The sequence below is a fragment of the Lemur catta genome, chromosome 2, assembly GCF_020740605.2.
Source record: "Lemur catta isolate mLemCat1 chromosome 2, mLemCat1.pri, whole genome shotgun sequence".
NCBI lineage: Eukaryota > Metazoa > Chordata > Mammalia > Primates > Lemuridae > Lemur > Lemur catta.
Window position 1 is genome coordinate 79,496,908 of NC_059129.1, and position 72,089 is coordinate 79,568,996.

General features: G+C 34.7%; 1 long non-coding RNA gene across 1 annotated transcript; it reads left to right on the forward strand.

Moving 5' to 3' along the window:
- Nucleotides 1-4,494: 4,494 nt before the first annotated feature.
- Nucleotides 4,495-30,199, forward strand: LOC123632186. Its single transcript, XR_006733287.1, has 3 exons — nt 4,495-4,528; nt 28,464-28,509; nt 30,112-30,199. It is a non-coding gene; the product is annotated as an uncharacterized LOC123632186 (long non-coding RNA).
- The last annotated feature ends 41,890 nt before the right edge of the window (nt 30,200-72,089 follow it).

A 72,089-nucleotide genomic window follows, 5' to 3' on the forward strand; every position in this document is an offset into this window, starting at 1 on the left:
GAATAGTATTATTTTCTTATGTGGGATCTGAAAGATTCAAAAGATTTTGACAAACAGGAAGAAGAAATTTCAGATGGATAAGCAAAGATGGAAATGTCTGGGGCAGAAAAGAAGGAGCTGATTAGTTTGGCTAAGAAACTTTTCTGTAGAGGGCATCCAGTGAGGCTGGGGCAGGCTGGGTTTCCTGTGGAAGGCCTTGACTAGGGGACAGATGGGTCCTTAATTCTCTAGTCAACAGGGCCATTTACAATTTTTGAGTGGGGTAGTGAATGACCAAAGTTTTTTAGACAGATAAAATTTTCAGTAGTGCTCAAGAAAAATTTGATTAGGAAAAATGTTGAGGGCATCAAGAACATGTCAGAAGTTTCTGCAGTAATCTTGGTGGGAGGTAGCAAGGATCTGGTAGTGGCAGGAGAATGGAAAAGTTGGTACTGATCTACGCAGTCCTGGGAAATTTGACCATGGACGTTGGAGATCACAGAGGCTTTAATCTTTTTTCCTTGTATGTAAGGAATCTGTCTTTTACTTTATTAAACATACTTCTATAAAAATTTCATGCCGAAGTGAAAATAAACTTGTGAGATAAACTGGAACCTCCTGTTTGTGCATAAAACTTAAAAAGAAAAATGGAAAAAGCATGCTATCAGTTATCAATTTAACTTGTTTCTTGGTGAGTATTCAGTACAAAAAATAAAAATATCAGTAATGTGGATAATATTATGAATGCATTTTCATACTATTATGTCTTTTGGTTTAAATGCAAGTTATTAAGGTAATTCTGACAATTTGTTTTCTTAAGAGTTTCTCAATAATTGTGATATTTTTCCTTAATGAGAAAATTTTGATCCATATGCTCTTAATAAAAATTTCAAGTAGAGACGGAGGTGACTATATTTCTCAGGCTGTATTGAGCACTTGGAGAATCATCAAGAAGAGTAAATAAAATAAGGCCCTGTGTTTTTATCATAAAAACTCTACCAGTGAAGTAAAAAAAATCACTGACAAGGAAGTTCAGTTTTTCTTATCCTTTGTAAACCAGTAAGATGTAAATGCCATCTCTACTAAAGCCAAGTACACATTGTATTTCCCCATAATTTCTTCTCTGAACTTTGTTTATATCTTTTGGCTCATATGTGTGTTAATATTAGCTGGTTAGAATGGCAAACTTTGATTATTAGCAAATAATATCTCTCAAATTACACCTTGACATTTTTTCTGAAGTATTTACTCTCAATCTATTTCATAATAAAACCTTGGCAAAGACATCACAAACAGTTGTGAGGCTTTTGATAAGTGTGTAATAGAAAGATAAGACCTTGTTTTTCTAACAATTTTCAGGTCTCACATAGAAAAGAAACAGAGTGTAAATTAAAATAATTAAAACTATTAATTTAGTTTAATTATTTTATTTAATTACTGAAAGTACAGTGGACACTTGAATGAATATGCATAATATGATTATAATGGTAGGTCTTTAGAAAGATATTGGCTATGGGGCACATTTTCTATTGCATCAGTTTGATCTCACTTTATCTTTGAAAACCTTTCAGAGCAGGTGGATGATAAGTTATCAGCCCACATGTCCTTTCAGTTCTATTCTCTGTGTTTTGGACTCCCTGTCCCTGCCTAAATTAGGGGTAGAATTTACCATTAGAACTAGGATAGTTTCATGATATACTCAATACCTCTGAAACTAGGGCTTCTTATATCACCTGACTTTGAGCTGCCTTCCTACATCTATAGTATCTAACAGCTACTGCCTTTCTCAGTTAATTTCCCTGAGCTTGCTACTTTATGTACTTGGTGACAGCTGAAAGACTACTTATGCTTGTGTGGACTCTCATTCTTCTCAACAAGCTCAGATTGTTGGCTCATATGTCCTGCATGTGACTGCAGAACGTTGTTGACTGATGGTGCCATTTCTACATTTTCTGTTTTTGCTAAATAAGCAAAAACAATAGCCAATTTCCTAGACTCCAAGATATTATTCATTTTAAAACTATCTTCAATTTGGAATCTTTGTATTAAATACATGTAATAATTTTATTGTAAGGCTGCATTAATATATATTTATCCATTTTTTAAAAAGCCACTATGGCTAGTCCCATAATCATAGTCTGTGTCTAAACCTTCTTTCATAATCCATACCATTAATCTGAGGATTAATACATTGTTTGGAAGATTACCAGAATATTCTCTCAGCTTAATATATGAAGCATTGATTTGTGGCAGACTAATACTTTGAGACATCATATAATACGTAAGCTTCTTTTGCAACAACCTTTTCACAGTCAGAATGGAGACATGAAGCTTCCATTTGGTGGGAGAGTCATCAGGAACCTAAATCTTTCAGATTCTTGTCTCTTGAGATTAGAAACCTAGTTTATGGATGATGGAGAAAATTTCAAAGTACCATTAAATTGAGACGATTTGATAGGTTGGCCTGATTCCCTATTTAGTGTGGTCAACCAGTCCAGTTTGCCTAGGACTGAAGGTTTTCCAGGACCTGGGATTTCAGTGCTAACATTGAGAAAGTGTAATTGAGGAGTGGGGGAGTGTCATTTAGATTTTTTCTCTTTGTCTTTTCTGTAGCCCAGAAAAATAACCCTGGCAACAGGGTACATGTGATGTTTTGATACAAGCATACAATGTGCATTAATGAAATCAGGGTAATTGGATTATCTATTACCTCAGGCATTTAACATTTCTTTGTGTTAGGAACATTCCAATTTCATTCTTTTAGTTAGAAAATACACATAATATTTAACAGGCGAACAGGAATGCAAATCTTGACTGCCATTTACTAACTACACTGGCCTTCGATAAGTTACTTATTTGCCATCCATATTCTGAATTCCATTTCTGTCATTTCAGCAACTTCCTTGTGGGTAGAGTACACTACTGTAGCTCCATTGTGTTCCCTTGGGGGTGTTAAACTGTTTTGTTTTTCCATGTTGCCAGGGTTATTTTGCTGGTTTCCTCTTATCTACCTCCTCTTCTCTCAGCTCTGGATGGAAATTTTCTCCATCATCACTAGGATTGCAGGACACCTGTTCTCGTTTGCTGGGAAGTCTCTCAAACCAAGTCCAGGAGTGATGGCTGCTCAGGACTGGGGTTCCTGAGTGAAGTGTTGGACCGCGGGGAGGTTCTTCTGCCCAGCGGTAGTGGTGTGAACTCAGTAGTGAGGTCTTGGCACAACTGAGGGGTTTCAGGGGTGGAGTCACAGGCCTGGCAGGAGCCCTGAAGCTAGAGGGGCAGAGCCTCAGACTCAGGCACAGCAAGTGCTTCAGAGCTGGCTTTGGGGATTTTGGGGACAGAGCTGCCCATATGGGGGTCTGTTCCACGAGTGTGGGGAAGGCTGATGCCCAGCTGCACAAGAAAGGGTTTGTCTCAGTGGACCAGGTTCTGCGTAGGTGGGCCAGAGCTGCTCATCAGCCAAGTTCTCCCACTGAGGCAGTCCCCTGAGGCTTCCCACGTGGTCCCTGTGGTGTCTGGGGCTCCTCTGTTCTGCTCCGATGCCAGGGAGAAGGCGTGCTTGGTCCCCAGTCACAGGGCACAACACAAGGGAGCATCTGTTCCCTCTCCAGCCCTACAGGGGTGAGGCAAAGCCTACTGCTGGAAGGCTGGGTCATAAGCAGACCTGGCTCCATGCGCCAGAGCAATCAGGATGGCATCGGTTGCAGAAACCTGGGAGCGGCAGAACTCTGCTGCGCCTGCTCTGTGGTGGGATGTCTCTGCACAGACTCTGAGCAGCTCCTCCATCAGCCCAGAGGTCTGCAGTGGAGGAGAGAAACCCTGCACAGACTGAGCTGCCTGAAACTTTTGTTTCTCTCCTAAAAAGCAGCGCCCACTCCTCTTGTTTCTATCCTGCTGTCTTCACCATTTCCCAGCACTGTGAATTACGTTGGGACCCCCAGTAATCTCTGAGATGGTGGATGATGCTTGTGACTAGGAATCCTGCCCTGTTTGAGTTGGTAGATGCTATAAGGAGCCGTAGAGTTGTTCTCCCTGTCAGTGGTTGATGCTTGCAGAAAAGAACCAACTGGAGAGATGTTCTTTTGTGCCCGTGGTAAGCTTTAGTCCCTCAGATGGAGCACTTGAATGTCCCAGGCTTTGGGAGGAGCCCTATAGCTCCCAGGGGGTTGCTTGATCTCCATCACAGCAGATATGGTAGAGGAACAAAGCACAGTGTGGTTAGGTTGTGTGAGCCTGGAGGGTTTTGCAAAGCCTCAGAAGCGCTCAGAGGTGGTTTTACCGGCCAGTAGGGGGAGCCGCTGGCAGGAGGGTCAAGGCAGGCTTTCCAAACCCAGGAGGCTGCTCATGAGGGAGGGGCCGTAATTTCCTGACTGGCAGTCAGGAGGGAGCTCTGCCTGTCTTGTGTTAACCCTGCCCTCCAGTGTCTGGTTGCAAAAGGGCGTGCCTGAACACACCACCCTCAGTTGCTATAGCACCGTGGGCTGGGCTCTTCCCTGCCAGGGGACCCTCCCTATTCTGACAGCACAGCTTTGAGCCTCAACAGCGCTCCCAGGTAATTTCCTGGCCGCTAGGGACAGCCACTGGGAGGAGGGTCAAGGCAGGTTCTCCAGACCGGGAAGGCTGTGGGGAAGTGGCCAGGATTCCCTCACAGGCTGTCAGGAGTGAGCTCTGCCCCTGATGCATTAGCCCTGTTCTCTGGTGTCGGGTTACAAACAGGGACGCCTGAATGTGCCGCACTCAGTTGCTATGGCGCCACGGTCTGGGATCCTCCCCACCAGGGGACCCACGCTAGTGTGACAGCATGGCTTTCCTGTGGGGGGGATGGGTCCTGCCCCAGATCACCATGTCTGGGGCCCCCACAGTCAGTTCTGCGCATGTGGGCTCCCTCGCCTCTTGCGTCTAACTCCCAAACGTCCTCCCCGTGTCCCCCAGCAAGCTGCTTGAGTCCAGGGTCACAGGGTCCCGCGCACGTGTGTGACCGGCTGGCGTGCATCTCTGAGAAATGCCGGTGGACAGGGAGCTCCCAGATCAGGCACCAGGGGTCCACTGCAGGTCCCCAAAGGGAAAGGCCTGGGCCCTACTCTCTGTGGAAACCTCAGACGGGAGGATAAGTCTCAGCTCAAACTGCTCTCCCGGTTGCAGTGGGTGGGGATGGGGTGGAGAAGGACGAAAGTCTGAATGGAAGGAATCTGGCTCTCCAGCCTCTCGGGTCACACCTTGCATGGAACGTCCAAGATCTGGGATCATGTAAGTTCTCCCCACAATTCTGTGGTCACCACAGTGCCTGAGCTTGTGCGGATGGAAAAGCTTCCAAGTAACTTGGTAGCCCGCTGATCACCAGAGGAATGTGGGAGGGAGAAAGGGATCTCCCCTTACTCCTTCACTGGGCTCTGAGCCTCTCTGGATTTGATCCTCACCAATATCTTATTTTCCTTTATCCTCTTTCTTCTCTGCTCTGCAATTTTCCTTCACGAGGTCGCGGGCAGGCTCCGGCCCTTCTCTCTCTGACCTACAGCTAAGCAGCGTCCCCTCTCCCCTCTCCTTTTTCTGAGACTCTTCCTTCCCCCTGGGACGGTCTGGCAAGCGATGTCTCTAGTCAGCCATCTTCTGAATCTTCAATTATTGTTCTTTATTCTAAAGCGGTTTTCAGCATAGCATAGGTCTTGTTAACAACTTTTCTTATCTTCCCAGTCTGTCTGTCTATATATCTAAGCTAAACCACTGGCTTAGAAAATTGAAGTTGAAGTCGATTAGGGCCTCTGCAGGAGCCACATGGCTTAGAACCCAAGCAGTAGACTGTAGCGCCATGTCCTCTAACACCAAGTCACTTTATTGAAAAAGATCAGTCCCCAAGAAACGTTATTTTTCTCACACATAGATGGCGCTACTGACTCACCATCACAAACACCTTTACTGATTTGTCATCACTGTGGATAAACACCAACCTATCCATGTCTGGTCCCCAGATAGTTTCTATTTCTGGAGCTCTAGCTGGGGTTTTAGGTGGGGTGAAGTTTTTAACAAGGAGCTGTTGTTATTGTGCATAATCAACCATGCTAATATTTAGAAATAGGAATATATTGGTTGACTGGACTTTTCATATTTCAAATGATTAATTGACTGATATTGTGAGTGAGGACAAAGGAGCCTGATTTGGAACCTTTTGCTTGTTCAGCATCCCATAAACTTAATGATTTGTGGGATTCTGAGTGCTTCACTGCACCATCTTAGCATCTGTTTCCCTTTTTTTTGAATGGAAAGGAAGGAACCAACACTGTTTTTGGCCATCTAGTATACACCAGTCACTGAGCTATTCATAAGTGATACATTATTTAATACCCTCATCCCTGTGGAAGATGGATTATTATCTTTATTTTATGCGTCAAAAAGATGAAGGGCAGAGATGTCGTATGGCCCCAGGTCTCATAAGTCTGTCACCAAATCACCATGATTTTGTGACTCAAATCTAGTCCTAAATGATTTAAGATTTTAGCCAAATGCTCCTTTTATATAAACCTATTATAGGAATAATAATACTAACCTTATAATAACCTCAATATTAACCTTATACTAACATTATTGTCATACGGAAAGGTAATAGCCCTTTGGAAAGATAAAATATATATGGCAAGAACTTCTCTTGAAAGATAATCATTGAACTGAGTCACCAGACTAACCAATGCTCTCTTTGCTTCTGTATAGAATATACTGACTTACATAAGTGAAAGTTTAGCAATATACAAAGTATACCCCCCTGTTGCTTTATATTATTGATACCTTATATTACCTATTAACTAGAATCGTGATATTTAAAATTTAAGAATAGATATTCACAATTGTGTTAAGGATTCCATGAAGTTGAAAGCTTCAAAGTCCATGGGAGTCATAGGGAAAAAAAAAAAAAAACGTATTCTTTTGTGGGTTGAGAGAAGTAAGTTTATCAAAAATTGGCTACTTTGATGATTTGAAAAAAATTAATACACACAGGTAGTTTCCTATATCATTTATACTGACTCCTTCGGAATATCATCAGTACCACTGTCTTTAAAGACAGGAGGGGAAAAATTTGCTATCCATTATTTTGAAATTTGAAAACATCTTGATATCCTTGCAGGGTTCTATCTCTCACATATTCAGTCTAATGTGATTATATCAGATATACTTAATCTTGTTCTGTTAAGACTGTTAGTAGGATTTCATGAGGCATAATTATTTTTTATGTAAATTATCTAAATAAGAAAGGTACTTTTTATTGTATTCTTCAATTTGATATACTATTCCTGTCTCTATTAGTTACATTATAAGATCTTCTCAAACCCTTGCATTTAAGGAACTTTTCATAGCCATTTGGTAAAGAAATCCCATAATAGAATTTATAGTGACCCTTAGGGAAGGAAGTCCAACAGAGAGATCAACACAGAAGCAGGAGCAGTGACCAAAGTACATGAAGGCACAGAGGCACAGTAGTCAAGGAGACATGAAGATTTAGGGCCAAGGAAAATTTGAAAGTTAATAGCCTTCAGGAGGTAAACAATGAAACTGAGTGATCACCTTGAATCAAAAGCTCAAAGTTAAATAGAGTTCTTATGTTCATTTAAGGAGAAACAGGGCTGACAATTGGCAGATGGCTCTAGACCAAGCATTTGGCAGTGATCTTGACATCTGGAAGTGGAAAAGTAAATAAAATGTTAGGTCTCACGCATGGAGAGAGGGTGGTGATGGAATGGAATTCTCAGCTAATGGGAGAACTGGATCTTAGGAAACTTGGTAATTGGTTAGAATATTGAAAAACAATCTCAAGACAGGAACGGTGGCTCACGTCTGTCATCCTCGCACTTTGGGGGGCCAAGGCGGGAGGATGGCTTGAGGCCAGGAGTTTGAAACAAGCCTGGAGCAACATAGACTGTCTCTACAAAAAATAAAAACATTAGCCCAGCATGATGCTGTGCGCCTATAGTCCCAGCTACTCAGAAGGCTGAGGCAGGAGGGAACTTGTGAACCCAGAATTTTGAGGTGGCAGTGAGCAATGATGATGCCACTGGCCACTGCACTCTAGCCTGGGCAACAGAGCGAGACATTGTCTCAAAAAAAAAAAAAAGAAAAAAGAAAGAAAAAGAAAAAACCAATCTCAGAGCTTAGATAACATAGCAGAGGAAGTCTTTTACCTAGGAAAGAAAAATTCCACTTGCTATCCATTTTATATTATCTCATATTAGCCTTGTCTTTATTGCTGTCATATATACCCTTCCGTTTATACACTGGATCTTATTAATTTTGCTTTTACAATTATTTTGTATTTATTCTCCTTTCTCTTCTCCATTAGCAATTTCTTTTTCCTGGATATTCTTATTCTCATTCAAATATTCAAACATAATACAAGGATCTTTCAGTATAATCAAAAAGGATTATACTGGTCGAACCAGCCTCATGCCCTGTTGTTTTCCATCACACCACTTAGTCTTTTTCCTTCCCAGCATTTACCACAAAGCACAATATCTTTCTTATAATTTTTAAAAACTGACCTAATTTATCTACAGCCTGCTCTACTATGCCTTCTGCCCTTCCTCTCTCTGGAGACTGGATCCCCACCTTTCACCTCTCACAAAAATCAACTCATGATGGATAACAGACTTAAACCTAAGGCATGAAACCTTAAGAATTCTAGAAGAAAAGTTTGGGAAAACTCTTATAGATATTGGCCAAGGTAAAGAATTTATGAAGAAGATGCCCAAAGCAATCACAGCAGCAACAAAAATAAATAAATGGGACCTGATCAAATTAAAAAGCTTCTGCACAGCCAAGGAAACCCACTATTCTGTTTCTAAAACTAGTGTCATGCCTGGTCCATAGTAGGTACTCAATAAATTATGAATTAATGAGTAAATTAAAAAATATAATCCCAAGTTCAGAATACATTGTCAGCTATCATTTTACTGCCAAGGCCAGCTTAACATGCCAGTATGAAGTGCCAAACATGTGTCGGATTCTGGGGCAGAACAGAGTCTGAAGATAGAGAAGAATTAGGCGTAGCAACTTGGTTAGAGGAGTAGATGAGAAACTGGCAGAATGCTGTTCTACTTTTAGTTCTTAGGTCATTTTTTTAGTCTAATTTTTTATCTTGATTTTTTAAATTGACAGATAAAATTATATATTTATTGTGTACCACATGATGTTTATACACACAGACATTGTGAAATGGTTAAATCTAGCTCAATGACACATGCCTCATGTAGTTATCACTTTTGTGGTGAGAATACTTAAGTATTTTGTCACATTTTTCAAGACTACAATATATCATAATTAACTATAGTCACAATGCTGTACAATAAGACTCTTAAACTTATCATCTTACATAACTGTAATAATATATTTTTGACCAACATCTCCACATTCCCTCTGTCCCTTAACTACCCTAGCCTCTGGTAACTACTATTCTATTCTCTACTTCTAGGAGGTCAAAATTTTTAGATTTTACATACAAATAAGATTACACAGTATTTGTATTTCTGTGCCTGGCTTATATCACTTAACATAATATCCTCCAGCTTCATCCACATTATTGAAAATGATTTTGTTCTTTTTTTTATAGTTGAATAGTATTCCATTGTGTATATAAAGAACATTTTCTTTATTCACTGGTTAGTGGACTCTTAGTTGGATTCCATATCTTGGCTACTGTGAAGAGTGCTGCAATAGACCTGGGGTGCAGATGTCCCTTTAATGTAATGGTTTCATTTTCTTTGAATGTATACCTAGTATTGGAATTGCTGGATCATGTGGTAGTTCCATTTTTAATATTTTGAGAACCTTTTCATAATGACTATACTGATTTACTTTCCCAACAGTGATGTATAAGGGTTTTCTTTTCTTTACATCCTCACCAACACTTGTTAATATTTATCTTTTTGATAATAGCCATTCTAATAGGAGTAAAGTAATATCTCATTGTGGTTTTGACTTGTGCTTCCTTGATTATTAGTGATGTTGAACATTTTTTTCATAAAAGTTTTGGCCATTTGTATGTTTTCTTTTCTTTTTTTGGAGACAGAGTCTCACTCTGTTGCCCGGGCTAGAGTGCCATGGCATCAGCCTAGTTCACAGCAACCTCAAACTCCTGGGCTCAAGCAATCCTCCTGCCTCAGCCTCCCGAGTAGCTGGGACTACAGGCATGCGCCACCATGCCCGGCTAATATTTTTTTTCTCTGTATATATTTTTAGCTGTCCATATAATTTCTTTCTATTTTTAGTAGAGACGGGGTCTCACTCTTGCTCAGGCTGGTCTCGAACTCCTGAGCTCAAACAATCTGCCCGCCTCGGCCTCCCAGAGTGCTAGGAGTACAGGCTTGAGCCACCACGCCCAGCCTGTATGTTTTCTTTTGATAAATATCTATTCAGATAATTTGCCTATTTTTTAATTGGGTTATTTGTTTTCTTTTTATTGAGTTGAGTACCTTAAATATTTTGGATGTTAAGCCCTTATCAGATGTATAGTTTGCAAATGTTTTCTCCTGTTCCCTAGGTTGTCCCTTTAATACTTCTGGGCTCTCAATTCTGTTCCATTAATTTGTATATCTGTTTTTATGCCAGTACCATGCTGTTTTGGTTCCTGCTGCTTTGTAGTACATTTTTAAAGCAGATAGTGTGATGCATCCAGCTTTTTTCTTTTTGCTGAAGATTGCTCTGGCTATTCAAGGTCTTTTCTGGTTTTATATGAATTTTAGAATTGTTTTTTCTATTTCCGTAAAAATTGTCATTGATATTTTGATTGTGATTTCATTGGATCTGTAGACTACTTTGGGTGATATGGACTCATACTTTATAACATATTTATTTTTGCAACTCATGAACATGGAATATCTTTCTATTTAAAAACAATACTGATTTTTGTATGTTTATTTTGTATTCTCTGTCTTTCCTAAGTTTGTTTATTAGGTCTAACAGCTTTTTGGTGAAGTCTTTAAGGTTTCTCTATATAAGATCATGTTATTTGCAAACAGGGAAAGGTTAACTTCTTTCTTTAAATTTGTGTGCCTTTTGCTTTTTCCTCTTGCCTAATTGTTCTGGGTAGGATTTCCAATACTATGTTGAAAATAAGCAGTGAAAGTGGGCTTCCTTGCATTGTTCCAAATCTTACAGGAAAAGCTTTCAGCTTTTTTCTATTTCAGTATGATGATAGCTGTGGGTTTGTCATATATTGCCTTTATTGTGCTGAGGTACATTCCTTGTATACCTAATATGCTGCAAGTTTTTTTATCATGAGAAGATGTTGAATTTTTCAAGTGGTTTTCTGCATCTATTGAAATTATCATATGGTTTTTGTCCTTTATTCTCTTAATGTGATGTATCATGCTTATTGATTTGCATACGTTGAACCATCTGTGCATCCCTGGGATGAATATCACTTGATTATGGTGAATGATCTTTTTACCTTTTTAATGTGCGGTTGAATTTGATTTACTAGTATTTTATTTAGAATTTTTACATCTATGTTAATCAGGGATATTGGTCTGTAGTTTCCTGAATTTGTAGTGTCCTTGTTTGGAATCAGGGTAATGTTGACCTCCTAGAATGAGATTTTGGAATCATTTGAGAAGAACTGGTATTAGTTCTTCTTTAAATGTTCAATAGAATTCAGCAATGAAGCCATCAGGTCCTTGGATTTTCTTTGATGGAAAGTCTTTTTTATTACTGATTCAATTTCCATACTCATTATTTTTCTGTTCAGATTTTTCTGTTTCTTCATAATTCAATCCTGGTATGTTGTATGTATCCAGGAATTTATCCATTTCTTCTAGGTTACCCAATTTTTAAATGTATAATTGTTTATAATAGTGTTTTCTAATCCTTTATATTTCTGTTGTTTCAGTTGTAATATCTTCTTTTTCATCTCTGATTGTATTTATTTGAGTTTTATCTCTATTTTTCTTAGTCTAGCTAAATGTTTGTCAATTCTGTTTATTTTTTCAAAAAAAAACAACTCTGTTTTCTTGATGTCTTGTATTATTTTTCTAGTCTCAATTTCATTTATTTCTGCTCTGATCTTTATTATTTCCTTCCTTCTAATAATTTTGGATTGAGTTTGTTCTTGATTTTCTATTTCCTTGAGGTATAATGAGAGGTTGTTTATTTTAGATCTTCCTTCTTTTTTAACATAGGCATTTATTGCTATAAATTTCCCCCTTAGAACTATTTTTTCTGTATCCCATAGATTTTCGTATGTTGTGTTTCTGTTTTCATTTGTCTAAAAAAATTTAATTTTTCTTTTAATGCCTTCATTGATCCATTGGTTATTCAGGAGCATGTTGTTTAATTTTCATGTATTTGTAAGATTTCCTAAGTTCTCTCTTTTATGGATTTCTAGTTTTATACCACTGTAGTCAGAAAAGATACTTCATATGATTTCAGTGTTCTTAAATTAGCTGAGACTTATTTTGTGGCCTAAAATATGTTCTATCCTGGAGAATATTCTATGTGTAAATGAGAATATGTTTTCTGTAGTTGTTGGGGGGAATGTTCTGTAAATATCTGTTAGGTCCATTAGGTCTAGAGTGCATTTAAATATGTTACTCTGATTGATTTTCTGGCTGGATAGTCTGTCCTTTGCTGAAGGTGGGGTATTGAAGTCCTCTACTGTTGTCATATTGCAGTCTATGTCTTCCTTTTGAATGTTATGTTCTCTTGCTGTATTTACTCATTAATCATTACATAATGACCTTCTTTGTCTTATTTTGTAGTTTTTGACTTACAGTCTATTTTATCCGATATCAGTATAGCTATTCTCTCTTTTGGTTTCTGTTTCCATGGAATATCTCTTTCCATCTCTTCCCGTTCAGCCTATGTGTGTTCATACAGTGGAAGTGAGTCTCTTGTAGACAGCATATAGTTAGGACTTGTTATTTTTATCAATTCAGCCACTCTATGGCTTTTAACAGGATAATTTATTTCATTTACAATCAAGGTGATAAGTGATATGCAAGGACTTACTACTGTCATTTTGTTAATTATTTTCTAGTTTTTTTTTGTAGATTCTTTCTTATTTTCTTCCTCTTTTACTGTTTTCCTCTGAGGTTAAGTGATTTTCTCTAGTAATATGATTTGATTCTTTGCTTTTTAGTTTAGCATATATATTATAGGTTTTTGCTTTGGTTACCATGAGGCTTACAAAAAATATCTTATGGTTATAATAGGTTATTTTAAGCTGATATCAAATTAGCTTTGATTGTAAAAAGAAAAAAACCTTACATTTTAACTCCACCCTCCCATATTTTGATTTTTTCCATGTCATAATTTGTATCTTTTTATATTGTATATTTCTTAATAAATTATTGTAGTTATTATTATTTTTAATAATAATAAGTTTTGATTTTTAACCTGGTTACTAAAGATATGTGATTTACCCACCACTGTCACAGTATTAGAGTATAATAGTAGTGAGTATTTGACTGTTTACTTACTTCTACCAGTGAGTTTTAGACTTTTAGATGTTTTCATATTACTCATTAACATCCTCTTATTTCATCTTGAAGAATTCTCTTTATCATTTCTTGTAAGACTGGTATGGTGGTGATGAAGTCTCTCAACTTTTGTTTTTCTGGAGAAGTCTTTATCTCTTCATTATTCCTTAAGGACAGCCTTGGTGCCTACAGCATTCTTGGTTGGTAGTATATTTTGCTTCTGCACTTTGACTATATCAGGCCATTCTCTCCTAGCCTATAAGCTTTCTGCTAAGAAGTCTGCTACTAGGTATATTAGGAATCCATTATATGTGATTTGCTTCTTTTCTCTTGCTGCCGTCAGGATCCTCTGTTTTGATTTTTGGGAATTTGATTATAATATTTCATGGGTTAGTCTTATTTGGATTGAATTTGATTGGAGACCTTTGACCTTCCTGTACCTAAATATTTATATCTTTCTCCAGGTTTGGAAGATTTTCTGCTATTATTTTCTTAAATAAGCTTATGCCTCTTTATCATTCTTTGCTCCCTCTTGGATGCTCACGATTTGTAAACTTGAAGTTTGGGCACTGTCCCATAAAACCCTTAAGCTTTTTTATCCCTTTTCACTCTTTTTTCTTTTTTTCTTCTCTGATTGTATATTTTCATATAGCCTGTCTTCCAGTTCACAGATTCTTTCTTCTGCTTGATGAATTCTACTGTCAATGTCCTCTATTGCACTTTAAATTTTATTTATTATATTTTTCAGCTCCAGGAATACCACTTGATTTTTTTAATTATTTCTACCTCTCTTTTAATTTCTCTGATAAATTTCTGCATTGTTTCTCTGTGTTTTTTAAAATATTGCTGAGCTTCCTTAAAGCAGCTGTTTTGAATTCTTTGTCAGCTAGTTTATATATATTCATCTTTTTAGGGTTAGTCATGTGAACCTTATTTTCTCTGTTTGGTGATATCATGTTTGCTTGACTGATCTTCATCCTTATAGTCATGCATTGCAGTCTGGATTAGTCTAGAAATGTCCTTCAACAGCAAACCTGCCCAGAGATTCTGGGCAGCCCACCTGGTATGGTTCCTAGGCCTATGTCCACTGCAGCTGTTGCAGCACTAGAGGGCATCCTAAACCCAGGACTGCCCTATGATGGGCCCAGCCTGGGCTGGAATCCCATGGCCTCTGAGGCTGGCTCAGAAGCAGACTGTAATTTTGTGGATACCAAGGCTAGTCCCCTGTACTGAGGGGACCCTTACGTGAAGGGTTGGTGAGGCCTGCTTGCTGCTGAGGCTTGTCTAAAACCCAATGCTGTTGCTGTTGGCTGGTGGTGATGCAGGCCAGAACTCAAGTTTGTTTTACAGGGCTATGGTTTCCTGTCTAGTACTGGGGCAGGTCTAGAGACTCAGTCCACAGGTACCCATCTGGAGTCAGGGACTCTGAGGGTCTTCCTGGTGCTGAGATTTACTGTGGTAGATTCAGTATTGGGGTTCAAAGCAAGGTCCTACATTTATTTTCCTCTATTCCCCCAACCAAATGATATCTCGAGATACCATGCCGTATTGCCTAAGGTTGGGGAGGAATCACATGGGAAATGTAAAACTATCCTTCCTACCCTTTTCAATGCATCTTTTCTTATCATTGCACCATAACCATGTACTGTGATCCCTCACTTGGTTTACTTAGCTCTTGTAAAGGTATTTTGTGTAGATAGCTGTCCAAATTGAGGTTTCTGTGAGGGAATGATTGCTAGAAAGTCTTGTTCTACCATCTTGCCCTCTTCTGCGGTCTAGTTTTTGACTTATATTTAATATGTGGAAATCTCAAATTCTATGCACCTATGAAGTTAGGTTCTTTTATAGCTTTCTTAATTAATTAGTTATCAATTAATAAATAGCCCTATCTATTTAATAGTGAAACACCTTCTATTTTGTGCATGCTTTCTCTTCAACCAGAAACTTTCCTAAGGAAGGACTAACTTTGTTTTTGTTGACTGTCTGATAACCATATTCATAAGTTTTATTTGAGTCTATTTTAGTGGTTATAGGAGTTGACTTCTATTTCCCAAATTAGGATAACTTTTTCTCAACTCTAAGTATTGAAAAATCCCCAATAAATATTTAATACAATGTCACAGTTCTGGGAAAGTTTTATAGAAACTATATTAAATCTAGGAGAAATTTGTAATATATTTTAAATATTTTTTCTGGAAGTTATATTTAAAATATGACTTAGTAAGAAAACTAGACAAAGCTCATTTTTATTGCATTCATGTTTCTTAAAAAGCAGAAAAATGGAAATATACAAAACATATTACAAATAGAGCAGAAATCAAATGAAATAGAATAGAATTTATTTTATTCAGAACAAAAATTTTGCTTGGGAAACTTCTTTTACTAAGCAGCTAGAAGGTGATTTTTAGTGGAATCAATGCAATGCAGACTTATACAAATCCATAATATGAATATTTTATTTTAATTCATTCTGATTACGATATTATAGAATTGAATTGACTTGATAGGAAATTTGAATTTGGATAATTTTTAAACGTAAATACTGATGTTTAAAAAAGAGTCTATTTTACTTAGAACAAAATAAAATTTGGCTTTTTTGGTTACTATTCATTAATATGAGGAAATTGCTGTAAACTCAGATAAGACCTAATCACTTGGCTGGGCGCGGTGGCTCACGCCTGTAATCCTAGCACTCTGGGAGGCTGAGGTGGGTGGATTGCTAGAGGTCAGGAGTTCGAGACCAGCCTGAGCAAGAGTGAGACTCCCGTCTCTACTAAAAATAGAAAGAAATTATATGGACAGCTAAAAAATTATATATAGAAAAAATTAGCCGGGCATGGTGGCGCATGCCTGTAGTCCTGGCTACTCGGGAGCCTGAGGCAGGAGGATTGCTTGAACCCAGGAGTTTGAGGTTGCTGTGAGCTAGGCTGACACCACAGCATGGCACTCAACCCCAGGCAACAGAGCGAGACTCTGTCTCAAAAAACAAAAAGCAAAAACCAAAAACCTAATCACTCAAAACTATCCACATTTTAGGAATATTCTCTCAATAGAAATTGTCCTAATACAGAAATACATAAAATAAAATAGATATAAATTCAAGTAATAATGTCATAAATCCTATGACATTATTACTACATTATTACTACAGCTAAGATATTGTTTAGGGATAATTTGAGATAATGGAAAGCAAAGAATTAGAACTCTGAATTCTAATTTTAGCTCTGACACTAATTTATTTTAATCTAGGACACGTATATGTTTTTCTAGTCAACTGGAAACTTCATCTACAAAATAAAGATATAAGATACTTTCTATAACTTTCTATATTTATACTTAAAACTGAGGTCATCATTGAACAATAGGATATAAGGAATCATAATCAATCCTTAATTCATCTACCATTGTACTAGAGCTTACATTCAAATAGGGAAGAAATAAATTAATATAGTCCAAGAGTCTTATAAATATATCATACTTCTTGAGAATTGTCTTAGTAATCATTTTTGCCTTTTTCCCTCTACTCTTGACTTTTTGATTCAAGAGATTCTTGTGGACATGATCAGTTCTGAACTATATATTCTAACAGATAATAAGGGCAAAGGAAATAATATTCTTTATTCTAGCAACCCTTCTTACTCATTGTTCTCTTTAGAATTGTTTATTTAATATGCTACCTTATCTATACTGCTTCCTACCTGGGTTTCTTATGAAATTTTAAAATTAATATTACGACTTTTTCTGGTATATGAATGTATTAAAGAAAACTGGAAAATACATAACTATGAATATAGAGACTATAACTAAATATAACTAAAAATAGTAAAAAAAGTAAAGCTACTTAAGATACTATATGAGTCAATGGGATATTAGGAAATAAACTTTATAGTTGGAATTATTATGAATGTACTTAATTTAGCCACTTCATAATGTGTATACATATATAAACATCATGTTGTATACCTGAAATATAATTTTTATTTGTCAATTAAAAATTTTGATTATATTATTATACTTGGTAATATAAATATATCTTATATATATTATTTTATGTTCTTCAAATACCTGAAACAGTATTTTAATACTTAAAAATGTATCAAAAAGAAAAGAAAAAATACTAAAAGAAAAACTTAAAAACTGGAAATCATACCTGCGGTAAATGTTGAAGCTTTTGGAAATGGGAAATGGATTTCCCTAAGCTTCAACAGACTGTCGGCAGCAGAGTCTTCAAGAAGCTTCTTTTGCTTTAATTAAAACATAAAGTAGAAAAAAATATAAAAGTAATAACGCAGTGTATTAAATTACAACTCAGCCAGTTTTAAATGATTAGATCCCTGAATTCACTGCACACTACACAGTATGTAAAATGACTCACATAAATAGATCAGGAAAATAAATCCTTTATTGGATTTAAAACTAATCCAAATCATCATTAGGATTGGTTTTAATGAATGTTGAAAAGGAGAGCAATAAATATTGCAGTTTAGACTGATACCTCTTATTGTCAAGTGTTTCTGGTAGCAGGATAAACAGAAACATCATGTTCAAGTGTGTCTATGGCAAATATTTATAATTTTAACAAATGCATGTAGCTTTCCCTAAATTCCTATCAAAGAAACCATGTTCATTGTACTGGGAAATTTTTCTTTTTTTTTCAATTTCATGCACTAGACATGACATGACAACTTAGCAAGATTGTCCTATAATTATAGGACTTGCTGTCAGCACCCTATTGTGCCAAAATCTGTTGTCTATGCTCAGATACTAAGTTTCAGAAATGCAGCCACTTATTCAATCCTGAAACTACTTAAACACTGAAACAGCCAGAGACTTGGTTCTTTGATCATTGGCCATGTATTCATTTTGACATTATCTGGGTTTTTTTCCAACTACACCCAACTGGCATATCTATATGTGTTTCTACATCAATCATTTTATGGGCCATTGTCTTGCCTAACCTGTGGACAATACCTTTTATCACTTCACAATAAGTAGATTTGCTCATTTTCCATATTGGTCATTAAGCCAGGTAGATCATGGTATGGTAGAAACCTCAGACCAATAGGAGCTAATGGACTCACAGTACAAAGAGCTCTAAATAATGGGATAACTGCAGAACAGACAAAAATAGTTATTTTACTGAAATAATCAGGTTGAGCTATTTAAGTTTGATTTTAGTATAATAGAATCATTGGAAAAGTAATTGTGGTTCCAAGAACTTCCTTTGATATATAGTTTAGAAATTCAGACATTTTGAATTTTTATTTTAAAATTTTAGTCTTTTCAAATTGGGTTATGTAACTATCTCAGTTTACTTTCAGATTGAATTGTTAAGGTGAATAATTTTGATTTTAATAGGCCCAGAAAGTATATTTTTAGTGTGAAATGTCAAAGTAATTTTTTGTCTCCCCTACATGAAAATAGCTTGCAGATTTTGTTGACATTTGATATAAAACAATTTCTATAGTCTGAGGCACGAGTGAACTTCAATTTTAACTTTGTAATGATCATACATGTTTATGGAAAATGATTTGAAATGTAGAACTGCAATCATTGTCTGCATTTTCTAGTCTTTGCCAGGCCTAAATGTCTCTTTATTTAGAGAATTTTCCATGCCTTTGGGTTACTAAGGTTCAAAATAATGTAAACTGGTACATTTTTATTTGGTTGAATCTGTAGCGAAAAAGGCAGTGATTATGCACTTTATTCACAATATCATATTTTGCATGGACTTTGCCTATGGCCTCTCGGAACAAGATGGTGGCATATCAGGAATAGGTGAATAAACCATTCTGGAATAATGGCCTGGCTTAGGGCTGATGCTCAAGGAAGAAGATAAAAAAGCAAAGTTACAATATTTAAGACCACATTGCAATCTCAGGCTGATCTTCGGTGGTATACATGGCTAAAAGGCAGGAGTCTGGTTTGTGGGTGCTTAGCAGCAAATGAAATTCACTTAATTACACTTGTGGAACTGTTTTGGATCCAAGAGGCACTCAAGATGTTTGAAATAAAACCTCAGTCTGTAGCCAAAAGGACTGGGACAAGACCCATCTCCTAAAGGGGAAGAAGTTGGCTAGAGCCACGTAGGTTTTCAGGATCCTGGCCACACTTGCTGCAGTTTAAGGTGCTGTACCAGAGGTATAATGGAGTACAAACTAGGAAACAGGCAATGATCAAATATACAAAATTTTCACAGATAGTGGGACACACAAACAAATGGTGGGTTTTAAAGATCCACTTATGGAGAATCCAGTTGACCCTAGACCCAACTTGTTCCCTGGGAGACAGTCATTCAGTGTGATTCTTATGGGTTTGGTGATCAAGTAGTCTTGAGCCTATTGTTGGGGGTCTTCAATTACTAGTGATGAATAAGAAGAAATGGAATCAAATGAGGTCTCTAGAACAAATATTTTCAACTCAGTCAACTGATTGGTTTTGTAATTTTTCTTTTCATTACTCTGATTAATTGACTGACGTGGTCTTTTACTTGAGGATTGTTTGGATTCAATCCAAAGTAAATGATATTTTCTTCTCCTACATGATCTTGAGCTCTTAAAATTGAATTCTAAACCTTATTTTTTTAATCTGAAGTTTTTAGAACTATTTAGTAGAGTCTGCTTGATGTTAAGCAAATTTTTAAATATTTTGGTCATATGCAAACTAATTTTTTAGTTTTGTAAAAAATTGTAAACACTTAGTTTTGTAAAGTCAAATTTTCAGAGCTATTTATTAAAGTATAAAATATGTTGAGACAAGTCTACACATCGGCAGTATACAGCTCAATAAATGTTCACAAACTGAATGTGTACAAGTCAAGAAACAGAATATTGTAGTATCCCCAAAGTCCCCTTCTAGTTACTCCAGAAGAATAATTACTGTACTAACAATAGATACATCTGTGTGCTTTTGAACTTTGTACAAAATGAACCATATGTATTCTTTTGTGTTTGATTTCTTTTGCTCCACATTAAGCTTGTGAGATTTCTCAATGTTGCTCTTAGTCATAGATCATTTAGTATCAATTTTATAGTGTTCCATTGTATGAGCATATTATAATTTGTTTTATCACTTCTACTGTTGGAGAGAATTTAGGTTGTTTGCTGTATAGTTGCTATTATGTATGGTGTTGCTATAAATATTTTAGCACATGTCTTTTGGTAAACATGGGTACATATTTCTGCGGATACTTAGTATCCGCAGTGAAGTGCTGGGCCATATTTCAGTGAAACTTTTTAACATGCCATCTGAAGTTTGCAATTTTGTCAGAGTGAATTCAAAACATTTTCTATTATCCCAGATATGTCACAGATCTATTTTGTCCTTGCTGTACATAATTTCCATTGGCCCACTTTTTTCCAAAGTTATTATACATAGAGGTTTAATTACATGCCTTCTTCCTCTGTTGTACATATATAATTCCCCTAATACTAGCTTTGAAATATAACTACCGGAATTTTAATGAACAGATAAAGAATATAGCAGACTATTCTGTAGTTTTTAAAATTTATGCATCAGTCTATTTGTTTTTGAGGTTTTTACCTACAAATGATAGAGAAGAAGTATGAACATAATATAATGTAAAGTTGTTCCCCATTTAAAAAGTTGACCATGTTAAAATCTGGCATTTTGGAACAAGTAAATAAATGGGTATCAATTTGCATTAAAACACCATCTTACTTTATAAAAGGATTAAGCTCATGCTGTTTTTAATTATTAAGTTTCCCAGTGGACGTAAAATATAATTCTGATTTTGTTTAGGAGATAGGGAAGAATATTATTGAAAACCTACTGTCTTCCAGCCACTGGACAAGTGCCTTTCCAATAAGTTTTCTTATTCAGTTCTCATGAAAATACACTGAAACTATGCTTAATGTCCCCATTTTTAAGATGCGAAGAACTTAGCTTTGTTAAGTAACCTGCTAAAGGTTACAAAGTAATTATTGAGGCAGATACTGAATCCTAACTGAACCTATGGGAATACAAAACTTATACTCTTTTTTGCATAATGTTTTATGTTCAGCTTTCTAAGATTCTGCTTATTACATAGCATAATGGAACATGTGGATGAATGCTTACCTATAGAAAAATATTTTATAAATGAAGTTGTATCCCAAAATGAGTGAATTGATTAAAATAATTGGCTGAAAAAATTAAAAGAGAATTTGATGATTTAATTACATGTTTTATCATTTCAGTAGAATATACAGAGGTTGTATTTTAAGGTTGCATTTTGGAGTTGAAAAACCGTTTGCCTTGGTGTCTGCCCCACTCTCAACCATTTCACATTCCATTCCTGTGACCGACTGATGTGCATGACTATGACAAACGCTTGGCAGCCACGCTGGGCGGGGCTTGTGAGTGTGAGGACTCAGACTGTCATTAAACCAGGGCCTGGTGCCAAGGACTGAGTGCATGCTGAAGACACTGCTCCAAACTCCACCACCCTGTTGGCCAAGGCACAAGTGCAAATTGTACTTGGGAATTTATCATAAATTATTTTTTAATGGAGCATTTTAAACCAGACAAAGAAAATGCTTTCTCTCTGGAATGGAATCCCACCCTATTGTAATCTGAATTTGACTTGATAAATAATGGGACAGGCTACTGAGGGAGATTACAAAGTATCTCTCTCATGGAGTTCTTAAGAAGAGAATAACCATCTGTCCACGATGAGTCCAAGGTAGGGTTGTGTCAATGAATTGGAGAAGCCCATGGTGTTATGAAAAGAGTGTTTGCTAACAGTTGGGAGAACTAGGCTTTAGTTCTCTGCTTTCTGGTAACTGTTCTTGTGACCGTAAGCAGGTTGATTGAATCCTATGTCCTCATCTCACCATGTTGTGATACTGCCAGAGAGTGGGGCCCTCATCTTATATCCTTCTAGCCCCTGGATATCAAGAAAATAGGGTGAAAGAGTTGGACTAAAATGTGTTCTGTAGAAAATTAGCTCATGGCAGGTAAATGACTACGGTGTTATAGAGGTGTTTTGTCATGAGTTTGAGGAAAGTTAGTTGAACAAAATTAAGCTTTCTTTTTTTTAAATGCTAAGATTTCTAGGTGCCTGTAATGTAGAGAAGATCAGAGTGGTTTTTCAGGAGTTAAGTGGCATTCATTGTTTCCCAAACTATGGGAACTCACTGGGTGCAACATATCATAGATCTAGTCATCTATGAAACACACTTTATAATCACAAATTTTGAGATATTAAACTTCCAGCCTTGAAATTTCAGTGTGTATGTGTTTTACAAATATATCTGTTTACTGTCATACCTATCAAGGGAAATTTGATAATTTGTTCATTTAATAAAGATTTATTAGTACCTACTATGTACCAGGACAGTATTGAGTACTGAGGATACATCAATGAATAAACAACAATAAAAACAAAATCCCTGCATACATGAAGCTTATGTTTTAGTGCAGGAAGACAGATAATAAATGATTAAGTAATAACATATAAATATGTGCTATGGGTAAAAATAAAGATAGAATTCTGGGTAAACCTTAGTGATTCATTATACCCAGTAGAATTCAGTACAAGTGAAACTTCATGAATTCCAAAGCTAGGTCAGAAAAGTCTATGCTACTTTGGCTGCTTCCCTTGGAATGGTCATTCTCTAGAGACTTACAACATAGCATGAACTAAGATACTCATGTTGGCTGCTCTACATATCCTCTCTGCTCAGAAATCACTATTCAGGAAGTCAGATTGTTCACACGGCATGAAATTGAAGCAAGAGTTATTTGATTAACTTAAATGGTTAATCAAATTAAGCTGTGGTAAACCAATTATTCATTCCTATAAAAGGCATAAACCTCTTACAGTACAAGAAGTTGAGTTTAATTGACTGGTTACTCATACACAGCACTAGGTAAGCACTGTAAATTTTGTTTTACTGAATATATTTTTTTCTTGTTCCATGTTGATTCCCAAATTTTGAGATGCATGTGTTCTTTACAAATATACCAAATGCTATCAGTTTTATTACTATAAGATCTTTTTTTACACCTGGAAGCCATATTGTCTCTTTAAGGTAAATTTGAATGTATCTCATCTCATATAATTAATTCTTAGATTCTCAATACTTTGAAAACCAATTAAGTCTACCCTCATTACTGAAAAGAGTAAAATATCTGCACTTACCTGAGATTTTGAGAGGGTACATTTCCTTGAAGTACCCTGAAATCAATGAGTAGGACAGAGTCCCAAAGAAATCTGTGATATGGTACCTCTATTTATTTATTTTCTTTGAAATTGGCTTGAAGAAACAGAGATAATCCACAGAACAGGAATGTGACTTATGATGACACTGAGGCTTTACAATAAGACTAAGTGTTGATTTGAATGAAAATTTTGGAAATTATTTTTAATGGCTTTGATGACAACTTATAGCATCCACAATCCCTTGCTACTGGTTCCTGTAATCAATCCAATCTACTTTTAAAAACTTAACTTAAAAACTTAAAATATTCTTTCTCTAGGAATGTAAATTTTCATGCTATTAAAATGCAAATCAACACAGCTATGCAATTATGTCATATACAGAGAGAGTTCTTTAGCCTCTCTATTCTAATTCTGCATACTTGTCACAGTCATTAGGAAAAAAGTATATGGTCTCTGAAAGACTTCAGAATCAATCACCCTGCAATCGTGACTATATGTATATTTATTTGCAAGCAGAATCTTCATATTTGATTATCATAAATGAGCAATTGTCTCTTTTGGCTGACATTATACATGGAAGAAAAAATAAATTATATGACATTTAAAGAAAAAAGCAAACATTTATGCAGCCCATGCAATTTCTCACAATCATAAAAATCATAAGGAGACAAACCTAGCAGATCATGCTGCCCAACATTCCAATTATATAGGATTATTCTATATTCAGTGTGCTTGATTTTATAGTAATTATCTTTTCATTGCTTCATTTGGGGGGCTCATTCCATAGAATAAGAAGCTTTTTGATTAGAAAAATACAGACTTAGTTTTTAGTAAGAATTTTATTGTTCATAAAGTGTGGTATTTTGAATACAGTCAGATTGATATAACTGAACAAAAGCCAAGTGGCTTTTAGGAAATATATTTTAAGATTTCCATTTTCATCAAACTTTCTTTGTTACTTTGGTATTTTTTTCTTTCAGATATACATTTTTCAAAGATTCATTGATTTCATCTTGAATGGAAGTCAAATAGTTAACTTGTATCTTTGACCACAGAGTTGTGGTCTTTTCCAAGGAAGAGTCACTATTTGGCATGTTTATTCACATTGGCTCAAAAAAAGGATAGCAGGAGAAAAACAATAAAATTGTGGTCATAAATGCAAATAGATATTTGAGCTGGGGAAGCATGATAGACCTCAGGCATAGAATATGAATAAGCACAATGTATCAGAAGATGGGTATTGAGGTTAGAATACAGGAGGATCCAGGAGGAAATTTGGATTTAAGTTTCATAAAAGGTTACACTAGGAGGTTTGGATGGAAACTCTAACCATTGGGAGGATATAAATGACTTGGTTTTATGTTATGCTGCCTGTGTGGTGCAGGGGTAGAGTCTATAAACATAGAGAAACTTAAAGAGTTAGATAGCATTAAGGCAAAGCTGAAAAATACTTTCATTGCTAAAGCATTGTATTATGAAAATTGGCCCAGGTACTTATATTAGTTTATACTTCAGGAATGCCTAAATAGGATTTCTAATAGATAGAGACAAATGCAGGACCATTTTGTTGATAAAGTCTCCATTTCCATTTTTTTCCTAAGCTGGGATATACTATGTACATTTTTTCTCTTTCCAATGGCCTTTGTGATGTAGCCCATTCTCTTACTTTCATGGCTACTCTATTATTTTCTTCCTTTATTCATTTTCAGCACACATGTATCCAGAGTAAACAATACACTCTCAGAGTATTTGGACCAGTCATGGGCAACTGATAGATGAAAGTAACATGCTTTCTGTTTCTATGGAGTGTAAAATTCTAGAAGGAGAGAGAGACATTGAATCTGAGGCTGATGTGACAAAATGTAACTTTCATTTGTCCTGGGAGTGTATACATTGGTGCTTGCTGTATTATATTTTAAATGTATGAATAATAATTAACACTGATAATGTACCTATTCAGTGTTAGGTACTGTGCCAAATGCTTTATGTGTCGATTACAATCATCAATTCAATCCTCACAACATTTTAGGATCCTATGAGATAGGTAGTGTTATGTCTGTTTTCAGATGAAGAAATTGAAACTGAGATCAAATACCTTTTCAGGTATGCATACCTTGTAACAGTCAAAAGCAGGATTTGAACTTATAATAGGTAGAAGAACATTTCTCCCTTCTCTCTATCCCTGCCCCCATCCTTTTTTCCTCTGCTTTCCAAGGACAAACTAATCAGAATGGGGACACAGTTTAATCTGGGGCTGGTTAGTACCTTGGATAGCTCCCAGGGTACAGTTCCCAGATGAAGTCCCAGGCCTCACTGGGTCCTTTATTTTTAGAGCATCCCAGCTATCTGGTGGAATTTGTCCTCCTCCCTTCCTTTCAGTGGGTCTCTGAACATTATGAGGCTCAGCCAGCTTCATTTAGTAACTCATTCATCAATATTTATTTAATATTATTTGGCAAATTCTTAGTAGAAGAGTGGAGGGAGTATATATGGAGGTATATAGCCAATGTAGGGTCTGTGATGAGGTTGTTTTCTCTTCGTTCTATTCCAAAACCCCTCTCTCCCACTAACATAAACATCATCTATTAGAAGACTACCTTTTTAGCTAGTAAGGTATTCTACAGGGATTTAATGACCCCAGGAGCTCTTGCAGACTTGTAATAACACATTTTAAAGAGTTAATCAGGAATTTAACCAACAAGGATTAAGAGTAAAAATTTAAAGTAATTTCACAACATGGGGTATAATTGGTTTCTTTTGTGCTTTTTGCTCTGTTGTTCAGGCAAAGATATTGTATAATCATACATTTTCTCTAAAATTCATTTTACTTTTCTCCACACAATTGTGGTGAATAACATAGCTAGCCATATATATGTGTATATACAAACATACCAGTTTCAGACCTTCTGATTATTTTTGAAGAAAAAGATAACTCCTTCCATTGCTTTACCCAGGAACAGGAATAATGGGCTAAAAAATGCATGCTCCATCTTTTTTTTTCTCACCCCCCCCAAGAAAAAATGCTGCCACTTTTTTTTTTTCCCCATATGAGTAGAGTAGTTGTTCGGCCTCAAAATTTCCTCTTAATTGTTTAGGTTTCTGTACCCTTACTCTTTCCAGACCCATAAATAAGGAAGGATTACTAAAGAATATAACAAGTTAACAATAACGTGTGGTTTCAGATCCTTTCTTCTTTAACGTCACTGCTAAACCAGATGTGTGCTATCCATCGGCGGCTTTTTTCTGTTCTATAATCCTACTGGCAAACTTTTGTATCTGTTCCTTATCATATTCTGGAAGGAATTCCATGAAACAGCTCTGAAGCAGGGGGAAAAAATGGCAAAAACAGACCAAGAATCTCATGAGAAAGCACTTCAGGGGAAAAAAAAAATAAAAAGAAAATCCCACATATTTTGAGTAGTCTAATATATCTTGATTTTTAGTTTGGTATTTTAACTACAATTGAGCAATAATACTAATAAAACCGGTCTGCTCTACTTCCTTTGGTCCTTGAAAGAGAGCAGAAATTATTGGCCTAATTTACAGATATGTTAGCTGATGCTCAAAGACTGTAAGTATTTCACTCAAAGCAGGTGAGGTCAGGTATTCTGACTTTCTTTCTAAGTTATTTTTACTTCGCTCACCTGCTTCATACATAATAAAACTAAACTATCATTTTTAACACAGAGAAGAATATTAGGAATTAAATTATGAGGCAAAAACAATAACCAAACCAAAAATCAGCATTAAATATTCAAGTGTCTGAGGTTGATTGAACCTGATTATAAGATGCTAAAAATACCCAGTTTAATATAATGTGCCATCTACTAGAAAGCCTTTCTAATTTAGGCTAATGTGGAGAGACAGCCTTACAGTTCTGAATTATAAAAAAAATGAATAATGTGTTACATTTATAGTAAGATGACCTAATTTAAAAACATATTGACTAAAAGATACATTTCTATCATAAATATGATTAATAAATCACAGTCAATTGTTATTAAATAAATGCATACTTCTGACATTCCTGTGTACCAGATATACTTTTAAATAAGTTAAAATCATTTTTGTAGAGTGTTGTATATCATAAATTTATTTTAACATACTTATCCATGTAAATAGTGCAAAAGTGTTCATATCTGTGACCAAATTATAAAGAAAGCTCAAATTAAGACATAAAAATCAATGAAACACTATTCACAGTTTAAGATTATTGCTGAAAATAATTATTACTATTGATCAACAATGGTTATATAAAGGAAAGTTAGCACTGGCCATGTCTATTTTAAAATTAGCATAATATTGATTTCGCTCAATAAATTGGATTCAATAGGAGCAGTACTATTTTTCAGCCTGAATATATCTTGGAGTTTTCTTCCCAACAAAATAATGATTTTAAAATATTGTCTCCTAAATCATTTTCCATCAAATATTAAGAAATTAGTTTTCTGTTCTGTGTTAATAACTTCGTAAAACCTCAGAAGCATTCAAAACTTCAGAAGAGTAATCTTTTTTAAAAAATTGATATATTCTTATTATGAAAAACTCAAGTAATTCATCAAAGTATTAATACGAAAAGGAAAAATATACTCAGAAGTTCATTACTCAGATAAAATATAGAAGTTTTAATATATCATGCTATATATTTCTCCGTGTATGCATATCTATGGTTTTACATGAATAATGTATCAATTAAGAATGTTTTCAGCATCAAGTTACTGAAAACTAAATCAATATCAGTTTAGATAAATAAACATTACTTCCCCCCCCCCACGTAAGAAGTTTGGGATAGTATAGAAACTCAGTGATGAAATCAAAGACTCTTTATATCCTTTTGCTATATTATTATTAGTATATTCTTTTTTTAGATCCAGACATCTATATTCAAGACATGAAGAAAAGTACTGGCCTGAGGTATGCTTGTCCTTTATTATCAACAACAAAAATTTTATTCCAGGGAATTCTCAACTTCAGTAGATTTCTGCTTATAGCTCATGGGCTAGAACTATATTGCATTTCCACACCTACCTGGATATAGAGCTGAGAAAATATGAAATTAGCTTTTACAGCCTTTATGAGAGGAGATGGTGGTAAGGTAGGTATATATTATATGCTAATATTATATTTTAATAATAGGTATTAATTATTAATATTAAAACACTAATACATGTTAATAAATACAATCATATTTAATCTTGTGATTTTAAAATAAAATATTTTAGATTTAATTATACAGAAGGAAGAAACCCACCATAAAACTTAAGAAAACACTGAACTTCTCATAAGTATTTTCTCACTAAAATAGTTATTTTTAAATAAACTTATAAGTTTAGAAAAAGTCAATGAAAATTATTAAGTTTAAATCATTATGTATTTTAAACACTATATTTAAAATTTTACTGAACTGATTAACTTATGATATAAAATTTAGAATGAGCTCATATTCATATGAGCTCAGATTCATATATTCATATGTATTAACTATACATTCATAGAGTTCATATTCATATTCCCCATGTCTTGATGTTTTAATTTATATTGACAGTTTTACACTGTCAAGATATCAAACATTTACATTGCTTTTGTAACTATAATTTCCATAATTGTCTATTTGCATGATTAAATTGATCAATAATTTTTTTTCACTTATTGTATGATGGTTTTTCCTTACCATTTATTTGTCTTTGGCTCTTAATTAACTTGATTTTTTTGATGGAGCTTTTTAAAAAAGACATGTTATTAACTATTTAATCCTTCAAATTCCTTAGCCTTTAAGAATATCTTTTCATTGTTTTTATGACTATTTACCATAGTACCTAATTATAATACCTTTAGTCATAATTCCTTTCCCTCAGAATTTAGCCATTTCCACATATTTTGGCATTGTATGTTGCTATGAAAAAACCTTAGAATAACCTGTTTATTATTTCCTTTATTTAGTTGAATTGCATTTTCTGTATATGTTCTTGGAAAAAAGTAACTACTTTTGAGTTAACAGAATAAAAGACTCCAGTTATAAGTCATTTATATTATATTCATTTTCAAGGTGTTTTAATATCATTTCGTTTAATCTCCACAATAAATCTGTAAAAAAACATTATCTCCATCTTTCATAAGATAAAAACTAAAGTTCAAATAATATAAGTGATTTTTTTCAAGTCTTAGATATAGTATTAAGCTAAAATTGACCTAAAGAAACCTAACTCTAAATTCAGTGTTCTTTCAATGTTATATGTGCTTTTAAGATGATTACAAAAAAAGAGTTTCTGGTTGGCATTTCCTGTACAATTTAGGGAGAATTAAAATCATTACTCATTAAAATTTAACTACCTATCATGAATTCCATGTTTGTGTCCCCCCAAATTCATGTGTTGAAACCCTAACCTTCAATAGGATAGTAGTAGGACATGGAGCCTTTGGGAGGTAGTTAGGTCATGAGGGTGGCACTCCCTGGGAGATTAGTGTCTTACAAGAAGAGGACCAGACCTAGTCTTCTGTCTTTTCTGACCATTTTAGGATACGATGAAAAGTTGGAAGCCTGCAACCCGGAAGAGGGTTCTTATCAGAACCTAACCATGTTGGCACCCTGATTATGAACTTCTAGCCTCGGTAACTGTGAGAAATAAATTTCTGTTTTATATAAGCCTTTCAGTCTATGGTACTTTTCAATAGTAGCCTGAGATGACTATGTTATATACATATATCACATAGATTTAATATAATGATGATTTTGGCAGGTGTTACCATAATTCACTGATGACAAACTCCCTTATAAGACGATAAGTTTTTTACTATTCAAATTATGCATGAAACCCTACATTGAACTGATTATTTTTAAGAGTTGGAATTATACATTATTTGATTTATGAAATAATTGGTACATTATTAATTTGCATTACTTTAAATATAAAAAGTTCCCCAAGTCCTTTTACTTGCAGATTTTTCAGACTTTTGTATCATTTTCTTGTTCTGTAAGGGGATGCTCTGACTTACGTGAGATGTGATATTGTATGGTTTCATCTACTTTTCTCAAGTTTGTTTACTAATACACTGTAACCAGAGGTCTAACAAATCTGTCAATAAGGAGTAGCATTTCTTTTTAATTTCTAGTAAAACATAAAAATATTTTTAAGCATAGTTAATAGTTTAAAAATCTAAATTCTCTTTGCTTCTCTGTCCTTCTCTTCCTAGATAGTAAAGACTGTTAATGCTTTTTAAGAATCTAACATGACTATTTTGAGCATTTGTTTTGATCTCATTAAAACAGTTTATAAAAAGTGCAGTTATTTCCTAATAAAATGGCATTAAACATCTGTGATTACAATAAAAGTAGGACATTTTCCTAATGTGATTTATTTATTATTTATACTGCCAACTCTCTAAATATCTTCTATAGGTGAATTTGGTCTTTTTATTACTATGATAATGACTATTATTTATTGACCATTAGCTAAATTTCAAGCATTCTACTAAGTACTTTAAACACATCACATTTTTAATTTTCACATGAGCTATATAAAATGGATATTATTATTTATTCATTTTAAAAATTATAGACCCAAAGTTTAGGGACATTAAATGCATTTAACAAGATTAGTAAGTGGACAGGTCAATATTTGAACCCATGTCTGACTTCAAAGCTGTTGCATAACTGCTTTACTACACTTCATGTAGCTACTATAATATCGCTTATCGATCTTCAAATACAGTCACAGAATCAGAGATTAATTAACATCCAAATATTTAACCTCATGAAAAAGAAAGGTCCTGTCGTCACCCAAAGACCAGTGTTTGAATCTTCCTGTTTCATATTTTTGAAGCAGGTCATTCAGCCTATATCTAAATAACTGTCTTGAGTACCTCCATCATCCTGGACAATTACTCATCAACATTCAGAATTGAATGTAATCCTCTGTAAGAGGGCTGAGTAGAATATAATTAACACATCCTTTCTGTTTTTAATTTTGTTTTTTAATTGACACATAATATTATAATTGTACTTATTTGTGGGGTCCATAGTAATATTCAATACGTATAAAGTATAGTAATCAGATCACAGTAATTAGCACATCCATCACCGCAAACATTTATCATTTCTTTGTGTTGGGAGCATTTAATATCCTCCTTATAACTATTTGAGACTATCTATTATCGTTAACTATGGTCATCCAATAATGCTATAGAATACTAGAATACTATTAATAGAATTTATTCCTCCCATCTAGCTATAATTTTGCATCCTTTAACAAATCTCTCCCTATCTACCCCTTCCTTCTACTTTTCCCAGCCTCTAGCATACTCTGTTATACTTTTTATTTCCATGAGATCAAAATTTTTATTTTTAGCTTCTGCATTGAGTGAGAACATGTTGTGTTTAACTTTCTGTTTCTGGCTTATTTCACTTAACATAATGTCTTCCAGTTTCATCTATGTTTCTGTGAATGACAGAATTTCATTCTTTTTTACGGTTGAATGACATTTCATTGCGTGTGTGTGTGTGTGTGTGTGTGTGTGTGTGTGTGTGTGTATGTGTGTATTATTTTTTTTGAGACAGAGTCTCACTCTGTTGCCCAGGCTAGAGTGCTGTGGCATCAGCCTAGCTTACAGCAACCTCAAACTCCTGGGCTCAAGCAATCCTTCTGCCTCAGCCTCCCGAGTAGCTGGGACTACAGACATGCACCACCATGCCCAGCTAATTTTTTCTATATATTTTTAGTTGTCCAGCTAATTTCTTTCTATTTTTAGTAGAGATGGGGTCTCTTTCTTGCTCAGGCTGGTCTTGAATTCCTGACCTTGAGCAATCCTCCTGCCTCGGCCTCCCAGAGTGCTAGGATTACAGTCATGAGCCACTATGCCTGGAGTATATTTAGTAATACCACATTTTCTTTATCCATTCAACTGTTGTTGTACACTTAGGTTAATTCCATATCTTGCTTATTGTGAATAGTGCTTCAGTGATCATGGGGGTGCAGATGTTTCTTTGATATACTAATTGCCTTTCCTTTGGATAAATTCTTAGTAGTGGGACTGCTATACCAATCCAGTGGTTCTATTTGTAGGTTTTTGAGTAACCTCCATACTGTTGTCCATAGTGGCTATATTAGTATACATTTTTACCAACAGTTTATTAGAAATTTTTATAAGAGGGAGAGAGAAAACAATTCAGATAATTTGCAAAATGATATACTATGTTGTATGTTTTGAAATTTATCCTTTCTGAAACAATCACAGAAAATTAGAACTGAAAAGGAACTGGTGGGAACCCTCCGACTCTCATCCTCTGTTTAAAAAAGAAGAAACAAAGGTTAATTGCCAGAGAGGTCAAGAAAATGGCTTAGGTCTCCTCATTCTTATTCAAATACAAGTCAGGAATTAAAACACCATGGGTTTTTGGATAAAAGCCATTTTAACTGGAGTGAGATGATACCTCATTGTAGTTTTAATTTGCATTTTTCCAATCACTAGTGATGTTGAACATTTTTTCGTAAACCTGTTGGCTATTTGTATGTCCTCTTTTGAGAAATGTCTATTCAGACCTTTAGCCCATTTTTTAATCATATTATTTTATTTTTTCCTTTTGCATTGTATGAGCTCCTTATATATTATAGCTATTAATCCCTAGTCAGATGGATAGTTTGTAAATATTTTCTCAGGTAGTGGCAGGGTAGGGGGGTGCTGGGATAAAGTGGGGATGGTTAATGGGTGTAAAAATATTATTAGATAGAATGAACAGGATCTAATATTTGTAGCACAATACAGTGACTATAGTTAACAATAGATTATTATATATTTTAAAATAACTAAAAGAGTGGAATTGGAATTTCCCTAACACAAAGAAATGAGGTGATAGATACCCCAATTACCTTGATTTGATTATTTATTACACATTGTATGCCTATATCAAAATATCACATGTACCCCATAAATGTATACAACAATTATGTACCCATAATCATTAAAAATTAAAAATAAACATTATGAGCCGATTAAAGAAGGAAAAGTCATTAATATTGGTCTAGGCCCTGATGGGCATTTGGAGGCACTTGGAGGCTGGCAAATACCCTTGATAAGAAAGTTAGTAAAAAAATAAGGTATGGGAGAGAAAGACAGGTAGAACAAGGTAAAAGACTCAGTGCTGGCTCATTCTCTGGCACCTAATCCTTTCACTCTAGTCAAACAGATGGTGGCTACTTTAACTTTTTTGTCTATTACATTTAATTGACTTTTTTATATATCCTTGTATCACAGTGTTGCCCTGGGTGAATATAGATCTCACCATTTTAAGTCAGGAAAAAAGTTGTTGATTTATGTGTGCTATGTTAGCATAACGTGATTGTAATAATGGAGTGTCTCCACCTGGAAAGTCCTGCTCAAATTCTAGATCCATCTCTCATCCACTGGGCTAGGAATGAAGACTGATACAGCCTTACTAGAAGATAATTTGATAATATAATTTAAAAGATTAATATGAGTCTAGATATTTAGACTATATCACTTGACCCACATAATGGAAAAATTACACTTGTAGACATTTAGCTGAAAGAAATAATGATGCCTGCTCTTCATAACATTGTTTATATAGCAGAACTTAGATAAAATATAAATAACTAACAAGGTACTGAATATTATAGATTCTTATATGCCCATTAAATGATCATGTAAAAATAAAATACTGACATTAAAAGATATTATTAAAATATTTTATGAGGTAAATCTTAGAATACAAAATGATATTTAAAGGATATATGTATCTGGGACGCCATATGTTGAAAGCAGTTATGTCTGGTTGTCTAGGTGGGGAAAATTATAGGTAATTTTTATTTTTCTGTCAGAATTTTTAAAAATTTCATAATAAGCTGATATCACTTATACAATAGCAAAAATGCTATTATGTCAGTCAAATTTTGTGAGAGATTAAAATAATAAAATAGTAGGAAAGATATAATTTCAGCAATAATTAATTACAGTGGAAATAAGTGCCATATTTTGATAGTTGGCTCCACCAGGCTTTATGCATTTTCTTTCAAGAAGCTTCTCTTAAAACTGGATATTAAAAGAGGGAGAAGAAAGAAGGTGAGAGAGAGTGAACATAGTGAAAATTGGAACTTAGAACAGCATGTGGTTCTTGAAGCCCAGTATATTTTTATTCACTTCTTTTAAAGTGATAGGCACTTGGTAAATACAGGGAAATGAAGAAGATTGTAGGTCCTTGAGGAAGTGAGCAAGGTTCATTTTACCTGTTCTCACTTCTTGTCATACTTTTAAAAGATAATAATAGCTTACATTATTTTCTAGTGCCAGTTAAAAATTAGTATGACTTCCACCTTCACCCAGTGAAGTAGGTTATAGTCTTCCTTGGTATTTACTTCATCTTATTTCTGATTTAATGGGACAAATAAATTAATGGCACCAACTAAAGTTTGTTGGTTGATTGGGTGGCATTACTTTAGTTGCTGCCTGTTTTTTCAGTTATTTATTATCATTTCATAGCCGTGAGATACAAAACCAGCCAAGCATGTCTGCCGCTTAACCCAGTTACTTTAGTTTCTGGGCCGAATTTAGTCCCACGCATGGATGAAGACAAATTTCATTAGAATTCTCAACTGGGGAAAATGCCTTTTTGGTGGGATCCAGAGATCTAAACAGCAAAGTTGTGTTATGAGTAAGGTTTCTTAATGTTCAACACGTTTGGCAGAGTTTCACCTCTCAGTACCCCCATGAGGATGCTTGTGAGTATAAAGTAGGATCTTATGCAAGAGTCTAACATTTATTAGTCATATTTACTTACCTTATAAATCCAAAATTATTTCTCCCAATTGTTTTTAAGACAGCTGCAGCTAGCATATGTATTCCTTTGGGTACGTTCAGACTTGGCTTATATTTTCTCAACTCTTTGGAACAGTTTAGACCCTGGCTACCACATTGCTATACTGCGGCAAAAAAATTATTCAGAGCATATTATTATTATGATTCACCGCAGAGAGGGAACTTCAGATTTAGTAAATTTCCAGTGTTGTAGGGAATGGAAAACCTTGAAACAGTATCATAACTAATTTTACTGGGAAGGCAAAAATTTAGAATGAAGAGTTGAGTTCGAGGCTCTGATTACTTTCTGACTGGGAAAGTTCATTCTTAGAGGGGAACAGAATAGATGGATCTAATAATACAAATGGGGAATCAAACTTGGATCTGGATTCAGAGAGTCCAGTTTCCTTTTCCACTAAGGCTCATATTTATCACTTTGATAGTTAATATATGTTTCAAGAATGTCCTATATTTATAGATTAAAGAATATGAATTATAGAGTACTATGCTGTACTTTCATTTTTAACATCATTGTAGTATTTATTCTTTTATTAAGTTGGATTTGTTAGTTCAGGCCAGGAATCAACAAATGTTTTCTGCGAAGGGTCAGGGAGTTAATATTTTAGGTTTTGAGGCCCTAAGGTCACTGTTGCAACTACTTAACTCTGCCATTGTGGCTCAAAAGCAGCCAGAGACAATCTGTAAATGAATGGGCTATGTTCACCAATTTTTATTTCCAGTGACAGGAGGTGGTCAGATTTGGCCCACAAGCTGAAGTTTACATCCTTGGCTTAGGGTCATTTCTAGGTGAGGCAAAAAGACCAGACATCAATTCTTGTAGATTATTAATGTTTGTTATGTTTTCAAAAACATTCTAAACACTTAGAATTATGTTTTGTATGACTTTGAATCATGTATTTTAAACTTGAAACAGATTAATTTTAAAGATAGCCAAATATTGAAATGTTTTTGAGGTAGCTTAAAATTCAACTCTGGTTTTGCTTAATATACAAGTAATTTGACGAACAGTTAAGTAATATGTGTCTATATTCTGTGAGTAGCCAATGATCACCTTCCTCTTCCATGACGTACCTAAACACCTTTATAGGTTTGCTTTGTTGTGTTAATAATATCAAACCTGAATTTCATATAGGAAGCTGTCTCTTTAAGTGTCTATTGAACATAATCACAAAATGTTGCAAATTATTGATAAAGTCAAATGCTCTGAATCATAATGAGGGAAAATTCCTTAACAATAGGCAATTAAGGATTTTCAAAGGTTAAAAGGGATACTAGACAAAGATGGCTGCCTAGGCCATCCACTAAAGGTCTACTTCTAAATCTTTTGTTGTTAGGGTACAAAACAAATCAATCCATTTACTTTGTTCTAAAAGAACTTATTTTCTGTCTTTGTTTATTAGATATTCAAAAAGAGACAAGTAGGCCAACAAACTTCTTTTCTCTACTCTCTCAAAGTTTGTTATTTATTCTGCTTTTAATTTCTTACCATTTGGTTTCTCTATTATAATACAAATGCTTCATATCCGAATATTATACTGATAATTGGTTCTTTAATTTGTCAGTTGGTGATATTATATGGAAATGTCATAGAATCTCAGAGCTAAAAAGGACTTAAAAGTCATCTATTTCCTCTCTTCATTTAATATCAGGTTGTGGATATTGTCAAGATTTTAAACATTTTTTTCTATTGGAGACTAGTGACCATTTTGCAATAATGTCACTGCCAGCAATCAATAGGCAGATAACTAAGGTATTTAACAATTATTGAACCCTACAATTAAATAATTCAAAATAAAGAGGTTGTTTCTCAAAAGTCAATTATCTATCACTATTAGATATTCTACCTCCTTTCATTTTGCATGGTAACAATGGATTATTCAGAGGTGACATAATCACCCACATTTTAAGTTGATTGAGCAACAACAAAGCAAAGCAGAAGGGATTTTTCTATTAAAATACTAAACTTAGAGAATGTTGAATGAGATTCAAAAAAATAAAAATAAAAAGACAGAACCATTACTTTTTAAGCTGAGGTTTTTCTGATCTTTACAAAGTACTTTGTCACCTTTTATTTAGAATTACCATTTACCCTGATAATGAAAACAAAACAAAACATTGGCCCACCAAGATAAAGAAGAGAGGGGAAGACCATGCTCTATGGAGTACATATTTCTAAAGAGCCAATTTCCATTGTCCTTTTATTTACATATTCTATTTATATCAAATGACTGCCAATAGGAATGGTTTCATTGTAAGCAATATAAGGGATTTCACTAGCTGTAGATAATTTAAAAGTAATAATAAAATTAAGTCTACATTTTTAAAATCACAATTCTAAACAATGTCAGTGGTTAAAATATTTTTCCCCCAAAACCTTTTGTTTCTCTAGGCTCTAAATCAGGGAGGGGTTGGCAAACTATGGTCTGTAGGCCAAATCCAGAATATAACGTAATATAAATACATTTTTAAGTGGTCGACAATAAATTGTGAAATTTTTTCTTTCATGTTATATAAGTATCTACATAATATCTTCAGTTTTTCTTCTGGATCCACAAAAAAGTCCAAAAATAATAGATGCTGGTGTGGATGCAGAGAAAAAGGAACGCTTATACATTGTTGGTGGGACTGCAAATTAGTACAACTTCTATGGAAAACAGTTTGGATATTCCTCAAAGAAATAAAAGTAGACCTACCATTTGATCCAGCAATACCACTAATGGGTATTTACCCAAAGGAAAAGAAGTAATTTTATTAAAGAGCCACCTGCACTTGAATGTTTATTTCAGCACAATTCCCAATTGGAAAGATGTAGAATCAACCCAAGTGCCCATCAATTCACTGGATTAACAAAATGTGGTATATATATACTGTGGAATACTATGCAGCCATGAAGTAGTATTGCTTCATGTAACCAAATTGCAACAATTTGGATGAAACTGGAGATCATTATCCTAAGTGAAGTATCTAAAGAATGGAAAAACAAATACCACATGTACTCACTATAAGCTACAACTAACTGATGAGCATAGAGGGAAGTAAAACCCAGTGGAAATCAAGCATGGGGAAGGGGAAAGGAGAGGATAGCCAAAAATCTACCTAATGGGTACAATGAACCTATATAGGTGATGGGCACACTTAAAACCCTGACTCAAATGTAACAAAATTGATATGTGTAATCAAAAACATTTGTACCCCCATAATATTTTGAAATTCAAAAAATACTTAAAAATATATTTAACAGAAAATGTAAAAACTATGCAAGGAAATTTTTAGAACACTCTTGAAAAATACAAAAGTAAACTAACAATGAGAAAAAAAACTCCCTGTTTTCACAATTCAATATTACAATGAATGATGATTTGATACAAATATTGTAGTTCTCTCCAAGGTAACTTATAAGTTAATCGTGATTACAAAAATTATAAGCAAGCTATTTGATAGAGTTAGACGGGTTGACACTGATGTTTATATGGACAAAAAAACCATGCAATAGCCAGGAAAATACAAAAAACAAATTACAAGGGGGGACTAGCCCTTGCAAACATTAAAACATACTATAAAGCTTCTATATGTAAAATAGCATAGTTCTCGGATATGAATGTACAAATATACCACGGTAATAGAATAGATAGTCCAGTTATAGACCAAGTCATATTTGGAAATTTAGCATACAATAAAAGTATGATCTCAGATTAATGAGGTAAAGATGGACTTTTTAACTAAGTCATACTGAGACAACTGAGTGATCCTTTATAAGAAGTTCAAATTAGATCCATATCTTATAGCATACTCAAAGATAAATACTTTATGCAAGAATAAGCCATATAAGCCCTAGATGAAAACAAAGGTGAATTCCTCTTTGAACTTGATGTAGCAAAAGGCTTTCTAATCTTGATTAAAAATCCATTGATAAATTTTTCTATATACAAAGAAAACATAAAAGATATCTAACAAACTAGGAGAATATTCACAGTATATATTATAGCAAAGGGCTAGCATGTCAAATAAGAAAATCTTAAAAATTGAGTCTTAAGGAAACAAAAATTTGATATGAAAATGAGAAAGACATGACCAGTGAACTTCTAAAATTATAGAAATGACTCTTAAATAATGTAAACAATGTTCCAATTCATAATTAGAGAAATGTGAATTAAAACACTACAATACCATTTCTAACCTGTAATACTAGAAAAAACTAAAAAGTATAAAAACATACTATGTTGGTGAGGCTGTGGGGAAATAGGCACTTTCACACATTGCAAGTGGAAATACATCAGTGCAGTTCTTCTGGCAGAAAATTAGGCAATACTTAATAAACTATGTGCTCTTACCTTTTGACACAGCAAAACCACTTCTAGGAATTTATGCTGAAGATATACCTCCAACCATATGAAAATGTAGGCACACAGGGTGATTCATTTCAGCATTGTGTATAATTGCTGAAGAGTAGTTGAATAAACTGTAGTACATGTACAGAATGGAATGCTATACTTCTGCAAAAAAAATGATAAATGTCTTTATTTTAGAGTGGTTCCCAGGCTATACTAATAAGTAAAAAAAGTGAAATACAAAATTATGCCTACAATATGCTATCCTTCATGTAAGAAAGAAGAGGATTTTAAAAAATATGTATCTGTTCATTTTTGCAAAATAAATATCTATGCGGGCTGGGTGGAAATGAAGTGGCAAGAAGTGGGGAATGGAACCAAGTTAATAAGGATGAGGAAGGAATGAATAATATAATCATTCTGAAGGAGATGGGAAAGAAAAGAACTAACCTGAATAACTTTGTGAAATAAAAACTTACCTGGATACTGTAAGACCAAAGATAAAAGGAACTGTATGAAAATACTGTACTCTAGTAAATTTAGTTTTCATATGGATGTAGGTTAACAAACTGAAACTAATTTATGTGTATACTGGGTTTGAAGAAATAAGTGAATATATTTTAGGTAATATTATATAGATTCTTCACCATCAGAGAAAGAAGTTTCAATAAAGAAAGGTGGGAAGGCTAGGAAGAGATTTGTGTTATACAGTAATTAGAAATATCAGTATAAATTTCTATATAATAAATATACAGTTAAATATAAACACACAGATACAGAATACAGGTGTGTGTCTTTGTGAATTAGTATGCATACATATATTTTACTTACTTTGTCTGCTAAGAAGACCAAGGAGCAATGATTTTTCTGTAGTAATGAGCACATCTAGCACCCATATCTTGGTTTCTAAATAGTGGTCTAATTCAAGAAAGCAAGACTCTAAGAGTTCTCTGGAGAAGCGGTTGATTCCAAGACTGGGGCAGGAAAAATGTAATGTGGGCCTTGAATATTTCATGATGACAGGAAATAATGAAGTGCTCAGATAATAGGGTAATGTCAAAAGGACATACAAACCAAATGAAAAGCGCTCCCAATGGCCAAAGGTGGAAAATTTCAGCAACAAAATAATAAACAATGATAGCATTGGACTATAATCCATAATCCAGAGACTAAGATAAATATCCATGAGTTCATATTGATAAATAAATAGGTTAATAAATAAATAATTTGTGGTGAAGGGACTGTTCCTCCCATAAGAATTTCAATTATTGAATGTAGAAAGAATAAGGGATTTATGAAATCACCATTAGGCAAACAAAACAGTAATAATTGTTCTAGGCAGGATCTGATTGATGATAAAAATTAGTAGACAAAAGTTTGATGAGAACAGAATAACTTTATCTCAATTATCTCTCCCAGATATTTATCAGTAATAAAGGAAACTTTTCAGTGAGAAATACCCCCTTAACCAATGACTAATGTCAACATCATCGGTAATAAGCATGATACACTGAGAACACCACAATATTTCTATGACATTCTTACTGAAAATACACAAACCTACTCTAATTATAAGAAAATATTAGATGACTCCAAATTGAAATAAAATTTCCAAAATAACTGACTGGGACTCATAAAAGTTTAAAGGTCATGAAAAACAAGGGAAGGTTGAAGAATTCTCACAGACTGGAGGAGACATGGAGACAGAACAACTAAATGCAACATCCTGGCTTAGATCTAGGAGCAAAAAGAACATTAAGAAAAAACCTGGTAAAAGTTCAAATAAGGTCTGTAGTTTAATTATGAGTATTTTACTAAAGTTTGACACCCTGGTTTGGTAACTGTATTATGTTCACATAAGTTAACATTAGAGGATAAAAGGTATATGTGAACTTCCTCTACTATTAATATTTTGCAGCTTTCTGTATGTCCAAAAGTACCTGACAGTAAAAAGTTTAAGAAAAGCAATTATAAAGGCTAGCACTAGGAAAAAATAAAATAAATGAAGACTGTATGTGTCAATATAGACATAATTCAAAATAAACTACCAAGTGAACAAAGCAGTTCGCAGGACAATATAGTAAAGTTTAAAGCAATAACCAATAAGGCATATTGCATATGGACACATAACTATGTATTAAAATGGGGACTGATAAATACCACCTTCAGAATAGTTGCTATTTCTGGGAAGCAAGGAAGGAGAATATGAGCTAGAGGGTATACAGGGGATTTTAATTATATCTGTAAAGCTTTATTTCTGTTAAAAAAAATGAGGTGGGTGTGGCAAATATTCAGATTTTGTGAATCTGGGTGGTGGGTACACATGTGTTAGGGCCTGTAAGCTTAAATTATTCTGAATAAAAATTAAAAGAAAATGTAATGGATTAGGATCCTTTAACAAAGAATGAAAAACTTGGCTAGGATCTATACGATGATGGAAAGTATTTTGGAATTTGTAATCCTTATTTGCTTGTGTTTTGCAATAAAAACTAGCATTAGGCTAGTAATATTGATCTGATTTTGACTTTTTCCTTTGGGTTTTATACCAAACAACACTATTTTATGATTTCAAGTATTTATATCTGCATACAAACATGAAATTCCTTGACTCTATAGCCAATTACTTAGAGTAGAAGTCACATGCTATTGTCCTATGGGTTGAACCTGGTGCATGCAGTATTTTGTTTGGCCCACATGGTGTTTTTTATAAAATTGAGCCAACATTTAAAAATTGGGATATTTTACTTAGAGATCCAGATTTCTGGCTTCTTGCAAAAAGAAAAACAAGAGGCTAGCAGCACTGGCTCTATGTTGTAAATGGGCTGGAGCGAGCAGTGATAGCCCCATTTGGACAAGCATGAGTGCCCCAGTCACCAGAGTCCCTACTGCTCATACTAAGTAGATATTTGCACCTACATTTGTCATTTCATGTCTTGATTTTACTTGCTTGACCTTGGACCTAGGAGTTTAAAATTTCTGCCTTCTAATGTGAAACATTTGCTCTTCTTCCTTTGGACAAATTTGAATGTGTGTGTATGCATGTGTGTATGTGTGTTGGGGTGTTGGTGCAGTGGGTTAGAAAAATATAAACTGCATCTTTCTAATTTAATTTTCTTGGGTACTCTAAGTACATACATAGACGAGAGTGAGTAACCTGAACATAGGACTGGCTTTAGGAAGACTTAATATTGCAAGACCAATTAAACCAACAGTCCCTAAAGCCATCTAAATAAGATCAGCTGAACTTCCCTCTCTTGAATGTACATATATAGTCTTACCTAATTTACCAAACTATGGATCATGTTTTCCTCTAGCTCTTATTTACTCTTTCTTTTCCTCCTTGTTTCTGTAACACATTAGAGATAATATCATACACGGATAACCTGAATTCTGTAATGGAAACTGTGGTCTGTGGCTTGTTAATTAAATATTATACAAATTTAATAAGCAAATTCTGCCAAAAGAACATGTTCTCTATAACTTAAAGTTAAATTCTGACTTTATTACTGATTTATAGTTGTTTTTAGTACTGGCAAGCATATGCTACACTTGTAAAATTTTGTTCATTACCATGCACAACTTCAAGGGTTCCTGTTCTTGGCAAACCCAGAAAATAGCTTCAGAGTTTTGACTTCTTCCTTTTTTATTTTTTTTTTAATTCTTCTTCTTCTTTCTTTCCCTTCCTTCCTTCCTTCCTTCCTCCCTCCCTTCCTTCCTTCTTTCCTTTTTTTCTTCTTTCTTTCTTTTCTTTCCTCTATTTTTCTTTCTCCTTTCTTTTTTGATTACCCTAAGGAGCTCTATAACTGTGGTCATATGGACATAACATTGAGTGGCAGTTACAAAAATTAGGGTTGTAATGTTCAAGTTACCTCTTAAAAACCTCTGATGAGGTCTGAACGTTTTGGAAAAGTTGCTGGACTGGTTTCCTGGGTTTAACCTATAGAGCTAGGGTAAGCAGATGGAAAGACATCACTAGAAACAGACAGGTTGCTCTTCCTCCATCTCTGATTCTGATCTCTGGGAAATCTCAGTGTGTCTTCAACTTCTTCATAATCCATCTGTTATCTGACTTCTAGTATAAATACCACTGCTCTCCTGATTTCCCAATCTTGCTTCTTGACTTCTATAAAACTTCTCTTAAACTCTGATCTCCACCCAGATTTCAGACTACAGTCAGTAATCTACTCCTTTTTCCTGACTTACAGTCTTTGATGACTTAATTTTTTTTTTTTACTACAAACCAGACATATCAAACGGGTTTTCTATTTTGATACTCATGAAGGAAGGTGTTTTCATATATAACACAATACCATGGGTGTGCACAGATTTTGGAAATAATGCCCCTAAATTTCAAATCCTGTGGGTAGTAAAATAATTAGTACCACTGATTCTTTTTCTGGCACTGCATTTATAAACACACTTCAGGAGAATATGAGTAAAGAAATTATTGAGTGACAGCTTATATCAGGATAAACTTGTATTTTTGCTAATTTATTTTAAAATAAAATAAAGAAAATTTGCTATTTTAACCTTTATTTACATCACATCTACTGTAAACTGACTACAATGGACTAGTTTATTGAGACTTAATGGCTACGACTCAAAGACAAATATTCGAATAGAGCCCTATCTCATTATAAATGGATTGAGGCAAAATGTGTAAGGTGAAAAACTCATAGCAGTGCTCTTTAAAGGAAAAGCTAAAAAAAAAGATGAATTAATTATTCATACATCCATCTGGAGCATCAAATAGAAGAAAGAAAACTTGCCCAAAATAATTAGAGGTGGGCAGGTTATATATAATCACCTGAGGAGAGAGGTCACTTTTCTGTCATTGTTCAATTTTGAAACATTGACTCGATGAGACTAAACTAGCTAGAAAACCAGGAGAAAAATGCAGAGCATTATGGACAGGGATATTAGTCAGAGTTCTCCAGACAAATAAAATCAGTAGGATGGATATAAATTAGATAGATAAATAGATAGATAGAAAGGCAGATAAGAAGATATTTATTATGGGAATTGACTCACACAATTTTGGAGGCTGAGAATTTCCACAATATGCCATCTGCAAGCTGGAGAACCAGAAAAGCCAGTGGTATAATCCAGTCTGAGTCAAAAAGCCTAAGACCAGCAATCCAATGGTGTAATTCTAAGTTTGAGGCCAAAGGCTTGAGAACTGGAGGGTGGGCTGCTTGTGTTTCAGTACCACAGTCTGAAGCCTAAGAACCAGGAATTTCAATGTCTGATGGCTGGACGAGATGGATATAGGCCCTCAATGAATTAGACGATGCCCATTTACATTGATAAGAGCAGATATTCTCTACTCAGTCTACTGATTCAAATGCTAATCTCTTTCAGAAACATCCTCACAGATATACCTAGAGATAATGTTTTACCAGCTAACTGGCCAACTTTTAGCCCAGTCAGGTTGATACATAATATTAACCATCATAAGTCCACCCTTTGTCAAGTTGGCACCCATAGGTGTCTGCATAAACCATACTTAATCTCTAAATAAAGACAATAAAAAGGTGATAATTTCATCTAACATGATAAAACTATCCTGTGTACAACTGAAAATAAACTAATCCCTTTCCCAGAATAGGAGGTAAAGTCCTTGGGTGATGTTTTCTCTTCTCCTGATATCCTATAACTAAATACTATGATATAAAATTAACAATTCTTAAATACTGATATTTAATATATCTTATGTTACATGAAAAGGGAATAAGAGAGGGAAAAAAATGGATATTTGCTTCATACATGTATATATACACATATAAACCTAATCTTAACAAAATAGGGAGGAAATATTCATAAAAAATATAGTCTTCATTTCTGTAACTGGTTACATGGTCATAGCTGGTATTAATAACTACCTTCTTCTTCTACCTACCCATTCTGTATTTCCTTGCCTTCAACAAGCACTGGAGCTGGGCATGGTACTTTACTTTGTGGGGTAAACCGAACCTTTATTCCTGAAGGATCCGACTCATTCGTAGTCTTGCCTGGATTGGGTTGCTGTGGTTTTCCGTTGACCTTAATTATAGGGCATGCTTAGGGAATGTTAATACTAAGAGATATTCCAGGGGATCTTCTGTATTCCAGATGTGCTTTTTCTTACCTCCTCTGTGGACAAGTAGTCCAATTTTGTCTTGGTGGTTAGGATCAATCACTCCAAACAACACCATAACTTCCTTCAGGGCCTGTTGACTCAGTCTTCATTTCCAGTTCAATGGAATTATTGTTGTGTCTCCTGATAGAAGCATTTTTCCTTTTGGAGTTAAGAACTCTAGGCCAGAAGAACATATAGTCCTGGGAACAGGATGCAAAAATTTTGCTAATGAGTTATTAGAGGTACTGATAAGGGGTGCTACTCCCACTTCCATCACTTGATTCCTGGACTTGTGAATTCTGGCTATCAGAGAAATAGTACCCTATTATATGCTATATACAGTGCCATATATTGGATTCAGAATATATATAGCCCTATGGAGAACCTTGCCCCAACCCTGCAAGGTATTTCCACCTAGCTGGTGCTATAAGTGAATCTTCAAAAAATCATTCAATTGTTCTACCCATCCATCTGCTTTGGGGTGGTGGGGAACATGGTAAGATCAATGAATTCCATGAGCGTGGGCCCATTACCATATTTCTTTGGCTGTGAAGTGAGTTCCTTGGTCAGAAGCAAAACTGTGTGGAACTCCATGATGTCAGATAAGACATTCTGTAAATCCATGGATAGTAGTTTTGACAGAAGAGTTGCTTGTTGAGGAAGGCAAGTCTGTATGCAGAGTAGGTATCTACTGCAATAAGAACAAAATGCTGCACCTTCATGAATGAAACCATCCAATGTAATCAACCTGCTACAAGATAGCTGGTTGGTCACCCTGGGGAACGGTACCTTATTATGGGTTCAGTGTCTGGTCTTTGCTGCTTGTAGATAGGGAACTCAGTGATGGCCATAGCCAGGTTGGCTTTGGTAAGTGGAAGCCCATGTTGCTGAGCCCATGAATAACTTCCATCCCTGCCACCAGGGCTGCTTTGTTTATGAGCCCATTGGGGAACACGGGTGGCTGTGGAAAGAAGCTGACTGGTATCCACAGCACACATTATCTTATTTACCTGATTATTAAAATATTCCTCTGCTGAGGTCACCTGTTGGTGAGCATTAACATGGAGCACAAATATCTTCACATTTTTTACTCATTTAGAGAGGTCTATCCACATATCTCTTTCCCAAATCTCCTTGCCATAAATTTAGTAATCACATTCCTTCCAACCAGATGCACTGCCCAAAGTTCTGACCACTGATAGGATTTTCTTTCATCATTGTCCTTCAGTGATATGCCAGGGAGAGGCTGCAGTGCTATAGCTGTACACTTTTAAGTGGTACCTACATAGAACCATCTGTAAACCAGACATTGATCTTCTTTTCCTCTGTTAAATGGTCATTGAGAACTCCCTGTGAGACCATAGGTGCAGGCTGGGAGAGAGAAATCAGTGTAGCAGGAGGGGGAATCATAAGCATTTGGGCCACTTCTTCATGTACTTACTTGCATCTTCAGGGCCTGCTCAGGTACAGTCATGTATGTACTACTTCCATGTGATGATGGAGTGTTGCTGTGCACACCCAACTTTATGGCTTGTTGGTCAGGCAACACCTAGCTCATAACAGGCAGCTCAGGCCACAGGGAAACTTGGTAGCCCATGGTCAAGTGGTCAGTTTCTACTAAGGCCCAGTAGCAGGCCAAGAGGTGTTTCTCAAAAGGAGATTAGTCTATCCACAGTTGATGGCAGGGTTTTGCTCCAAAATCCTAAAGGCCTCAGCTGTGATTCATGTATGGAGACCTGCCAAAGGCTCTAAACAGTGCCCCTATCTGCCACCTATACTTCAAGTACCATAAGTTATGCTGGATCATATGGCCCAAGTGTGAGAGCAGTTTGCACAGCAGCCTGGATCTGTTGTAGAGCCTTCTCATGCCCTAGGCCCTACTCAAAATTATAATAGCAGCTTTTTGGGTTACTCAGTAAATGGGCTGGAGCAACTCACCCAAATGAGGAATATGTTGCCTCCAAAATCCAAATAGATCCACTGGGTATTGTGCCTCTTTATTGGTTGTAGGAGGGGCCAGATGCAACAATTTATCCTTCACCTCCGAAGGAGTATCTCACCTTGCCCCACAAAACTGGACTCCTAGAAATTTCACTGAGGTAGAAGTTCTCTGAATTTTAGTCAGATTTCTCTCTCATCTTCTGCCATGCAAATGTCTTACCAATAAGTCTAAAGTAGTTTCTACTTCTCTCTCATAAGATCCAATTAGCCCAATGTCATCAACTATCACAGACATTAAAAAGGAGAATCTTAGGCAAGTGTTCATCATAGTCGTTACTTTAATTTAGCTTTACTTTACTTTTACTATTTTATTTTATTTTACTTTACTTTATTTTATTTCATTTTATTTTACTTTATTTTGGGACAGAGTCTTGCTCTGTTGCCCGGGCTAGAGTGCCTAGCTCACAGCAACCTGAAACTACTGGGCTCAAGCAATGCTCCTGCCTCAACTTCGTGAGTAGTTGGGACTACAGATGCGTTCCATGTCACCCAGCTAATTTTTTCTATTTTTGGTAGAGACGGGCTCTCGCTTTTGCTCAGGCTGATCTCAAACTCCTGACCTCAAGTGATACTCCCACCTTGGTTTCCCAGAGTGCTAGGATTACAGGCATGCACCATCATGCCGGCCATAGTCATTACTTGAAAGCAAATTTAAAACCAAAATGCTAATACTTGTAACAATTTTTAGAATTGTTACCTAGGAAATCAAGGAACATGCATGGGTTATGAGTCCATTAGCCCCTTGAACATTAATTGTACAGATACTGGTATCAAGAAAATCAGTGGAAGGGCATACTTGTTTAAAAACAAAACTCTATCATCTATTTGTGCCACAAGTCATTTAAATTATGAAGTAAGTTTATGGCCTAAATGGTGAGACCGAATGAGTATATTAGACAGTATTGGGGAGTTTTCCACTACATATCCTCCAATGAAAGAAACAGTGCTCTGAACTGAATTGAGTTCTTTCCCTGAGATAAACTATTGAACGAGGACCAACCAGGAGAAAATTCCCAGCTGCTGAGTAGATATGCTCAGCTTACAAGTAATTATCTACTAGATAATTTTCTTTCTTTTTCCATGGGTGAAAATAACACAGAATTTTACATTTTGATGTCTAGTTTTTAATCCTTTTTGTGATTTCTTTTTATGACCTGCTTTTCCACTTACATCAAATACTGGGGATAGTTATTAAGGTAATACTATGTTGATTTACTTTACTGGACTTAAGCAATGATAAAAAGATGCTCAAGGCCTTGCTTTTGTCATTAGCTGATGGACAGCAACATTTAGAAATGCAAATGAAATCTTCACCATTAGGCTTTTTGGTCTAAACTTTTGTCTTAAATCTAGAATGAAATCAATACTATGTTATGAGAAAGGTTTTTTGAGGTTTTAACTTTTTCTATATTCATAAACTTCAGAAGCCAACTCATTTTTAGATCTCATAGTGTGAATGTAAATTATAACTATCTAAAATGGTTTTAGATCAACAAGTAGTTGCTACTTCTGGCTATTTGATCTTATGAATAATATTCATATTATTCATTTCTGCTAATTTATTTATGTCTTTTACTTGAATAATTTATTTAATGTGTACTTATTGAACAATACACATTTAGAAACAAATATGAGCATTCTCTAAATTTTTTCATGTTTGTATCTTCATGGTGTCAGATTAACTTTATTATTTATTTATCTGTTTTATTTACTCATTTGTTTATTATTTTGCTTTATCTATTTCTTACTAACACACACATTCCAAACAAGTACACAAACAAAACAAACAGCAACAGCAATGCTGTTAGTCTGGATTTATTTGTCCTCATGAACCCTTTATGGCACCCTGGCCATTTCTTTACTTTCTAAAACTGATTTTTTAGCAGCTTTAGATTTACAGAAAAATTGAGCAGAAAGTACAGACAGTTTTCATCTAGCCTCTAATCCTCATCCTCCAATTTTCCCTGTTATTAACAACGTGTAATAGTGTATACATTCATTAAAATTGATGAGTTAATTTATTGACTAAATTACATAGTTTGCATTAGTATTAACTCTGTGTTGTGTATTCTATGAGTTTTGATAAATGTCTAATTTATGATAAGGTATGATAGGTATGATACCTTTTCAGATTGGCTTCTTTCACTTAGGTACATTTAAGGTAACTCCATGTGTTTTTTTGGCTTGATAGTTTGTTTATTTTTATCACTGAATAATAGTCCATTGTATAGTGTTACCATAGTTTGTCCATTCACCTATTGAAAGACATCTTGGTTGCTTCCAAAGTTTTGCAATTATGAATAAAGCTTCTACAAACATCCATAAGCAGATTTTTGTGTGGAAGTAAGTTTTCAGCTTATTTGGGTAAACATCAAGGAGTGCAGTGGCTTTATTTTATGGTAAAAGTATGTTTAGTGTTGTAAGTAACTGTCAAACTACCTTCCAAAGTAACTATACTATTTGTATTCCCACCAGCAATGATGAAAGTTGCTGTTACTCTACATCCTCACCAGTGTTTGTTGCTGTCAGTGTTTTGGATTTTAGGCATTCTGATAGGTGTGTAGTGATATCTTACTGCTGTTCTAATTTGCAATTCCCTAATGACAATTCTGTTTGATACACTTGTCTGTCATCTGTGTGTCTTCCTTGGTGAGTTGTCTGTTAGCTCTTTTGCCCATTTATAATGATTGGTTGTTTTCTTATTGTTGAGTTTTAAGAATTCTTTGTATATTTTTCATACCAGTCCTTTATTAGCTATGTATTTTGCAGAGACTTTTTCTTTTTATTCTCTTAACAGTGTATTTCACAGAGAATTTTAAAAAAATTAATTCTATCTTATTCCAACTTAAAATACAACTTATTCATTTTTTTCATGGATCATGCTTTTGACATTTCTTTACTTTTTGAATGCTTACTATCTTTGATGACCTATTCTAAACTTTTACCAAGTATTTCAGGTGGTACTGCTGTTTTTCTTTGCTCCATTTGTCATATGCTTCTGAAATCTTGCTGTTTCTAAGTATTTTTATTAGGTTGGAAAAAAGAAAAAATTATTCTATTTCATTACCTATTACTAATTTTGATAAAGGTGGAGGAAGAAAATTGAAGTTGAGAGAGGTTTTCTGATATTCTTGAGAATTATCTGAGTCTTAGCACTTATCACTCTGCACAATAGAATGTGTAATAATGGGTTGATTGAATAGTGTACATTTTATGACCCTGTGTGGTACAAGACTGATGCTTGATTCAAAGCATTTTCCTTATCACCTCCAAGCAACTTTTACTTAATGTTTATTTTTGAATTTTCAATTACCATCAGGTACCTGTGAAATGTGTTGTGAGTCACACTGTTGTTGATTTCAGCAGATCACTTTGGCAAAGCTCCTGGTTGGGCTGCCAATCTCCAAACTCCTTACCTCTACCCAACCTCCTTGTGCTCCATCCCTGTGTGAGCCTGGTACAAGCTTTCCATTGAGCACATGAGTCACTTATTCAAGTGTTACAGAGTTGTGAAGCAATACTATAATGTACATAGAGAGTTTTAAAATAGAATAATAAATTGTCAAAACGGACTGAGATTCAGAAAAATTCTTTATTTTGGTGAAGAAAAAAGAGTTGAGGTGAAATAGGATGCTAGTTAGTGCAAACCCTGAAAAGGGTGGCTCCAGCCTGTACCAAAAAGTTCATTAATGATGAACTTTTCTGAACTGGCCCCAGGATCAGTACTGGGATCATTATTTTATCTCCTGGACTATTGCTTAATTGTTATTTGGGAGCAGAGATTTGCTTAATATTAATTCTTTTGTAAATGGTTGTTGCTTTTAAAGAAATTAAACAAGTCTTTTAACAGTATGAAGTTAATGAAAAATGTCTATGTTCCAGCTACTGAAGAAATCCTTAGAGACCCCCAGAACAATTACAACTGGGAAGTTTGCCTCTATAATTTTTATTTCTGGGTTAAATTACAAAGGTTCATTTTATCCATGACAAGCAAAGATCTGTTTTTAATAAACTGCATTTAAACATGTGGCTTGATAATAATGAAATGAATAAGTGGATAAATCCAGGACAATGATTTGCACATAGTTGGTATTCTTAAAGTGTACTTTCTAAGTTTCCACAAACATATGCAAAAATGCAATCACACTAAATATTATTAAACAGTGTGAAAACATCCTATTTTTTATTTGTATAAGTTTAGGGGGCACAAGTGCAGTTTTGATACATGGATATATTGTGTAGTGGCAAAATCTGGACTTTCAGTGTAACCATCACCCAAATAGTGTACATCATACCCATTAAGTAATTTCTCCTCCCTCACCCCCATCCCATCCTCCCACCGTTCTGAATCTCCAGTGTTTATTATTCCACACTCTATGTCCATGTGTACATATTGTTTAGTTCCCACTTATAAGTGAGAACATGTGATGTTAGACTTTCTGAGTTATTTCACTTAAGATAATGGCCTACAGATCCATCCATATTATTGCAAAAGACATGATTTCATTCTTTTTATGGCTGAATAGTATTCCATTGTGTATATATAATACATTTTCTTTATCTGATCATCTTTTGATGGACACTTAGGTTGATTCCATATATTTGGTATTGTGAATAGTGCTGTGATAAATATACAAGTATAGGTAGCTTTTTGATACAATGATTTATTTTCCTTTAGGTAGCTACCCAGTAGTGGGATTGCTGGATTGAATGGCAGTTCTATTTTTAGTTCTTTGAGAAATATCCATATTGTTTTCCATAGAGGGTGTACTAATTTATGCTACTATCAACAGTGTATAAGTGTTCTCTTTTCTCTGCATCCTCACCAACATCTGTTGTTGGTTTTTTTTTTTTGACTATTTAGTAACAGCCATTCTGATAGCTGTAAGATGATATTTCATTGTTGTTTTAATTTACATTTCTCTGATGATTAGTGATATTGAGCATATTTTCATATGCTTATTGGCCATTCATATGTCTTCTTTTGAAAAATGTCTGTTCATGTCCTTTGCTCACATTTTCATGAAATTATTTTGTTATTGGTGTTGAGTTGTTTCAGTTCTATATAGATTCTGGATATTAGTCCCTTGTTGGATGCATAGCAAAGATGCTCACTTTCACCACTCCTACTGAACACAGTACTAGAAGTCTTAGCCAAAGCAATCAGGCAAGAGAAAGAAATAAAAGGCATCAAAATTCGAAAAGAGGAAGTCAAATTATCTCTCTTTGCTGACAATATAATCTTATACATAGAAAAACATAAAGACTCCTCCAAAAGACCCCTAGATCTGGTAAATGTATTTAGTAAAGTTTCAGGATATAAAATCAATATACAAAAGTCAGTATCATTACACCAATAACAATCAGGCTGAAAACCAAATCAAGAAGTCAATCCCATTACAGTAGCTACAAAAAAAAAAAAAAAAAAAAGAAAAAAGAAAAGAGAAAAATCTAGGCATATATTTAGCCAAGGAGGTGAAATATCTGTACAAGGAAAACAATAAAACACTGATAAAAGTAATTGTAGATGACACAAACAAATGGAAAAACATTCCATGCTCATGGATCAGAAGAATCAATATCATTAAAATGACTATACTACCCAGAAATCTACAGATTCAATTTAATTCTTAGCAAAATATGATTGTCATTTTTTACAGAATCAGAAAACACAATCCTAAAATTCTTATGGAACCAGAAAAGAGCGTGAATATCCAAAGCACTCTTAGTAAAAAGACCAAGGCTGGAGACATCGCATTATTTGACATCAAATTATACTTCAAAGCTACAGTAACCAAAACAGTATGGTACTGGCATGAAAATAGACACATAGATCATTGGAACAGAATAAAGTACCAAGAAATAAAGCCACATATGCACATCCAACTGATCTTTGACAAAGTCGACAAAAACATGCATTGGAGAAAGGATACTCTTTTCAATAAATGGTGCTGGGAAAATTGCAGAAGAATGAAACTGGACCCCTGTCTCTTACCATATACAAAAATTAACTCAAGATGTATTAAAGACACAAATGTAAGACCTTGAACTATAAAAGTGCTAGAAAAAAACTAGAAAAATACCTTTCTGGACATTGGCCTAGGTAAAGAATTCATGACTAAGACCTCAAAAACAAATGCAACAAAACCAAAAATAGACAAATGGAACTTAATTAAACTAAAATACTTCTGCACAGCAAAAGAAATAATCAAAAAGGTGAACATACAACCTGCAGAATGGGAAAAAATATTTGCAAACTATGTATCCTATTCATTTTTGAATCCAAGATACAGATTCCTTATTCTATTCCAGAAATTTTAATGATAGCAAGATAATGATGGCATTAGCAAACATTGATTATCATGACAAAGTTAAAATATTTGATACTTTGGGGAGACTATGAAGTCAAATGAAACCTAACTGATGTTTTCCTTAGAATTATAGTTAAAAATGCATATTCTAATAATATTTTACAAAAGCATTATATTCTTTTTACATGGTATTTTAAAAATCATATATATTACTTTATATTTGGGGCTCATGGTCTTTAAGCTTTAAGTGAAATATCACACAGTAAGAATTTCATTATGGGGCTTAACAAAAATATTTTTAATCCAAAACATATTTTTCAGTGCTTAAAATATATGGAAGATTTTTCAAATAGGCACAAATCATACACAGAATTGTAGAACTAATCTTGTAATGCAATTTTCTCTCTTACGAATTCATCGATGGAGGCTCTAAGCGGCCAGGTGACTTGCTCAAGGTCTCACTGGTGACTGCTCTAGGCCAACAATCTGGTCTCTATCTCCTTATTCACATCTCAGCAGCTTTCAAAGGCCACATGCATTAGGCTTAATATGCCACCTAGATTCTATGGTTTGGAGTAAGAACAAGGGCATTTCCTCTTCTCAGCTCTGTGTATGTACATAAACATAGAGCACTGTCAGATGAGAGCACATATAATCAAGCATTCCTTGGAAGCTCTTTTAATGATTGATTATTGTGCTTGAGTATATAATATTATAAGTAACAAATATTAATATGTGTGGTAGATGTGCTTCTTACTCTAATTTTCTTTTAAACACTTTCCACAAGTCTTGATTGGTTCTTATAGCAGTGAAGAAGCTATACTCTAGAGTCAGATGATCTGTGTTCAAATTTTGACTTTTCTATTCTTTATCTCTTTTGACTTGGGGAAAATTGTTTAACTGCTATGTAGATTATAATAGTACCTCCTTCATGGTAGTTAGCTAATTCATGAATAACACCTATACAATTCCTGGCATATAATAGCATTTGATTAATGTTGTTGATGATGATATTAATACAGATGGAAGTGATAATGACACCATGCTCTCTTGGTTTTCCACCCATCCCACTGGCCACTTGTTCTCACTCAGTTCCTTTTGCTAGCACCTCATCAGCCTTACCACTGTTACTCCTCAGGGATCACCTTCTGTACATACATTTCCTTCCCTGGTGAACTCATTTAATTCCATGACTTTCAATTCCATCTTTATTCTGACAATTTTCAAAATAATGTTCTCCATCTCTCTAAAATTTTTACTTGAATATTTAATAGACATCTCAGATTGAGAGGAGACAAGACAAAGATTAATCCCTTAACCTCACTCCAAACCAACAACCCCCTAGAGTCTTCCTAACCTCAATTAATGGCTACTCTATCTTTCTATTGCTCAGACACAAAATCATGGAATGATTCCTTTTTCCTAATTTTCTATTAATCCTCATATCCAATCCATCAGCAAATCCTGTCAAACTTATTCAAAATGTACTCAAAAACTGACAACTTTCACCACCTATACTGCTACCACCATCGTTTTCCCTTGGATTATTGGGGCAGTCTCCTAACTGGTCTGACTTCCATGACTGTTTCCCTTCAGTATCTTCTCAACAGATCAGCCAGAGTGATTCTTTGAAAGTTTAAAACATGGGTCAAATCATGTAAGGCCCCTGCAGTGATCTTCCAACTCACTCAGAGCAAATGCAGACCTTCCCCATGGCCCACCAAGCTCACCTCTCTGCTCTACCTTCTGCCTCTTCTCCTGCGTTGGCTGTGCTCTAGCCACATTGCTCTCCTTGACATTCTTCAAACTCTCTGCACACACCCAGCCCCAGTGCTTTTGCATTTTTTCCTGGAGCCACCTCCCCTGAGGGTACTTGCCTCTCACTTGCTCCTAGAATCACTTTTTCGTTAAAGCCATCTTTGTTGTACTATTTAACAAATGAATGAATGAATGTTGTTGAATTTTATATAAGAATTACACCTATTAAGAGAGTTTCTAAAATCAAGTTTTATTGTAATAGGTAGTCATGAAAGTTCAGAGTAATTGATGCTCCGTTAAGCACTTAATAAAGTTGCAGAGGTGAGTGGGGTCAATAGTGGTGAACTGTTGTTCTGCATTTATTCTCTTACATCACACTTTTTGCTTTTATTAGAAGTACCATGGTTTAAGAAATTCAAACAGAAATATATGGTACTCAACTGACAACTGAGTATAAGAGTAAAGAAGTCATAAAAGCTGAGAAAATTATATTAGAAAGATTTTTTATTTGTCAGCTACTATGAAGCCATTTTGTGTAATTAAGCGTTTATTTTATGTTTTAGACTAAAAACAATATGTAGAAAAGACTGTATCATTTTAACTCTATATGCCTGCCATACTTGGTTCATAGTAGGAACTGAATAAAAAAATTAATTTTTGACAAACTACATTCATCAAACTAAGCAGTCACCTAAAAGCATTTAAGAGCTTATATTCCTAGAGAACACATATTCCAAAATGTAACTGCTAAAATATATATTCTTCAAATATAAGTGTTCTGTACTAACTAAATAGCCCAAGGGCTAACTTCAGGGACCTCTTCCTCCCCAGGCTTAAATAACATGAGTAGGATATAGTTTCTCTTGCCAATTCTTGACTCTGCTTTCTTCTTCTCCAGTCCAGTCTCAGACATATTCTCTTCTTTCGATCAGAAGATGGTTACCATCAGCTCTTGAGGCTGCATTCATTCTTTCTTAATCATGTGCATCAGACAGGGATCATCTCTTCAACAGATCCTGCAAAAGAAAAGAAACCTCTTCTCCATGAAGTGCTACAAACTCTCACTAACTTCTTCTGATTAGGTCACATGCATAACCCTTGAGCAGTTCTTTTGTTCAGAGGACAGAGTACCCAAATTGGTTTAAGCCCTTCCTTGAAGGGGCTGTGGGATCATTTCCACATGACTAAAAATATATAAGGAGTTAATTCTTCAATGAAAATTTGTTGGCCTGAGAAAAATGGCTATGGGGTAGGTGGTAGGGAAGGGAGGCAATGGAGTCAACCAGAAAGGACTGCTTCATCTGGAATAAATAATGCTTTCACTAATTTACTCATGCATTAATAATTCCTGTGCTAATATACTCATGCAGCAAAAATGTATTGACTGTAAAATGTGTTAGGCACTGTTAGGAGTGTATTATATGGTCCCAAACCAGCATTTTTGCTCAAGGATCTCACGTTCTATCATAGGAGACCGATGAACTAGTATTAAAATGCAATATAGTAAGTATTAATGTAGTAGCCACATGGGAACAATGAAGAGGCATCTAACCAGGACTGTGAAGATTAGGCAAGGAAAGTTTACTGGGAAACGAGCACCTGAGATAAGAGTCTAAGGTCCAATAAGAATTAACCAGGTGAATCGGGTATTCCTGATAAAAACAGCATGTATAAAGGCATGTAGGTGAAAGCCAGAGTGGCTCATCTGCCAACTGCAAGTAGTATTTTATGAAGAATCTGCTCAAGAGCCTTCAGGCTTCTGTAAAATATTCTTGTGAATATGAGAGTACAATTAGATGAATCAGTAGCTGGTTCGAATAGTGAACTGTGGTTGGCAAATGGATTTCATTTTGAGTAGTAATTTTCTTTAGCCTTCACAGCTTATGAGTGTGTTGCTATTTACTTAGGCATAAAGCCTGGTCACTTTGCGGGGAGAGTCAGATGGGGAAAAATGGATGGAATGGGATGGAAACACTTTTTCCTAATTTCAATCCAGTTATTTTTGAAGTGACAATTCTAAATGTGCTTGTATGGGGAACAAGTATGTTCATACCCTAACAGGTAACACTTAGGAGAACAAATCTGCTGCTGACTCTCATTTCCAGGGTGTTCCCTAATGAAATCATTTACTTTTCAACAAGGAAGAGAGAAAAACAAGTAGGTGTAGGGTCATGGAAGAGCTTTTCGGAGAAGTGAGACACCCATTTAAAACCAAATAGTATTTTACTTTTGATAAAAAATAACCAATTCAATAGGTTTTTCACTGTTAGTATTATGTTTGAGCCTAACTATAAATATGGAGTAAAAGAAAACTGTATAAGTCTTCAAAAGAAAAAGTGATTTCATGATTCAGAGTAGAGAATATTCAAAGTTCTTGAGCAACCTTGTTCAAGGTTCAAATATAGTTGCTTTTCTTCCTAGGCTTGACATTGGGACTATTAGTTTAAGAAATCCTCTGGGATAACAGGCCTTTCCAAACTATTACATGAACAAACACTATCCTGGTTAAGAAAATAAAGAATAAAGCAAGGCAAACAGTATTCTCTGGGATGATCTCATCCCCACAGACCCTTTGTTAGGAGGAGGGAGTCCTCTCTGTATATAAGATGCCACTTTGATGTGACCATTCATCTAGCCATTGTCTGGCCTGACTCTGAGAAACGCAGCTGGAAATATTTGGAAAATGTTTAGGAGGAGCCTGTTCAATTTTGCAAGAACAAAGCACTAAGAATTTTGATAATAATGACAAGTATATATTTTTTATTGAAATTTCAATGTTATTTCATCACTAAGAGAAAACATTTAAGGGAAATTTATAATGAGCAAACCTATATCACAGTGCACTAATAAAAATAATATTCTTTTTTTTTGGTCATCATTTCAGAGTTTATATTTTTCCTTAAGTGGAATTGACTGAGTGAGGAGGGTAAATGGCTATTTAGTATTCAGACAAAAAAATGAAAAATAAGTTAAGAATTTAGAATTTTATGTAGTAAAAAGCATCAAGAATTATAACTCTCATTGAATACTATTACAATTGGTCTATACTGAAACTTTTTGATGTAAATTCCTATGCTGTTAAATAGAGGGAAATTGATTCATTCCTAAAAATGGGGCATTTGAGGTAGAAATCAGTGACGTTACTATTTCCATGGCTTACTAGCCACACATTAAATTCAAAATGACATATTGGGAATAAACTTTGGAGTCAGACAGACCTCTCATCAAAGCTCTATGACTTTCTAAGTGTGACATTAGCCATAATTCTTAAATTTTGAGCTATATTTTTCTTGTCTGCAAAAGAAGAAAGTAGTCTCTATCTCATATAATTGTTATAGAAATTAAAAACCAATTGTAATTGTCAAAGTATAGTCAGTTCTGACTTGGAATTTTAAAATTAAAAAAAAAATCAGATCCATGTAGTCACAAAGAGTCCAGATGAAGATGTATCTAATTTATTTATTACATTTGTTGCAATTTAATATTAAGTCAACACATTTGTTGAGAAACTACTCTATCAGAGATGCTTTTGGCTTAGATGTAGCCATTAGCAGGCAAAATAGACTTCATATTCCGGAAGAGAAACCAATAATAAAAGTAAAGGGAAATATATTAATTATAAAATTGTAGAGTGACAAATGCTACAAAGAATCAGGTCATACAGAGGCATAGATATCAAACCAAGTATAATGAGCATTCTTTGAAAAGTTTTAGTCAGAAATCATATCTCTTGGCATGACTATGTCTTTTTCCAGTTTTGCTTTCAGGGAAGTTAGCTTGGGACAAATATGTTGTTATCTAACAAGGATTTCTATTTTTCTTACAAGAAGAGACAATCATTCACTACTCTGTACTGCACTTTAACTCAGCCAGTTCGCTAATTTTTTGTCCCTTTCTTTTTAATTAATTAAAAAGTTGCAATCATACTAACTTCAGGTGGATATAAATAACAAATTAGTAGCACATCTGCTTTTGCCTAAGACTGTCTTTTGGGGAACCCAAATATATGTCCAATATAAGGACATATAGCTCATTTAAGCAGAAAAATACCTTATGGAAGATGTGAGGTAGCTCACGGGCTATCTTGGAGAGGCAGAGAATGAGACTTGGATGTTACGAAGATGGGAATATCACCTACATCACACTTGTAGGGCTCCCTCTCATAGAGACCCCACAGTTACCATCAGACACAGATAGTGTAAAGCTGCAGTCCCCAATCTCCTCTTAGGGACCAGGCCACAGAGCTCCATTCTCCCACCTACCTCCACCCCTGAAAACCTGTCCGTCCGTGGAAAAATTGTCTTCCATGAAACTTAGGGAAGGGGGGGGTGCACAGCAGGAGGTGAGCGGAGAGCAGAGAACTTTCATCTGTATTTACAGCTGCTCCCACTCCCCGCTCCCCACTCCCCATGGCTCTCATCACCCCCTGAGCTCCACCTCAGCCCCCCCACACCCCATCCCAGTCTGTGGAAAAATTGTCTTTCAAGAAACCTGTTCCTGGTGCCCAAAAGCTTGGGGACCACTGGTGTAAAGCATACCACGGAACTTCTGTCAGGGCTACCTCTGACAACTGCTTTCACCCTTACTGTAAAATTCCCGCTTCTTCAAATTGCATTTTTTTTCCCAGAATATTACTGGGGTACAAATGCTTTGGTTACATAAATTGCCTTTGCACCGCCTGAGTCAGAGGTACAAGATTTGGAAAGATGATTCTGAATGTCATAGCCAAGTCACATGCCTGTACTGACTGTAGGGAAACTGCAAAAATGAATTTCTGGCCTGGATTCAGAATATGGGAAATTCTCCAAACATAAGAAGAACTTTAAAAATTACTAGTGACCTGAAAGCAAGAAAAATGTCCACTAAAGTTTCCCCTGGGTTGTCCAACATCAACATACCCTCTTTTCTCTCTCTTTTAAATGTTGTAAAAATTCTGCTAAAATACACATATGATAAAATTTACTATTGTAACAATTTTTTAAGTGTACAGTACAGTAGTGTTAACTATATTGTTGCACAACACCCTAATCTGTGTGAGATGAGCCAGTTCATTATTTTAAGCACACTTAACTACTGGTACCAATTTTTGAGTTAACCATGATTATTTATTCTTTTTTTTTTTTTTTTTTTTGCAGTCAGAGAAACCCAACTCAAATATGATTAAGCCAAAACCAATCAAGAAAACCAACAAACTTTATGAGATGCATCAAGGTTCTCTAATAATATTACCAATTTTTTATATTTTCCCCTCCATTTCTCCTCTTTTCTTTTACCTGCTTCTTTCTGTGTTAGTTTAATTCCTAAGCAATCTTTCCCCAACTTCACATTTGCTGGATGGTCACTAGGCTCACATTATCCTTTTACTGGCCTCCAGAAATAAGCATATATTTCTTTCATGATCACTATAAAAAAGTTTCTATGAATGATTAACCTGGATTGGGTGATTTCACTATTCTTAAACCAAGCTCTATGTTCATTATAGGCAGCTGGATTGTGAGTGGATGCCCTCACTCATATATCTACCCTGGTGAGACAAAGCCATTCTATTGACAGTCCTGTTATATCTGTCTGTACGTGGTGATTGAATGGCAGTTTCTAAAACAATGACCCAAAACCTGTCATCAGAGAGTGAAGACTAGCTCTACACCAATCGTCACATAGGCTTCTGTCATATCCTTATTAAACTGATGCTCATTTCAGAAAGGAGAAATATTTTCTCTCCTTCCCATCTAACATTTGCTTCCCAGGTTTTAATCCGATTTCCAAGACTGATAACTGGCTGTGGAAATCCCTAATTTCTTCAAGAGGAAACCCTTGCTTCTACTAAGAGGTTGTGTTCTGACCCTGTAGGCAGACATAATAACCATGCCAGAGTCTGACTTGAATATATCCCTAAAAAAGTCAAGGGTATGCAGTATTAGTATCGTTCCTCAATTCAGGTTTGCCTATTTTAACTTTAGTCCGTTTCAATGTATAAACTCGTGTGAATTTTTTTTATGATGGTGAAGTGAGCACGTGTGCTGTGCTGACACTTTCAGTTAAAAATATGATTATAAAAAGTTCACTATAATTGAGGAATAAAGATAGAAAAAATATGAACTAAAAAGGACAATCTCACCAGACAAGTAAAATTAGTAAAATAACTTAAATATGCATAACTTAAAATAAATTAACCTATTTTAACTTAAAATATGCATAAGAAATATGCAGAAAAGGAAAAAATAAAATAAAGGAAATTTTAGAAAGATGAAATAATGAACTAGAAAACAAAAGGACAATAGAACTGATCAACAAAAGCAAAATCTGTTCTTTTGAAAAGATTTATAAAATAGACTGTGTAAATGGGTGAAGGAAAAAAAAACAAGGGAAAAGAGAGCCTCTGCTTTTAGGTATGATGGAGCAGCCTGCATCAGACCAACTCTCCCTTTGTGAAAACCTAAAAAAAGCAGATAAAGTACAAAACAAAAATATTGGTTTGCAGCTATTATAGATGTGCCAAGCAACCAGGAATTCGTGGAAAAGGGGTGATCACAGAAGTGAGTGAACATTTTCTTCCAGGAGTGTGCCTGTTTGCAGCACAGGGCTGCAGCCTAAATTGCCTTTGTATTCTCTCTATAAAAATATATGTATTAGAGAGATTGTGCTACATTAAGAGGAGCACAAAGAATATACATCCAAAGAATGCAGAAGAAAGAAATAAGCCAGTTACACACACACAAAAAAAACCCAAATACTGCTTGAGTCCACTCATGAGGTATCTAAAGTAGTCAAATTCATACTGACAGAAAGTAGAATGGTGATTATGAAGGCTGGTGGATGGGGAGGGAGAGTCATTGTTTAATAAGTATAGAGTTTCAGATTTACAAGAGGAAAAAGTTTTGGATATCTGCCTCACAATCATGTGAATATACTTAACACTACTGAACCAGTACACTTAAGAATGTTTAAGATGGTAAATTTTATGTTCTATTAATATGTTTTTTACCACAATAAAAATAATATTAATAAATTAATGCAGGAAAAAACAACATCATAGAGCTGTTGAAATTAACAAAGGTAATTGTGGTATGTGGTATCTTTTGCCATCTTTTAAAATCAAAGTAACTGGTTGTGATTGTTTTTCTTATTCTAAATAAATTTGTATTTATTTAGAATTAATTTTGTATTATTTTACTTAAAGAGTGTTCCCCATTATCCCTCCACCAGTTGTCTAAGCTTCAGGTCCCACAGAACAAGATCTGCTCCTGGTTAGGATAGGGGAATGGGACAAAGATTTTCCCAGTCTTAATTTTCTATTTATTAAATCAAAAAGATAAAGTGCCACATAAATCTCAGTTTTGTGTGTGTGTGTGTGTGTGTGTGTGTGTGTATTTTAACTTCTAAAAAAAAAAAAATAAGATTCCAATCTCACCCTGAGTCACTGTTAGTTTTTACACAGATTCATTCACTTGCCTTGAATGGCTCCTATTTAAGGCATCTTTAGAGTTCATCTGTAGAGTTAGCTATTATATGAAGTTTGTAACTGAAAGAACTCAGCCCCAAAGAATATTTCTGAATAATAAGTGCTATTTCTGCCTCATAAAAGTCTTGAACCCAATAGTTCGTGTTAATAGTATTCTGCTGATAGGTGGTCCATCTCCCACTGGAAAATGGGACATAATAACTCTTTTTATTATACTGGTCTCATAAACACTTCAGATCTACTGAGTATTGTATGTGCTGCCTGTTTTTATTAATATATGCTTTTGTTAATTCTTATATGCAGAAAAACCAGCCCATTGCCAGGAAAAATATTTTTATGTAAGCATAACCATCTATATATGAAATTAATGTATTAGCTTGCTTCATAATAATCTTTCCTTATAGCTTCAGAACTAATATTTTAAAAACTAATATTTCTCTCTGGGCCGAGTTGCTCCAGCTACTACTTTTAAAGTGTTCCAAAAAGGCTAGAAATTATGTAGAGTATGAAAAAATATTAAATATACATTGTGTTTCATTTTAATTTAAAAATTAAAATAAAATTTAAATTAAAGTAAAACTAATAAGCATTATTTCATAAATAACATTTTTATTTTTCTTATAGTCCTATAATTATTGCTAAAACAGTTTTTTAACTTTAATTTTATTTTACTATGTTGATTTTGTATCTTGCAACATTAGTGAATTTTCATTCATAAAACAAAAAACCACTCATATCCCCTAAATCTATCAAAATAAATAAAATATTAAAAATGTAAAAAAACTCAAAAAAAACAAACTTTGTGAAAAAGAAATCAAGAAAACAGTTCCATTCACAATAGCAACAACAACAAAACTCTTAGAAATAAATTTAAACAAGAAGATGAAAGACCTATACACTGAAATCTATAAAACATTGATGAAAGAAATTGAAGACATAAATTAATGGAAAGGTATCTCTTGTTCATGGATGGAAGAATTGATATTCTTAAAATGTCAGTTTTTCCTATAGCAATCTACAGATTCTATAGGATCCCTATCAACATTTAAATGCAATTTTTCACAAAAGTTTCTTATAGAGTTAAATATTCAGTTATCACACAACTTAGTAATTCCACTCTTAGGTGCTATGTTCACACAAAGTCTTGTACATGAGTGTTTAGCAGCTTTATTTATAATAACCCTTAACTAGAAATCAACCAAGTGTTCATCAGCAGCTGAATTGTTAGAAACATTTTGGTGTGTCCACACAATGGAATGCTACTCAACAAAAAAACAGAAACAATCTCCTGATACTCAAAACAATTAGTGAGTCTCAAAAACACGCTGGAAAAAAAAAAAGGTATAAGAAGGTACATGCTACCATGTTATTTCATTTATTTGACATTCCAGAACAGGCAAAACTAATCTATAGTGACAAAAAGCAGAGCAGTGATCGATTGGGGCTGGGATTGACTGCAAACCTTTGAGATAATATCCTGATTATGATGATGGTGATGTTTTGGTCTTTGTCCAAACTCATCCATTTAATATGCATTAATATTATTTAATTATTACCTTAGTAAAAATTATTGAAAATGTTTTTAAAATGTCATTTATGTATAGCACAAGTATAACGTTAAATGTTTCATGGAAAATTTTCTGATATTCTAGGACTTAACAAAAATATAGCACAAATTTTGTTTGCTTAAAATATGTTATTTGGAGACAAATTCGTTATTGAGTAGGAAAGGAAAATTAAAGTCTTGAGGTCTCCCAAACGTAAACTAAAAGTTCTAGGTCTGTGCAAATAGACATTTGATGAGGAAATATAGAAGATGCTAGAGGCCGTGGAAGTTAGCAATGCATGTCAATCATTAAGTGTTTCCATAATGATCATAATGAAAGAATAGGTCCTGGTGGTGGTATTTCTGGTTTTAAAACCTTCATCATTCCTTAAAAAAGTAGAAAACTCAGAGTGACAAGAACTGGGGCTCTTGGCTTTAGATACTCTATGGTGAGACCTGTTGTACTTGAAGTCTTTAAATATAGATTGTCTACTTCTCAGTAAAAGGTCTGCTCTACTTCACAAGGTGGGTTTAGGGGCTAAAATAAAATGAAAAACAAGATGAAATGTAGCACATATCTGGCTTTGATCACCGACACCAGTCGTTTACAAAAGTGCATACAATTGTCAAAAAATGACAATGGTATATTATCTGGAGCCAATAATTTAATAATCTAGAATTAAACTACACTGTATATATTAAAGATGACCAAGACATGAATGAATGCATGCGTGAGTAAATTTGTGTGGACTAAAGGTAGATTCAATTTTCATCTTAAATAGAAAGAACACTAAAATTTCAGATCATGCCTCTGATAATTCCAGAAAAACTGTTTAAATTTTAAATCTAAAAACTGGTAGAATCAGAAATGGAACACATATATTATCCAAACTCTGAAGAAAATAAAAGCAAAAGTTATAGAATAGAAGGAAAATAAAAATCCAGATCAGAAGGAAATACAAACAGAAAGAGTAAAACAAGATGAAAGTTGTAAAAACGAATATATCAGATGAACCAATCAATGACCATGAGTTAAATTCCCTAATCTCCGTGTAAAATTTGCACAATATAACCAGGGAAGCGCTTCAAGTTGAGAAGTGACTCATTTGCTTATTCTTTTGTATTTTGTCTCAGAAAATAATAGATATTAGATTTGTGCAATAGCAGTAAATGATAAAGAGGAGGAGAGGAGAGAGAAGAAGAAAAGAGACCATAAGCAATGAGTCCACCTAAAAAATTTGTAAGGAGATCAGGTTTGATTTTCTCACAGGATCACCGCACTGTACTAGCAGCTTTTCCTTCCTTTGACAATCATGTATTGTCAAAGACTCCTTATTCTTCTTTTCATATCCAGAAGTGTGTAGTTCGGTGTGTACTTGTGATGGAGCATTTTCATCCACCTGTGGAAGAAGAAGGTAGAGCTTCCAACAACCAAAAAAGGACATCACTGAAACTGGCAGCAGATTAGGCAGTTTCCAATTACAGAAAACACACCCCAGATCCCCTACGGTGCACTGAGGAAGACATAAAGGAAATATCAGGCATTATGTTGCCCTCCCATAGCTTATAATTTTATTGTTGCAATGGGATGGATTGTTTGCCTAATGTAAAAGAAACAGGTATATAGGGAAAATACAATAAAATGTATAATAATATAAATTTGGAAAGGGAGTAATTAGTGCAGGCTGCTGTCCTTAGTATATCTTCCTGAAAACAAAAAGCTTGGAATATGGTCATGGAGGATAAATGGGCATTAGAGAGTGAAAGAGTGGGAAGAAAAAGAGAAACCAGGGAGGCAGGAAGGAGCAAGCTGGGAAGGGGTGACGGAGAGCAGAACAGCATTCCAGGCATGAGGCTTGGACTGATCTATAAGGAGGACTGTGTAGCAAACCAGGTGACCTTAGCACCTCTTCCCTGCAGAGCTGTATGTCTCAAAGAAGTGTGTGCATAGGAGATTGCGTGTGTGCACGTATATAATATGTGCATCCTGAAATTAGTAGTTTTCTATAAAGCAGTATCCATTGACAACTGTATCTCTCTAACTTTGGCTTTTAGGTGGATAAAAGAGAATGAAAGTTAAGATTTATATACAAATATGTAGCTCTGAGTAACTCTGAGGATTATTTCATCACCGTTAACTATCCTGCATTGAACAGAAATAATGTCGGAGTTTTGACAAAGTAAAAAAACTCTAAATAAAACTCACATGCTGTAAGCTGGTGGTCTATGAACTATAGAAATCATTTTATGAATTTAACAGATAAATAGAGAGCTACATACAGGCTTGACATGGATCATTCAGAGCTAGATTTTTAAAAATCTGTCTCAGTTGTAACAAGTATTCCTTAGGTCCTGATTCTTCTTACTTTATTTTTGAAGTTTTCCAGAACCTCTTTACAATTGGACAGCCCATAAAAACAAATGGGTGGGTGCTCTTCAGACCACAAGAATTCTGCCTTGAAACAAAATGCCATTCTTGCAGCATATGTCTGAGGAACCAGTGAACCTGGCTACATTTTTAATGTTCCAATCATCTTAAATTAATTTTCTACTGTGCCAGACTACAAAAACCCCAATACATATTTCATATAACTTTGTGTATTTTAAGGGAATTTTCATCCCAGTGCTTTTAATTCATTTACGTTTGTATCATCCAATATTAGTTTTATGGGATTTTTGAGGCAGAACCAATTTTAGCTGCCTTCTGAATAAGGTATTTTTCACTACTCTTTCCTTTTAAGAAGAGGACTTGTTTTGCCAAAGTTAAATAAACTCAAATATACAAAGCTTCAGATCTGATCTGTAACTCAAAGTTCACATGATTTGCATATCCAGAATTACCTCCCTTCCCTAGGACCCACATAACTAAAACTAACCAGATTCTCAAGATATTCCTGCCAGATGCTAAACAACCAAAGAGATTTGGCAATGGCCATTGAATACAAATTCCAGGAAAAAAATGTGGAGCTCTTCAAAAATAGGTTTGACTGAAAATGGAATTTCTCCCCAGTATTTAGTATGTCTAAGTATGAAGATGCCTAAGCAAATATAGAAATTAACATCATCCTGTCTAAAATGTTAAAGAATTATCATAAAGTATTAATCTCAGCTAATTCTAGATTTTCTCAGTATCCCAGAATGGGATCTTCCTGGGAAATATTTGATTTATATACTAATATAATAATAGTAATATTAAGCTTTATGTTTATGAAGTGGAATAGTTCTCTCATTTAATACCTGTTGAGTCAAGTAGCAGAATAATTGTTTGAGTCTAAAAATTTCTTTTTAAAGCTGGTGTGGTGGCTCACGACTGTAATCCTAGCACTCTGAGAGGCCAAGGCAGGAGGATCGCTTGAGGTCAGGAGTTCGAGACCAGCCTGAGCAAGTGCGAGACCCCATCTCTACTAAAAAATAGAAAAATTTAGCCAAGCATGGTGCCTCATGCCTGTAGTCACAGTAACTTGGCAGACTGAGGCAGGAGGATTGCTTGAGCCTAGGAGTTTGAGATTGCTATGAGCTAGACTTACACCGTGGCACTCTACTCAGGGCAATGGAGTGAGACTATGTTATTCTTTCTATACAATTCAAGAAGATTTTCCCAAATATGCTGATGTCTCCTTGGATTTGATCAACAACAAATCTAAGTTTATTTTCATTACTTTTGTGATGTTATTCACTTTAATCTTAACCCTTTTGGTCTGTTTTTCTATAGTGAACAAATTTGAAGTAACGGAGCACATGAACATATGCAAAAGAGATACAAACAGATATTAGTTCAGTTTGGGGAAAATTTAAAAAAGATTTTGAACAAGTTCTTTGCCAAAGTTTCATTGACAAAAGTTAGTTAAAATGAGATAGTAAGGATCTGGAGGAAATCTATCATCATGAGTGGGGGCAGTAACTTAGTGATTAAAAAATGTAGAGGTAAAATGTAGCTTTTCTGAATGGCAAACTACATGAAGTAAGAAGCCCTATGGAAAGAATTTATTAAACCCTTTATGTCTTATTAAGGATAACAAAGACCTCATGTTTGAAAAGATATGCATCTCTTCTGTGTAAACAAGCAAAGAAGGAATGGGAAGTGTTCAAGTGTTGTGAGTGAAGCATTTGTAAGTATAAAACAGAGAATTTAGGAATAAACCATTGTATATTTAGATATGGGTTATCCAGTACATAATGATATAAAAATCCACAAGTCTTTTATACTAGCCTATTTTCTGAAGGTGCTGACTGCACACTAACAGACAGGAACGCAGACAGAAAACATCAGAAACCAAAGAAGAAACATTAATTACTCTCCTTCCCTTTCTGCCCCTCCTCCACACCTACAAATTAATAATAGCTAGTATGTATTGAGTGCCTGCCATGTGCCAGACGGTCTTTAAAACATGTTACAGGTGTTATTTAGTGCAAATATTTGAGACAGGTACTATAGTCCCTATTTCACAAATAAAGAAAGCAAGACTCAGAGGTATTAATTAGCTTGTTCATGACAATGCAGCCAGGAAGTGAAAATGTGGGATCTGAACTTGGACAGCTAGACTCCAGAGCATGTTTTTTAAGCACTAGTTGGTACTGCATCTTCACACAGTCATAATTCATGCACATAGCGGTTAATATAGGACATTTGTCCTAAACATCAACAGAAATATCAACAGGCTAGGTGATATTCTTGAGAACAAAAGAGTAAGAGCTAAAATATTTCAAAATGGGAACATGTATGATCATCCAAGAAGAATTCGAGAACAGAAGAAGGTATAAGTAGAAGATGGAGAGGTCAGACTCCACCTCTACAAGCCAGATATTTCTACTGTAATATCTGCAGAATTTCTACTGTAACTAGATTTGCTACTGTTTCTTTTCTTAAGAGCACAGGAATGGACTTCAGTGGAGCTGAGCCAGGCTGTGCACAGTAGTCCCATCTTATTTATTCTGTAGGATAGCTACTAATGTATAGGGAATGAGAACTTTTCTTGAGGCAACATTTATTTTATTTTCAATAGGCAGATAGGAAGAAGTTAGAGTTTTTAGTTATTAGGTTCAGAGTTACTGGTAACCAGTGCTTAACACCTCCTCTTGTTGAGTGAATTTTTCAAGCACTTAATACTTGAAATATTTTTGAAGTGAAAAATATTTTTCTCTGTTCCCTTATTGTATTTAATTTAATTAAACTGAAGGAAATATCATATTTTATCTAGAACCATGATCAGTTTTGACAATCTGACATTTTTATCTCACAGTTAGCTTGTATCAAACAGAACATGTCCAAAATATCATGCTTTCTCTCACAGTTTGGGTAGCATTGCTTATGAGTATTTAAAGAGAGGTTCCAAGTTTCCAGGATTGTGTTAATATGAGATGGTCTTCAAGAATTTACCATATTCTTTTATATGAAGGAGTTGTAAAAGTTTCAATTGTAAAACGAAAATCCCAGTTAAAACACATTTCAATCTTTTTATTTTATATTTATGTAAAGTGATTTTAAAGTAGTTTTTGAGAAAATAACTTTGTGTGTTTCTATAATTACACTATATTGATTAGGAATATTCACTAATATTTTATCAACTATAAAGAAGATAGGAAAAAGATAATCTATTTTTTAAGAGTTTGTTCAATAGTTAAATGAGTTATAAAATATTGCTGAATATTGCTATTGTGCATTCTACATATTGTGAAAAAGAATCAGTGAGAGGATGTGAGCTTCTCTCCGAAGTTAAACCAATTCACTGTGTGTGTGTGTGTGTGTGTGTGTGTGTGTGTGTAAATGTCAATCTGTAGTAACTGAGTATTTGATGCAAGGTAACTTTGAGACATTTTTTTTCAGGGAGAATTGTGTCTTTTATTCTGGTTAATGTGGCATTTCTAAGATTGTCATCACTTCTCTCCCTTCTTATGCAGCCTCCAATATATCTGAAAGTTAAACTTATTTGAGCTTTCACTTATATCATTATGTGTAAATATAGAGTAATGACTACACACGCGCACGCACACATACACAGCCCTCTGAATATATTTTGCCATATCTTTTTATTCTTCTGAGAGTCTATATTATGTTTCTGCATGTAAATGAAATTATTGTAGAAAATATATGTATTTAATATCTCCATTACAGTCTAGTGTCTTAGTAATTACAGAGGGTTAAGTAATATTTCAGTATCTATTATTAATATTCCAATTGATACAAGATAACTCTATTTTATGTTGAGTCACTCTGTTAAAATTCTTCAGCATTAACATAAGACACTTCCTGTGTTGCCATTGTTTCATATTATGGACATATGCAGACCATTTTACCATTGCACATGGTAGTTTTGTTATATATCAGCGACCTACAGCAGACTGGATTACTTTGGCCTACCCAATCAGCTTTCAGTTGTCTTAATTTTCTTTTTTGGCCTGCCTATATATTCTTGGTAATCCAGTCTAGAGGTATTTAAAAGGTCATTTAGAATGCTTTTCTTTTCTTATAGTGTTAAATTTTTCTCTCTAAATAGGACAGTGAGATTGAGAGCTGGGTTGGCAGGATTGGGCAGAGATGTCAAGGACACTGAAGGTATGTGATTATGTGCGTGTGTGTGTGTGTGTGTGTGTGTGTGTGTGTGTGAAATATGTAACTGTGCACTGGTCATTGGAACAGCTATCCAAAAATGGTTTAAAATTGGTTTTTTCTTTCATAAAGCAATTGTGTTGTTATCGTAGCAGCCAAATTAAGCTCCTACACAAAAACAAGAAGACTGAACAATTTCCTCTGTGTATGAAATTGAACAGATGCTGAGGCTTAAAGGAAGCAGTTTAGTTTTTCCCATTTGCACTTTGGGCAACTGTAACTAGAGAAGAGAAAGATACTCCCGCTTCAATCTCAAACCAAATACCACCTCTTGGGGAAAAATAGTCACAGGAACAGGATCAAGGCCAGGTAACCTCTCTATTTTTGCCTTGAGCTTAATTCAATTTAAATTTTAAATTTTTGGTGCTTCTGTTTTACCTTGGTATATAATTTGGCCCTAGCCAAATCATATATGGCCCAGAAATAAGGAAACTAACATTTGATTACTACATCACATATGCCAGATACTTCACTAAGGCAATTTCACTACACAAGAAAATATCTCATTCTCAAGTCAGAGGAGATAATTGCTTAGTT